The following is a 66,790-nucleotide window of genomic DNA, read 5'->3' as shown; positions in this document are numbered from 1 at the left end:
GCGCCTTTTTTGAACACCTGTTTCTAAATGAAGGAGTTGCCAGATCGAAACAAAATTTTACATGTATTCGTAACAGAGATGAAAGTTTCCAAAACACTTAACTTTTTTCTGTTCATACCGCGCTTTTTGTGCTAGGCTAAGAAGTTTCCAAACTGTCCTCGTAACTATTCTCTTTCATTGATAGGTTAAGAAGTTTCCTAACCGCCCTCGTATGCCAAACAAAATTAAGGACATCAAATTTTTGGCGTCACTACAATATTTTGTTCAGTGTGACAAGAAGACATTCTTTACTTCTTGTTGAATTTTATTTGGGTATAATGGCATTAAATTTACTATCCTGGGCACAATATTTTGCATTTTGTCTTTCAGACAAGTCACTACCCTTTCAAATAAAAGAAAATACTTTTCGCATGCATTAGCTAACACTGACATCTATTTGCTAAGTCAAGAAATATCATTGAACAAATATTCAATAATAATAATTTGTGCAAAGTTTATGTTTATTAATTTTCTTGATTTGTCTAATAAAAAAATATGAAAAAAAAATTTTTTTTCATAAAACATGTTCATTATCAATAATGCATATTCCCATTGTCACAATTTCCCATTTGTCGTCGAGTGGTCGCGATTTCAATAAACCTTCCGTCACTCTGCACACGAAAACGATTTAGTTTCTTTTGAATAAACTTACAAGGGTAAACTATCTACACTCAAAGAAAATATATTGTCCTCTTAAACGAAATTGCCTTGGGTATAGAGGACTTTGCTTTAAGAGAAAATACTACCAAATTTTATTGTAACTTGGATCCACAGACAATTTACACCTTCACTTAAGGATTTTGGTATTGATTCCGAGCCACACAGCTTACTTAAAATAAAGTTATTTTTTGGAAAAAAACCACAGTTGCCACCCGAGTCAAAAATAACCTACCACAATTTGGAGAAAATGTTACCAAAAAAATCTTATTTTTGCAAAATTCTATTTCTATAGAAAATTTTTTCAAAATTGTATTTCTATAGAAAATTTTTTCAAAATTGTATTTCTATAGAAAATTTTGTCAAAATTGTAATTCTATAGAAAAATTCGTCAAAATTTTATTTCTATAGAAAGTTTTGTCAAAAATTTTATTTCTACAGAAAATTTTGTCAAAATTTTATTTTTCTAGAATATTTTGTCAAAAGTTTATTTTTATAGAACATTTTGTCAAAATGTTTTTTTCTATAGAAAATTTTATTTCTATAGAAAATTTTGTCAAAATTTAATTTTTATAGAAAAATTTGACAAAGCTTTATTTCTATATTTATCTACTTTGTCCAAATTTTATTTCTATAGAAAATTTTGTCAAACTTTTTTTTGTATAGAAAACTTTTGTCAAAATTTTCTTTCTTTAGAAAATTTTGTAAAAAATTTAGTTCTCTAGAAAAAAATTTCAATATTTTACTTCTATTGAAATTTTTTTAAAATTGTACTTCTATAGAAAATTTTTATTTCAATAGAAAATTTTGTCAAACTTTTATTTTTATAGAATATTTTGTAGGAATTCTATTCCAAAAAAAATTTTGTCTTAATTTTATTTCTATAAAAAAATTTGTCATAATTTTATTTCTATAGAAAATTTTGTCAAAACTTTATTTCTATATTTAGCTATTTTCTCAAAATAGAAAATCTATAGAAAATTTTGTCATACAATTTTGTCAAAATTGTATTTCTATAGAAAATTTTGTCAACATTTTATTTCTATAGAAAATTTTGTCAAAATTTTATTTCTATAGAAAATTTTGTCAAAATTTTATTTCTATAGAAAATTTTGTCAACATTTTATTTCTATAGAAAATTTTGTCAAAATTTTATTTCTATAGAAAATTTTGTCAAAATTTTATTTATATAGAAAATTTTGTCAAAATTTTATTTCTATAGAAAATTTTGTCAAAATATTATTTCTATAGAAAATTTTGTCAAAATTTTATTTCTATAAACAATTTTGTCAAAATTTTATTTTTATAGAACATTTTGTCAAAATTTTATTTTATAGAAAATTTTGTCAAAATTTTCTTTCTTTAGAAAATTTTGTCAAAATTTTCTTTCTTTAGAAAATTTTGTAAACTTTTATTTCTCTAGAAAAAAATTTCAATATTTTACTTCTATTGAAATTTTTTTAAAATTGTACTTCTATAGAAAATTTTTATTTCAATAGAAAATTTTGTCAAACTTTTATTTTTATAGAATATTTTGTCAAAATTCTATTTCTAAAAAAATTTTTTCTTAATTTTATTTCTAAAACAATTTTTTCTTAATTTTATTTCTATAAAAAATTTTGTCATAATTTTATTTCTATAGAAAATTTTGTCAAAATTTTATTTCTATAGAAAATTTTGTCAAAATTTTATTTCTATAGAACATTTTGTCAACATTTTTTTTCTATATTTGTCAGAATATTATTTCTATAGAAAATTTTGCCAAAATTTTATTTCTATAGAAAATTTTGTCAAAATTTTATTTTTATAGAACATTTTGTCAAAATTTTAATTTATAGAAAATTTTGTCAAAATTTTCTTTCTTTAGAAAATTTTGTAAAAATTTTATTTCTCTAGAAAAAATTTTCAATATTTTACTTCTATTGAAATTTTTTTAAAATTGTACTTCTATAGAAAATTTTTATTTCAATAGAAAATTTTGTCAAACTTTTATTTTTATAGAATATTTTGTAGGAATTCTATTCCAAAAAAAATTTTGTCTTAATTTTATTTCTATAAAAAAATTTGTCATAATTTTATTTCTATAGAAAATTTTGTCAAAATTTTATTTCTATAGAAAATGTTGTCAAAATTTTATTTCTATAGAACATTTTGTCAAAAAAAAATTTTTTTTCTATATTTGTCAGAATATTATTTCTATAGAAAATTTTGCCAAAATTTTATTTCTATAGAAAATTTTGTCAAAATTTTATTTTTATAGAATATTTTGTCAAAATTTTATTTTATAGAAAATTTTGTCAAAATTTTCTTTCTTTAGAAAATTTTGTAAACATTTTATTTCTCTAGAAAAAATTTTCAATATTTTACTTCTATTGAATTTTTTTTTGAAATTGTACTTCTATAGAAAATTTTTATTTCAATAGAAAATTTTGTCAAACTTTTATTTTTATAGAATATTTTGTAGGAATTCTATTCCAAAAAAAATTTTGTCTTAATTTTATTTCTATAAAAAATTTTGTCATAATTTTATTTCTATAGAAAATTTTGTCAAAATTTGATTTCTATAGAACATTTTGTCAAATTTTTTTTTTATATTTGTCACAATATTATTTCTATAGAAAATTTTGTCAAAATTTTTTATCTATAGAAAATTTTGCGAAAATTTTTTATCTATAGAAAATTTTGTCAAACTTTTTTTCTATAGAAAAATTTTGTCAAAATTTTCTTTGTTTAGAAAATTTTGTAAAAATTTTATTTCTCTAGAAATTTTTGTGAAAATTTTTTATCTATAGAAAATTTTGTCAACATTTATTTCTATAGAAAAAATTTTCAATATTTCACTTCTATTGAAATTTTTTTAAAATTGTACTTCTATAGAAAATTTTGTCAAAACTTTATTTCTATATTTAGCTATTTTGTCAAAATTTTATTTCAATAGATAATTTTGTCAAGTTTTTATTTCTAAAAAAAATTTTGTCAAAATTTTATTCCTATAGAAAATTTTGTGAAAATTTTTTAGCTATAGAAAATTTTGTCAAAATTTTATTTCTATAGAAAATTTTGTCAAAACTTTATTTCTATATTTATCTACTTTGTCAAAATTTTATTTCTATAGAAAATTTTGACGAACTTTTATTTCTATAGAAAAATTTTGTCAAATTTTTTTTTTCTATAGAAAATTTTGTCAAAATTTTATTTCTATAGAAATTTTTGTGAAAATTTTTTACTATAGAAAATTTTTTTATCTATAGAAAATTTTGACCAAATTTTATTTCTATAGAAAATTTTGTCAAAACTGTATTTCTATATTTATCTACTTTGTCAAAATTTTATTTCTATAGAAAATTTTGACAAACTTTTATTTCTATAGAAAAATTTTGTCAAAATTTTATTTTTTTTAGAAAATTTTGTCAAAATGTTATTTCTATAGTAAGTTTTGTGAACATTTTTTATCTATAGAAAATTTTGTGAAAATTTGTTATATACAGAAAATTTTGTGCAAATATTTTTATCTATAGAAAATTTTGTCAAAATTTTATTTGTATAGAAAATTTTGTCAAAACTTTATTTCTATATTTATCTACTTTGTCAAAATTTTATACCTATAGAAAATTTTGTCAAAATTCTATTTCTATAGAAAATTTTGACCAACTTTTTATATTCTATTATAGAAAAATTTTGTCAAAATTTTATTTCTTTAGAAAATTTTGTTTCTATAGAAATTTTTGTGAAAATTTTTTATCTATAGAAAATTTTGTAAAAATTTTTTATCTATAGAAAATTTTGTACAAATTTTTTATCTATAGAAAATTTTTTATATATAGAAAATTTTGTGAAAAATTTTTATCTATTGAAAATTTTGTCAAAATTTTTTTATCTACAGAAAACTTTTATTTCTATAGAAAAAATTTTCAACATTTTACTTCTATTGATTTTTATACCCACCACCATAGAATGGTGACGGGGGTATAATAAGTTTGTCATTCCGTGTGTAACGCATTGAAATTCCGATTTCCGACTATATAAAGTATATATATTCTTGATCAGGGAGAAATTCTAAGACGATATAACGATGTCTGTCTGTCTGTCTGTCTGTTGTAATCACGCTACAGTCTTCAATAATGAAACAATCGTGCTGAAATTTTGCACAAACTCGTCTTTTGTCTACAGGCAGGTCACGTTCGAAGATGGGCTATATCGGTCCAGGTTTTGATATAGTCCCCATGTAAACCGACCTCCCGATTTGGGGTCTTGGGCTTATAGAAATCGTAGTTTTTATCCAATTTGCCTGAAATTTGAAATCTAGAGGTACTTTATGGCCATAAATAGGTGTGCCAAAAATGGTGAGTATCGGTCCATGTTTTGGTATAGCTCCCATATAGACCGATCTCCCGATTTTACTTCTTGGGCTTATAGAAACCGCAGTTTTTATTCAATTTACCTGAAATTGGAAATCTAGAGGTATTGTAGGACCACAAATACGTGTGCCAAAAATTGTGAGTATCGGTCCATGTTATGGTATGGTCCCCATATAAAATGACCTCCCGATTTGGGGTCTTGGGCTTATAGAAACCGTAGTTTTTATCCAATTTGTCTGAAACTGGAAATCTAGAGGTATTTTCGGGTCATAAAGAGGTGTGCCGAAAACGGTGAGTATCGGTCCATATTTTAGTATAGCCCCCATAAGAACGATCTCCCGATTTAACTCCTTGGGTTTCTAGAAACCGTAGCTTTTATCCTATTTGCCTGAAATTGGAAATCTGGAGGTATTTTATGACCATAAAGAGGTGTTCCAAAAATGGTGAGTATCGGTTCATGTTTTGGTATAGCCCCCATATGGACTGATCTCCCGATTTTACTTCTTGGGCTTATAGAAACCGCAGTTTTTATTCAATTTACCTGAAATTGGAAATCTAGAGGTATTGTAGGACCACAAATACGTGTGCCAAAAATTGTGAGTATCGGTCCATGTTATGGTATGGTCCCCATATAAAATGACCTCCTGATTTAACTACTTGGGTGTTTAGAAACCGTAGTTTTTGTCCAATTTGTCTGAAATTGGAAATCTAGAGGTATTTGCGGGTCATAAAGAGGTGTGCCGAAAACGGTGAGTATCGGTCCATATTTTAGTATAGCCCCCATAAGAACGATCTCCCGATTTAACTCCTTGGGTTTCTAGAAACCGTAGCTTTTATCTGATTTGCCTGAAATTGTAAATATTCTGGTATTTTAGGCTCACAAAAGCGTGTATCGGATTAAGTTTTTATCGGTCCATTTGGTAATGCCTCCATAAAGACCGACTTCACTTCTTGAGGGTGTAGAAGGCGCACTGATCATGAAAATTGCTTGAAACTCAATGTTAAATTTCCAGATTTTACTTCCACAGATTTAAGATTTCAAATCAAGACGTTATTTTATAATTTTCTTGCACACTCACAAGAGATGTTAATGATTCCTCTAAAATGGTTCTTATAAAACCAGAATCTGGTATAGTATTCATAGGTGAAATCTTTAAATTTATCTTCGGGAAGTGTCCTCAAGTCCTCAAGCCCTCCTGAAATTTCAATGGAATCCCTAATATTTGTTTCATGGTGGTGGGTATTTAAGATTCGGCCCGGCCGAACTTAGTGCTGTATATACTTGTTTTTAATTGTACTTCTATATAAAATTTTTTCAAATCTTTATTTCTATATTTATCTATTTTGTCAAAATTGTATTCCTATAGAAAATTTTGTCAAGTTTTTATTTTTAAAGAAAATAAAGAAATGTAAAAATTTTATTTCTATAGAAAAGTTTTTCAAACTAGAAAAAATCGAAAATTGATGTACCCTATTTTCACCCCATGGGCTTTCTCTATGTTCTCTGAAAATAGCAAATAAATTGGTTCAGCCGTTGTTTTATTAAAATCGCTTTTATAATTAAAAATTATAATAAATGTAAATTGGGTCTAACTTATGAGTAAGAATTACAAATAGTTAATAATTAGATGGTCTAGGAATTTTTGCCCTTTCAAGAATATTTGTATATAGTTGTTGATAGATATTCAAATGTATTACAAGTTGAATGTTAAGTTGTTGTGGTTAGGGTGGGTATAAAAATACTTCGGGTAAAAATTTGTTATTAGCTAAATTCATGCGTTCCTCATTGTTTTCCTCTTCACAAATTCCAACTCAGGTTCAACATTAAAATGTAATGAAAGATGATTTTCACACTCTAAATCTTCATATTTGAATTTTGTTGAAACTTTATATCTCTTAAGTAGTCTTGCGACGGTGGCTCTAATATTCATGCTCGCAAATTGCATACCTGAAATAGAATTGAGGAAAAAACATATACAAATTATTAGTATTAATCTCGGATGAAATTAATTTCTACAAAAGGCTTCGAAGGTCAAATCTTGAGGCGTCGATGGGGCTATAAGCCATTAAAGACCGATATTATCTATTTTTTTTTTCATTGTTAATGGTTATTAGGCATATACTAACTTCACCAATAGCTGATGGCCTTAGCAGCAAATGCTACTATTCTTTCTTTTCTTTTTTTATCATATGTTACATTTACTGTATGATTTAAAAAAAAACAATAAATAAATAAAATACTAACTTCACCCACGGTGATCGTACGTAGTAAATGTGTATAAATTCTGAAAATTTGATCATTTGCTTGCGTTTTTACATTTTCAATCAATAGAAGATAATTTCTAGTATGAATTGAAATCACAGTTGCCACTCGTGCAAAAACAAACTACCAAAATTTTATCTATGAAATCTAAAACAATCGTATTTTAAAATGTATGATCTAATTTTTGTGGTTAGTATGAAAAAAATATATTTTCTTCGATGGATTTTTTTTTTTGTTTAAGCTCTTTAGTTTAATATTTGCAACATTATCCAGATTGATCCTATAAGCGACAATTTTGTAGAAGTGTAAATATCCCTTCAAGTGTAAGCATGTCGAATTTTAAATGTTTTAACAATTTTAGATTTCACCAGTAAGGGAATGTTAATACTTCAACAAAAAGGTAGAACTTACAATGGACGTTGATAGTATGACCGAAATTAAAAAAAAAAAAATAAAGCTATTGAATTTATAGAATTTTTTGTCAAAATTTTATTTCCACAAAAAAAAATTTGTCTAAATTCTATTTCCATAGAAAATTTTGTCAAATTTTTTTTCTATAGACAATTCTGACAAAATTTTATTTCTGCAGAAATTTTTGTCAAAATAACTTCCCTACAGAAAATTTTGTCAAAAATTTATTTCTATAGACAATTTTGTCAAAATTAATTTTTTTTTTGAAAATTTTGTCAAAATTTTATTTGTTTAGAAAATTTGGTTAACATTTTATTTCTATAGAACATTTTGTCAAAATGTTATTTCTATAGAAAAATTTGTCAATATTTTATTTCTATGGAAAATTTTGTCAAAATGTTTTCTTTAGAAAAATTTGTCAATATTTTATTTCTATGGAAAATTTTTTAAAAATTTTATTTCTATAGAAAAGTTTGTCAAAATTACTTCCCTACAGAAAATTTTGTAAAAAAAAAACATTTATTTCTATGGACCATTTTTCAAAATTATATTTCTATAGAAAATGTTGTGAGAATTACTTACAGAAAATTTTGTCAAAAATTTATTTCTATAGACAATTTTGTCAACTTAATATATATATTTTTTTGTTTTTGAAAATATTGCCAAAATTTTATTTTTTCCTTTTTTTTCCTATGGAATATTTTGTCTAAGTTTTATTTCTATAGAAAATTTTGTCAAAATTTTATTTCTATAGAAATATTTTTTCAAAATTTTTTTTTTTTTTTATAGAAAATTTGACAAAACTGGATTTCTTTGGAAAATATTGTCAAAATGTTATTTCTTTAGAAAAATTTGTCAACATTTTATTTCTAAGAAATCTATTGTATTTCTTAGAAAATTTTGTCAAAACTTTATTTCTATAGACAATTTTGTCGAAATTATATATTTAATGAATATTTTGTCAAAATTTTATTTGTATAGAAAATTTGGTAAAAATTTTATTTTTATAGAAACTTTTTTCAAAAGTTTATTTCTATAGAAAATTTTGTCAAAATTTTATGTTTATAGAACATTTTGTCAAAATTTTATTTTTATAGAAAAGTTTGTCAAAATTTTATGTTTATAGAAAATTTTGTCAAAATTTTATTTTTATTGAAAATTTTGTCAAAATTTTATTTTTATAGAAAATTCAAAATTTGTCAACATTTTATTTCCAAGAAATCTATTGTATTTCTTAGAAAATTTTGTCAAAACTTTATTTCTATAGACAATTTTGTCGAAATTATATATTTTTTGAATATTTTGTCAAAACTTTATTTGTATAGAAAATTTGGTTAAAATTTAATTTTTATAGAAACTTTTTTTCAAAATTTTATTTCTATAGAAAATTTTGTCAAAATTTTATTTCTATAGAAAATTTTTATCAAAATTTTATTTCTGTAGAAAATTTTGTCAAAATTTTATTTTTATAGAAAATTTTGTCAAAATTTTATTTCAATAGAAAATTTTGTCAAAATTTTATTTTTATAGAAAATTTTGTCAAAATTTTATGTTTATACAAAAATTTGTCAAAATTTTACTTTTACAGAAAATTTTGTCAAAATTTTATTTTTATAGAAAATTCATGTCATTTCTGCAAGAAATTTTGTCAAAATTTATTTCTAAAGAAGATACAAAATCCCAGAATATGGTTACTGGCACTAACCAAAATATTGGAAATTAATATTAAAACAAATCAATAATCGATTGTTTCTATGACCTCAAGCTGAAGAAAATTTATAATCAGAATAAAATTCTATTTCTATAGAAAATTTTGTCAAACCTTCATTTTTATAGAAAATTTGGTCAAAATTACATTTACATAGAAAATTTTTTCAAGTTTCTGTTTCTTTAGAAAATGTTGTCAAAATTTTGTTTCTATAGAAAATTTTGTCTGTATTTTATTTCTGTAGAAACTTTCGTCAACATTTTACTTCTATTAAAGATTTTGTTAAAATTCTATTTTTATCGAAAATTTGGTCAAAATTATATTTTTTTGAAAATGTTTTCAAAATTTTATTTGTATAGAAAATTTTGTCAAAATTATATTTCTGTTGTTTTTTATTGCAGCTTAAAACCATACATTGACTAAACTACAAGTGTAGCTTAACCAACAGAGGAAAATAATGTTTGTCAAATTTATTTGGGCAAAGCCCTATAGACTGCAAGATGGTTGGATGGACGCACGTTTCGGAATTACCACATTCCTCATCAGCATCCTCTACTTGCAGCGAAACTATCAACCAATTATCAGAATAAATTCAGGCAGTTCATTAAACCCAACAATAAACCACACTTAAACCCTCCGAAAAAAGGTTTCACATTGAAAAAAAAAAACAACAACAACAATGCTTAAAGAACAAACCCAACAATAACAAAACAGAAAGAATGAAAAAAGAAGAGGAAGCACACTCAAAATAAACCTAGCCAACTGAATTCAAATCGATGATTTGACAGTGGCATAGGGAAAGAGATATATTTGTTTTGAATTTATTTCGGCATAAGTCGGCTACCATGTAAAACCTTTTTTCGGAAGGTTCAAGTGTGGTTTACTTTTGGGTTTAGTGAACTGCCTGAATTTATTCTGATAATTGGTTGATAGTTTTGCTCCAAGTAGAGGATGCTGATGAGGAATGTGGTACTTCCGTAACGTGCGTCCATCCAACCATCTTGCAGTCTTTTCATCTGTTGGTTAAGCTACACTTGTAGTTTAGTCAATGCATGGTTTTAAGCTGAAATCAAAAAAACAACAACAATGATTAAAGGAAAAAACCAACAATAACAAAACAGAAAAAATGAAAGTTATATTTCTATAGAACATTTTGTCGAAATTTTATTTCTATAGAAAATTTTGTCAAAAATTTTTTTCTATAGAACATTTTGTCGAAATTTATTTCTATAGAAGATTTTGTCAAAATGTCATTTCTATAGAAAATTCTGTCAAAATTTTATTTCTATAGAAAATTTTATTTTTATAGAAGATTTTGACAAAATTTTATTACAAAATTTTATAAAAATATTATTTCTATAGACAATTTTGTCAAAATTTTATTTTTATAGACAATTTTAACCAAAATTTTATTACTATAGACATTTCTGTCAAAATTATATTTCTATCGAAAATTTTGTCAAAATTTTATTTCTATAAAAACATTTTGCCAATATTTTATTTTTGTAGAAAATATTGTCAAAAAATTATTTCAATAGAAAATTTTGTCAATGTTCTATTTCTATAGACAATTTTGTAAAAATTCTATTTCTATAGGCAGTTTTGTAAAAAATCTATTTTGTAGAAAATTTTATCAACATTTTATTTATATAGAAAATCCTCTCAAAATTTTATTTCTATAGAAAATTTTGTAAAAAAAATTTTTTTCCATATAAAATTTTGTCAAAATTTTGTTTTTCATACAAAATTTTGTCAACATTTTACTTTTATAAAAATATTATTTCTGTAGACAATTTTGTCAAAATTTTATTTTTATAGACAATTTTAACCAAAATTTTATTACCAACAGATTGGCTGATAAGTCCCCGGTCTGACACATAGATGGCGTCGCTAGTATTAAATGCATATTATTTTTATATAGTACCAACCTTCAAATGATTCGTGTCAAAATTTGATGCCTGCAAGTCAATTAGTTTGTGAGATAGAGCGTCTTTTGTTATTGTGAAAAAAATGGAAATTTCGTGTTTTGATAAAATGCTGTTTTCTGAAGGGAAAAAATACGGTGGAAGCAAAAACTTGGCTTGATAATGAGTGTCCGGACTCTGCCCCAGGGAAATCAACAATAATTGATTGGTATGCAAAATTCAAGCGTGGTGAAATGAGCACGGAGGACGGTGAACGCAGTGGACGCCCGAAAGTGGTGGTTACCGACGAAAACATCAAAAAAATCCACAAAATGATTTTGAATGACCGTAAAATGAAGTTGATCGAGATAGCAGAGGCCTTAAAGATATCAAAGGAACGTGTTGGTCATATCATTCATCAATATTTGGATATGCGGAAGATCTGTGCAAAATGGGTGCCGCGCGAGCTCACATGTGACCAAAAACAATAACGTGTTGATGATTCTGAGCGGTGTTTGCAGCTGTTAACTCGTAATACACCCGAGTTTTTCCGTCGATATGTGACAATGGATGAAACATGGCTCCATCACTAGACTCCTGAGTCCAATCGACAGTCGGTTGAGTGGACAGCGACCGGTGAACCGTCTCCGAAGCGTGGAAAGACTCAAAAGTCTGCTGGCAAAGTAATGGCCTCTGTTTTTTGGGATGCGCATGGAATAATTTTTATCGATTATCTTTAGAAGGGAAAAACCATCAACAGTGACTATTATATGGCGTTATTGGAGCGTTTGAAGGTCGAAATCGCGGCAAAACGGCCCCATATGAAGAAGAAAAAAGTGTTGTTCCACCAAGACAACGCACCGTGCCACAAGTCATTGAGAACGATGGCAAAAATTCATGAATTGGGCTTCGAATTGCTTCCCCACCCACCGTATTCTCCAGATCTGGCCCCCAGCGACTTTTTCTTGTTCTCAGACCTCAAAAGGGTGGTTAGGTAGGTTAGGTGGCAGCCCTATGTATCAGGCTCACTAAGACTATTCAGTCCATTGTGATACCACATTGGTGAACTTCTCTCTTATCACTGAGTGCTGACCGATTCCATGTTAAGCTCAATGACAAGGGACCTCCTTTTTATAGCCGAGTCCGAACGTCGTTCCACATTGCAGTGAAACTACTTAGAGAAGCTTTGAAACCCTCAGAAATGTCACCAGCATTACTGAGGTGGGATAATCCACCACTGAAAAACTTTTTGGTGTTCGGTCGAAGCAGGAATCGAACGCATGACCTAGTCTATGCAAGGGGGACATGCTAACCATTGCAAACGGATGCTGGCTGGGAAAAAATTTGGCTGCAATGAAGAGGTGGTCGCTGAAACTGAGGCCTATTTTGAGGCAAAACCGAAGGAGTACTACCAAAATGGTATCAGCAAATTGGAAGATCGTTATAATCCTTGTATCGCTCTTGAGGGGAACTATGTTGAATAATAAAAACGAATTTTGACAAAAAAAAATTGTTTTTCTTTGTTAGACCGGGGACTTATCAGCCAACCTCTTATAGACAATTCTGTCAAAATTATATTTCTATCGAAAATTTTGTCAACATTTTATTTCTATAAAAAAATTTTGTCAACATTTTATTTTTGTAGAAAACATTGTCAACAAATTATTTCAACAGACAATTTTGTCTAAGGTCTATTTCTAAAGACAAATTTGTAAAAATTCTATTTCTATAGGCAGTTTTGTCCAAATTCTATTTCTGTAGAAAATTTTATCAAAAATTTATTTATAAGGAACTCCTCTCAAAATTTTATTTCTATAGAAAATTTTGTCAACATTTTACTTTTATAGCAAATTTTGTCAAAAATTTTATTTCTATAGACAATTTACTCAAAATTTTATTTTTCTACAAAATTTTGTCAAAATTTTATTCTACACCCAAAAAAAAAATATTTTTAATCTTTATTCACGAAATTAATTGAACCAATTAAATTTTGTGATTGATTTTTGTTAAAATTTCTGTATATAGAAAATTTTGTCAAAATTTTATTTCTATAGAAAAATTTGTCAACATTTTACTTTTATAGAAAATTTTGTCAAAATTTTATTTCTATAGAAAATTTTGTCAATATTGTATTTCCATAGAAAATTTTGTCAAAATTGTATTTCCATAGAAAATTTTGTCGCAATATTATTTCTATAGGCAATTTTGTCAAAATTTTATGCCGATAGAACTTTTTATCAAAATTCTATTTCTAGTAAATTTTGTCAACCTTTTTCTACAGAAAATTTTATTTCTATAGAGAATTCTGTCAGAATTATTTTTCTGTAGAAAGTTTTGTCAAAATTTTATTTCTGTAGAAAATTTTATAAAAATTTTATTTATATTGAATTTTTTGATTGATTTTTGTTTCAACTGTTTCAAGATTTTCTCAAAATTTTATTTCTATAGAAAATGTTGTCAAAAATTTATTTCTATTGAAAAGTTTGTTAAAATTTAATTTCTACAGAAAGTTTTGTCAAAATTTTATTTCTATTGAAAATTTTGTGAAAATTGTTACAGTATAGAAAGTTTTATTTCTAAAGAAAATTTTGTTAAAATTTTGTTGCTATTAAAAATTTGTGAAAGTTAGAGAGGAATATTTTGGAAAATCTACCAAAACATCGAGAATTTTACGAATCAACCAAATATTTTTGTTAGAGTTCTACCAACTGTGGCAATCGTGCTCCTGACTCGATCTAGCCCTTGGTATTCGCCCATCCGTCCATCTATTAGTTGTTCGCTTGATTCCGGTCGCATTTATTAAACAAGTAAGGAAAGTCTAAAGTCGGGCGGGGCCGACTATATTATACCCTGCACCACTTTGTAGATCTAAATTTTCGATACCATATCACATCCGTCAAATGTGTTGGGGGCTATATATAAAGGTTTATCCCAAATACATACATTTAAATATCACTCGATCTGGAAGAATTTGATAGACTTCTACAAAATCTATAGACTCAAAATTTAAGTCGGCTAATGCACTAGGGTGGAACACAATGCTAGTAAAAAAATATGGGAAACGTTTAAATCTGAAGCAATTTTAAGGAAACTTCGAAGAAGTTTATTTATGATTTATCGCTCGATATATATGTATTAGAAGTTTAGGAAAATTACAGTCATTTTTACAACTTTTCGACTAAGCAGTGGCGATTTTACAAGGAAAATGTTGGTATTTTAACCATTTTTGTCGAAATCAGAAAAACATATATATATGGGAGCTATATCTAAATCTGAACCGATTTCAACCAAATTTGGCACGCATAGCTACAATGCTAATTCTACTCCCTGTGCAAAATTTCAACTAAATCGGAGTTAAAAATTGGCCTCTGTGGTCATATGAGTGTAAATCGGGCGAAAGCTTTATATGGGAGATATATCCAAATCTGAACCGATTTCAAGCAAATTTGGCACGCATAGTTACAACTCTAATTCTACTCCCTATGCAAAATTTCAACTAAATCGGAGCAAAAAATTGGCCTCTGTGGGCAAATGAGTGTAAATCGGGCGAAAGCTATATATGGGAGCTATATCTAAATCTGAACCGATTTTGCTGATATTTTGCAAGTTTTTCGAGACTCATCAAATATTCGGATGTACGGAATTTGAGGAAGATGGGTTGATATACACGCCAATTATGACCAGATCGGTGAAAAATATATATGGCAGCTATATCTAAATCTGAACCGATGTTTTCCAAAATCAATAGGGATCGTCTTTGAGCCGAAACAGGACCCTATACCAAATTTTAGGACAATCGGACTAAAACTGCGAGCTGTACTTTGCACACAAAAATACATCAACAGACAGACAGACAGACAGACAGACGGACATCGCTAAATCGACTCAGAATTTAATTCTAAGCCGATCAGTATACTAAAAGGTTGGTCTATGATTACTCCTTCTTGGCGTTACATACAAATGCACAAACTTATTATACCCTGTACCACAGTAGTGGTGAAGGGTATAAAAATATGGGAAACATTTAAATCTGAAGCAATTTTAAGGGAAACTTCAAAAAATTTTATTTATGATTTATCGCTCGATATATATGTATTAGAAGTTTAGGAAAATTAGAGTCATTTTTACAACTTTTCTACTAAGCAGTGGCAATTTAACAGGGAAAATGTTGGTATTTTGACCATTTTTGTCGAAATCAGAAAAACATATATATGGGAGCTATATCTAAATCTGAACCGATTTCAACCAAATTTGGCACGCATAGTAACAATGCTAATTCTACTCCCTGTGCAAAATTTCAACTAAATCGGAGTTAAAAATTGGCCTCTGTGGTCATATGAGTGGGAATCGGGCGAAAGCTATATATGGGAGATATATAGCTAAATCTGAACCGATTTCAACAAAATTTGGCACGCATAGCTACAATGCTAATTCTACTCCCTGTGCAAAATTTCAACTAAATCGGAGCACAAAATTGGCCTCTGTGGTCATATGAGTGGAAATCGGGCGAAAGCTATATATGGGAGATATATAGCTAAATCTGAACCGATTTCAACCAAATTTGGCACGCATAGTTACAATGCTAATTCTACTCCCTGTGCAAAATTTCAACCAAATTGGGGTAAAACTCTGGCTTCTGGGACCGTATTAGTCCATATCGGGCGAAAGATATATATGGGAGCTATATCTAAATCTGAACCGATTTCAATAAAATTTGGCACGCTTAGCAACAATGCTAATTCTACTCACTGTGCAAAATTTCAACTAAATCGGAGTTAAAAATCGGCCTTTGTGGTCATATGAGTCTAAATCGGGCGAAAGCTATATATGGGAGCTATATCTAAATCTGAACCGATTTCAACCAAATTTGGCACGCATAGCAAAATTTCAACCAAATTGGGGTAAAGCTCTGGATTCTGGGACCGTATTAGTCCATTTCGTGCGAAAGATATATATGGGAGCTATATCTAAATCTGAACCGATTTCAATAAAATTTGGCACACTTAACTATAGTACTAATTGTTCTTCTTGTGCAAAATTTTAAGCAAATTAGGGTAAAACTCTTGCTTCTGGGGCCAGATAAGTCCATATCGGGCGAAATATATATATGGGAGCTATATCTAAATCTGAACCGATTTCTTCCAAAATCAATAGGGATCTATTCTGAACCAAACACATACTTGTACCAAATTTGAAGTCGATTGGACTAAAACTGCAACCTAGAATTTGATTACAAAAATGTGTTCACGAACAGACGGACAGACGGACATGGCTATATCGACTCAGGAGCCCACCCTGAGCAGTTTTGCCAAAGACACCATGTGTCTATCTCGTCTCCTTCTGGGTGTTGCAAACATATGCACTAACTTATAATACCCTGTTCCACAGTGTGGAGCAGGGTATAACAATTTTAATGAAATTGGTACGCGGTGTTTTTTGGTATAAGGACGAATGCTATTGAATCGGATCAAATCTCGATATAGCTCCCACATATATGTATCGTCATAAGCGTAGGAAGGTCTCTGGGGAGGGGGCTTAGACCCCCCCAGAAAAATTTTAGCCCCCCCCCCAGAATTTGAAACTCTATTTATGATTTTCCATTTTTCAATAAATGTCAATAGATTTTTTTAATTTTTATAAAAATTAAACGTGTATAGAATCGCACAAAGTTCCGCTAAAGACTTTCATGAACAATCGAATTACTTGGGTTGTGGTAGCAGTTGCCGATGGCAATGTTTGAAGTCAGATATTTATGAAATAAAGCTGTGGTTGAACTTATGATTGATTTAGTTTAGTCAATTTAATTAAAACAAGTATATACAGCACTAAGTTCGGCCGAGCCGAATCTTAAATACCCACCACCATGAACCAAATATTAGGGTTTCCTTTGAAATTTCAGGAGGGATTGAGGACTTGAGGACACTTCCCGAAGATAAATTTAAAGATTTCACCTATGAGGACTATATCAGATTCTGGATTTATAAGAACCATTTTTGTTTGAGTTTTAGAGGAATCATTAACATCTCTTGTAAGTGTGCAAGAAAATTATAAAATAACGTCTTAAATCTGTAGATTTTCACCCGAGAAATATCTGAAATCTGAAAATTTTACATTGAGTTTCAAGCAATTTTCATGATCAGTGTGCCTTCTATACCCTCAAGAAATGAAGTCGGTCTATATGGAGGCATTACCAAAAGGACCGATAAAAACTTAATCCGATACACGTTTTTGGGAGCCTAAAATAATATTTACAATTTCAGGCAAATCGCATAAAAACTACGGATTCTAGAAACCCAAGAAGTAAAATCGGGATATCGGTCTATATGGGGGCTATACCAAAACATGGACCGATACCCACCATTTGTGGCACACCTCCTTATGGTCCTAAAATACCACTAGATTTTCAATTTCAGACAAATTGGATAAAAACTACGGTTTCTATAAGCCCAAGACCCCAAATCGGGAGGTCCTTTTATATGGGGACCATACCAAAACATATGGACCGATACTCACAATTTGTGGCATACGTATTTGTGGTCCTACAATACTTCTAGATTTCCAATTTCAGGTAAATTGAATAAAAACTGCGGTTTCTATAAGCCCAAGAAGTAAAATCGGGAGATCGGTCTATATGGGGGCTATACCAAAACATGGACCGATACTCACCATTTTTGGCACACGTATTTGTGGTCTTACAATACCTCTAGATTTCCAATTTCAGGTAAATTGAATAAAAACTGCGGTTTCTATAAGCCCAAGAAGTAAAATCGGGAGATCGGTCTATATGGGGGCTATACCAAAACATGGACCGATACTCACCATTTTTGGCACACCCCTTTATGGTCATAAAATACCTCTACATTTCTAATTTCAGGCAAATTGGATAAAAACTACGATTTCTATAAGCCCAAGACCCCAAATCGGGAGGTCGGTTTATATGGGGGCTATATCAAAACCTGGACCGATATAGCCCATCTTCGAACTTGACCTGCCTGCAGACAAAAGACGAGTTTGTGCAAAATTTCAGCGCGATTGCTTCATTATTGAAGACTGTAGCGTGATTACAACAGACAGACAGACAGACGGACAGACGGACAGACGGACATCGTTATATCGTCTTAGAATTTCTCCCTGATCAAGAATATATATACTTTATATAGTCGGAAATCGATATTTCGATGCGTTACAAACGGAATGACAAACTTATTATACCCCTGTCACCATTCTATGGTGGTGGGTATAAAAATAGTAATTGATATTAAAACTATTCTTTCATAAATTAATATCTTAATAATGCTGTGAAAAAGCGTCTCAAAAAAAGTAGTGAAAATGTTCTTTTTGGGTCTAGAAGTGGTGCAAAATTGGCGGAAAAGCAATGAATGTAATATGAGCTTGTCATAGGACAAATGTCCACCGTTTCATCAGCCGTTGCAATGCATTTGCATCACTTCTTAAGGTGAGATCCGAATTCAGTGTTTTGAATGCTAGGGGGGCTATAGCCCCCCCCCCCCCCTAGGAAAATTGTCTAGCTACGCTAATGTGTATCGTCCAATTTTTACAAATTGGCACAAAGTAGTTTAATTTACCATCCCTTAGGTGTGGAACATTTTAAGATTTAGATATAGCTCCTATATATATGTTGCCCGATTTTCCAAAATTTGGTCATAATACTCTTATTATTATATTTTATTTATTTATTTATTTATAGTTTATACTAAATTTATAGTAAATATAATATTAGTATAGAGATATAAAAAGCATTGGCTACTGAGGCCATCAGCTAATTATTATTATATTATTGACCTATGTTACTCAAAGTTTAGATCTTTTATGTATTAGACGATGTTATTTAGACTTACATATGGCTCTTACAGATATATGTACTACTCGATTTTCACAATTTTGATCATAAAAAAAAACAAAAAAATTTCAAATTTAGTTAGCTCTTGCATAAGTATATTTCCCGATTTTCACATATTTGGGTAGATTAGCCATACTAACTGAGCGATTTCTTCTTTTTTAATAATGGCCTCAATGTTATTGGCAAACAAACTCTGTAGGTGCAAAATCAAGTATAGCTCCTAAAATCAGGTATTTCTGTTCAGCTTTAAATAAAGTCCCATTAAAGAGGAACCCTTTAATATTCTTAAATATGGAAATGCGGTTTATCTGCAAAACCTATACCCTAACTGATGCCTCGCCCATAAACCCTCAAGTTTACTAATTTAGCCGGGATGGTTTAGGGTATGATATAGTCGGGCCCGTCCGATTTTCTACTTTACACTCAGAATAGGAATAGTATCACCCCCACCCCCCCCACCAAACTTTTTTCACATCTCCAATTCTTACCTATACAGTAACGTATCCCTTTTGTGAATGGTATGTATGCGTAAGGTGGTTTTGATTTAATATTTTCTGCAAGAAAATTATCTGGATTGAATTTATCGGCGTGTGGACCCCATACCGATTTGTTTCGATGCAAATGAAAAATATCGATGAGTATTCTTTGGCCTTCTTTTATGACAACACCATTGCTTAATGTCAAATCACCGCCAACAACTTGACGCCCAACTTGTGGTAGCGATGGAAAAACTCTCATTGTCTCCTTCACAACCCTATCCAGATAGACCAATTGCGTTATCTGATTATAATCAATGTCAAATTCTCCATCATCATCGTCGGGGAATGCTGCACATACTTCTTTGTAGGCCTTTTCTTGGACATCCGGATGCATGGCCAATAAAAACATCGTAATGCAAATTGTCAAAGCGGTGGTTTCGAAACCCTAAATAAAATCGAACATACATTTTCATATTTTCCAAGTAATGGAGACTAGGCAAAAACTACTTACAGCGACTATTATGTGGAATAGAGATTGTGACGCAAATTCCTTTGGAAATTCATTTTGTTTTATGGCCTTGTATATGTAATCGATGCTAGATTCCGTAGTATTTTCATAACTGGGGTCATATCCATGATATGAAGCAAAATTTTCTATACACTAAAAATAAAAAGAGGGCATAATTTTCGTACTTTAATAATTTTATTACTTTAATACACTGAAACAAATATTGGGTGTTTGAGGCCATATATTAACGTCACGTACCAAATTTCAACTGAACCAGATAAATGTTGGTCTTCCAAGAGGCTCCGGAGGTCAAATCTGGGGATCGGTTTATATGGGGGCTATATATAATTATGAACCGATATGGACCAATTTTTGCATGGTAGTTAGAGACTATATACTAACACCATGTACCAAATTTCAGCCGCATCGGATGAAATTTGCTTCTCTAAAAGGCACCGGAGGTCAAATCTGGAGATCGGTTTATATGGGAGCTATATATTATTATGGACTGATAGGAACCAAAACCTGCATGGTTGTTGGATACCCTATAGTAACATCACGTACCAAATTTCAACCGAATGGGAAGAATTTTGCTCTTCCGAGATGCTCCGGAGGTCAAATCTTGGGATCGGTTTATATGGGGCCTATATATAATTATGGACCGATATCGACAAATTTTTGCACGGGTGTTTGAGGCCATATATTAACATCGCGTACCAAATTTCAAATGAACCACATAAATTTTGGTCTTCCAAGAGGCTCCGGAGGTCAAATCTGGGGATCGGTTTATATGGGGGCTATATATAATTATGCACCGATATGGACCAATTTTCGCATGGTTGTTAGAGACCATATACTAACACCATGTACCAAATTTCAGCCGGATCGGATGAAATTTGCTTCTCTTAGAGGCTCCGCAAGCCAAATCGGGGAATCGGTTTATATGGGGGCTATATATAATTATGGACCGATGTTTACCAATTTTTGTATGGTCGTTAGAGACTATATACTAACACCACGTACTAAGTTTCAACCGGATCGGATGAATTTTTCTCCTCCAAAAGCTCCGGAGGTCAAATCTGGGGATCGGTTTATGCGGGTGCTATATATAATTGGCCCAAGTAGTTGTTATTGAATTAGGTCGGATTGTATTGCAAATGGGCCATATCAGCTAACTTTTACGTATAGCCCCCATATAAACCGATCCCCAGATTTGGCTTGCTAAGCCTCTAAGAGAAGCTAATTTCATCCGATCCGGCTGAAATTTGGTACGTGCTGTTAGTATAGGGTCTCTAACAACCATGCCAGAATTGGTCCATATCGGTCCATAATTATATATAGCCCTTATATAAACCGAACCCCAGATTTGACCTCCGGAGCATCTTGGAGGAGCAAAATTCATCCAATCCGGCTGAAATTTGGTACATGGTGTTGGTATATAGCCTCTAACAATCATGCAAAAATTGGTCCACATCGGTCCATAATTATATATAGCCCCCATATAAACCGATCCCCAGATTTGGCTTGCGGAGCCTCAAAGAGAAGCAAATTTCATCCGATCCGGCTGAAATTTGGTACATGATGTTGGTATATGGTCTCTAACAATCATGCAAAAATTGGTCCACATCGGTCCATAATTATATATAGACCCCATATAAACCGATCCCCAGATTTGGCCTGCGAAGTCTCCAAGAGAATCAAATTTCATCCAATCCGGTTGTAAAGGGTGATTTGTTAAGAGCTTGATAACTTTTTTTTTAAAAAAAACGCATAAAATTTGCAAAATCTCATCGGTTCTTTATTTGAAACGTTAGATTGGTCCATGACATTTACTTTTTGAAGATAATTTCATTTAAATGTTGACCGCGGCTGCGTCTTAGGTGGTCCATTCGGAAAGTCCAATTTTGGGCAACTTTTTCGAGCATTTCGGCCGGAATAGCCCGAATTTCTTCGGAAATGTTGTCTTCCAAAGCTGGAATAGTTGCTGGCTTATTTCTGTAGACTTTAGACTTGACGTAGCCCCACAAAAAATAGTCTAAAGGCGTCAAATCGCATGATCTTGGTGGCCAACTTACCGGTCCATTTCTTGAGATGAATTGTTCTCCGAAGTTTTCCCTCAAAATGGCCATAGAATCGCGAGCTGTGTGGCATGTAGCGCCATCTTGTTGAAACCACATGTCAACCAAGTTCAGTTCTTCCATTTTTGGCAACAAAAAGTTTGTTAGCATCGAACGATAGCGATCGCCATTCACCGTAACGTTGCGTCCAACAGCATCTTTGAAAAAATACGGTCCAATGATTCCACCAGCGTACAAACCACACCAAACAGTGCATTTTTCGGGATGCATGGGCAGTTCTTGAACGGCTTCTGGTTGCTCTTCACTCCAAATGCGGCAATTTTGCTTATTTACGTAGCCATTCAACCAGAAATGAGCCTCATCGCTGAACAAAATTTGTCGATAAAAAAGCGGATTTTCTGCCAACTTTTCTAGGGCCCATTCACTGAAAATTCGACGTTGTGGCAGATCGTTCGGCTTCAGTTCTTGCACGAGCTGTATTTTATACGGTTTTACACCAAGATCTTTGCGTAAAATCTTCCATGTGGTCGAATAACACAAACCCAATTGCTGCGAACGGCGACGAATCGACATTTCACGGTCTTCAGCAACACTCTCAGAAACAGACGCAATATTCTCTTCTGTACGCACTGTACGCATTCGTGTGGTTGGTTTAATGTCCAATAAAGTAAACTGAGTGCGAAACTTGGTCACAATCGCATTAATTGTTTGCTCACTTGGTCGATTATGTAGACCATAAATCGGACGTAAAGCGCGAAACACATTTCGAACCGAACACTGATTTTGGTAATAAAATTCAATGATTTGCAAGCGTTGCTCGTTAGTAAGTCTATTCATGATGAAATGTCAAAGCATACTGAGCATCTTTCTCTTTGACACCATGTCTGAAATCCCACGTGATCTGTCAAATACTAATGCATGAAAATCCTAACCTCAAAAGAATCACCCTTTAATTTGGAACATGGCGTTAGTATATGATCTTTAACAACCGTGAATTGGTCCATATCGGTCCATAATTATACATAGCCCCCATATAAAACGTTCTCCAGATTTGACCTCCGGAGCCTCCGATCCGGTTCAAATTAGGAACGTGGTGTTAGTATATGGTCGCTAACAACCATACCAAAATTGGTCCAATCACACAAAAATTGGTCCATATCGGTTCATAATCATGGTTGTCACTACAGCCAAAAATAATCTACCAAAATTTTATTTCTATAGAAAATTTTGTCAAAATTTTATTTCTAGAGAAAATTTTGTAAAAATTTTATTCGGTTCATAATAAAATTTTCATCATTGTCAAAATTTTATTTCTATAGAAAATTTTGTCAAAATTTTATTTCTATAGAAAATGTTGTTCAAATTTTATTCGGTTCATAATCATGGTTGCCACTCGAGCCAAAAATAATCTACCAAGATTTTATTTCTATAGAAAATTTTGTTAAAATTTTATTTCTGTAGAAATTTTTGTGAAAATTTTATTTCTATAGAAAATTTTGTTAAAATTTTATTTCTGTAGAAAATTTTGTCAAAATTTTTATTTTTATAGAAAATTTTGTGAAAATTTTATTTCTATAGAAAATTTTGTTAAAATTTTATTTCTGTAGAAAACTTTGTCAAAATTTTATGTCTATTTTGTCAAACTGAATCATATACGTATTGGATCGATCTTTTTTGATTTAATATATACCACGTATGAACTTACATACAATTTAGAAGATGGTGTTAGGAGGTTTTAAGATACCTTGCCATCGGCAAGCGTTACCGCAACTTAAGTAATTCGATTGTGGAAGGCAGTGTTTAGAAGAAGTTTCTACGCAATCCATGATGGAGGGTACATAAGCTTCGGCCTGGCCGAACTTTCGGCCGTATATACTTGTTTTATTCTTCTTTTTATATTTACAGCATTTTTTGTTTTTATCGAGCAATTATCGACTTTTGTACTCACCTCGCCTATAATAGCTGTTATATTTTGTATTATTTGCCGGCCCTCCTTGTAGATTGTTCTATCTGCTATAAAACGTGCAAGTGGATTCGCGTAGATAAAATTGGATGCCATATCACCCAAGTATAGCATACTTCTGAAATTTTAAAATACGAAATTTGAAGTAGTCAAAGTCTTCGAAGCACGGATAAAAACGTTTGGCTGATAAGTCCCTGGTCTGACACATAGATGACATCGCTAATATTAAATGCATATTATTTTTATATAGTACCAACTTTCAAATGATTCGTGTCAAAATTTGATGTCTGTAAGTCAATTAGTTTGTGAGATAGAGCGTCTTTTGTGAAGCAACTTTTGTTATTGTGAAAAAAATGGAAAAAAGAAATTTCGTGTTTTGATAAAATACTGTTTTCTGAAGGGAAAAAATACGGTGGAAGCAAAAACTTGGCTTGATAATGAGTTTCCGGACTCTGCCCCAGGGAAATCAACAATAATTGATTGGTATGCAAAATTTAAGAGTGGTGAAATGAGCACAGAGGACGGTGAACGCAGTGGACGCCCGAAAGAGGTGGTTACCGACGAAAACATCAAAAAATCCACAAAATGATTTTGAATGACTGTAAAATGAAGTTGATCGAGATAGCAGAGGCCTTAAAGATATCAAAGGAACGTGTTGGTCATATCATTCATCAATATTTGGATATGCGGAAGTTCTGTGCAAAATGGGTGCCGCGCGAACTCACATTTGACCGAAAACAACAACGTGTTGATAATTCTGAGCGGTGTTTGCAACTGTTAACTCGTAATACACCTGAGTTTTTCCGTCGATATGTGACAATGGGTGAAACATGACTCAATCACTACACTCCTGAGTCCAATGATAGTCGGCTGAGTGGACAGCGACCGGTGAAACGTCTCCGAAACGTGGAAAGACTCAAAAGTCCGCTGGCAAAGTAATGGCCTCTGTTTTTTGGGATGCGTATGGAATAATTTTTATCGATTATCTTGAGAAGGGAAAAACCATCAACAGTGACTATTACATGGCGTTATGGGAGCGTTTGAAGGTCGAAATCGCGGCAAAACGGCCCCATATGAAGAAGAAAAAAGTGTTGTTCCACCAAGACAACGCACCGTGCCACAAGCCATTGAGAACGATGGCAAAAATTCATAAATAGGGCTTCGAATTGCTTCCCCACCCACCGTATTCTCCAGATCTGGCCCCCATCGACTTTTTCTTCTTCTCAGACCTCAAAAGGATGCTCGCATGGAAAAAATTTGGCTGCAATGACGAGGTGATCGCCGAAACTGAGGCCTATTTTGAGGCAAAAACCGAAGGAGTACTACCAAAATGGTATCAACAAATTGGAAGGTCGTTATAATCGTTGTATCGCTCTTGAAGGGAACTATGTTGAATAATAAAAACGAATTTTGACAAAAAAAATGTATTTTTCTTTGTTAGACCGGGGACTTATCAGGCAACTTGCTATTATACCCTCCACCATAGGATGGAGCAGAGAATGAAGCCGACCCATTTTGGTCGGCGGCGGCTGACACTAAATTGTTTCCTCCGGAGGCGGCGGCTTGATGGCTAAGCCGATAAAAAATTGTCTTTTCGGCGGAGCAAAATTATCTATTATAATATCAATTTTAAGTTTTCCGAATTATAATGAGATTAGTTGTACAACCAATCTTAAAATCAAATTTACATTTCATTCAAATTTTTTGAGCAAAATTTTTGTAAAACTATTATAGCAACTTGATACTAATTGATTAAAGGTGGAAAGTTCAAAATTTTGGCAAAAGCTATAACAAATATTATTAAATTTTTTTGATATAAATCAATATTTTAGATTAATTGGCGGCTAAATTTGAGTCGAGATGAGTCGACGTATTTGGCGGTGGTGTCGACTGCTAAAAACGGGTCGGCGACGGCTAAAATCGGCGGCGCTATTCGGCGGCTTCATTCTCTGGAATGAAAGTATATTAACTTTGTCATTCCGTTTGTAACACATCGAAATATTGCTCTAAGACCCCTTAAATTATATATATTCTGGCTCGTGGTGAAATTCTGAGTCGATCTGAGTATGTCCGTCCGTCTGTTGAAATCACGCTAACTTCCGACCCAAACAAGCTATCGACTTGAAACTTGGTACAAGTAGTTGTTATTGGTGTAGGTCGGATGGTATTGCAAATGGACCATATCGGTCCACTTTTACGTATAGCCCCCATATAAACGGAACCCCAAATTTGGCTAGCGGAGCCTCTAAGAGAAGCAAATTTCATCCGATCCGGCTGAAATTTAGTACATGGGGTCAGCATATAATCTCTAACAACCATGCCAAAATTGGTCCACATCGATCCATAATTATATATAGCCCCCATATAAACCCATCACCAGATTTGACCTCCGGAGCCTCTTGGAAGACCAAAATTCATCTGATTCAGTTTAAATTTGGTACACGGTGTCAGCATATGATCTTTAACAACCATGCGCAAATTGGTCCACATCGGTCCATAATAATATATAGCCCCCATATAAACCGATCCCCCGATTTGGCTTGCGGAGCCTCTAAGAGAAGCAAATTTCATCCGTTACGTCTGAAATTTGGTACATGGGGTCAGCATATGATCTCTAACAACCATGCCAAAATTGGTCCACATCGGACCATAATTATATATAGCCCCCATATAAACCGTATCCCCTTGGAAGAGCAATATTTATCCGATTCGGTTGAAATTTGGTATGTGATGTTAGTATATGGTATCCAACAACCATGCAGGAATTGGTTCATATCAGTCCATATTTATATAGAGCCCCCATATAAACCGTTCCCCAGATTTGGCTTGCGGAGCCTCTAAGAGAAGCAAATTTCATCCGATCCGACTTAAATTTAGTACATGGTGTTAGTATATGGTTTCTAATGACCATGCTAAAAGTGGTCCACATCGCTCCATAATTATATATAGCCCCCATATAAACCAATCAATTCGACCTCCGGAGCCTCTTGGCAGACCAAAATTCATCTGATTCAGTTGAAATTTGGTACGTGGTGTTAGTATATGGCCTCAAACACCCATGCAAAAATTGTTCGAAATCGGTTCATAATTATATATAGCCCCCATATAAACCGATTCCCAGATTTGACCTCCGGAGCCCCTTGGAAGAGCAAAAATTATCCGATTCGTTTGAAATTTGGTGTGTGATGTTAGTATATGGTATCCAACAACCATGCATGAATTGGTTCATATCAGTCCACATTTATATACAGCCCCCATATAACCCGATCCCCAGATTTGACCTTCGGTGCCTTTTGGAGAAGCAAAATTCATCCGATCTGCTTGAAATTTGGTACGTGGTGGTAGTATATGATATTTAATAACCATGCCAAAAGTGATCAATATCAGTCCATAATCATATATAGCCCCCATATAAACCGATCCCGAGATTTGGGTTTGGAGCCTCTTGGAGGAGCAAATTTCATCCGAGTCAGTTGAAGTTTGGTACATTGTGTTAGTATATGGCCGTTAACAACCATATCGGTCACACAAAAATTGGTCCATATCAAGTTCATAATTGTATATAGCCCCCATATAAGCGACCCCCATTTTTCATTTCTGGGTCACTACGTACCGTGCAAAAGTCCATATCGATTCTTAATTATTTGTAGACTTACCTATACATACCTTTTTTGTCTAGTATATACAACGTATGGACTAACTCACAATTTAGAAAACGATGTTAAGAAGTTTTACGATACCACAACCCAAATAATTCGATTGTGGATGACAGTCTTTTGTAGAATTTTCAACGCAATCCATGGTGGAGGGTACATAAGATTCGACCTGGCCGAACTTACGGCTGTATATACTTGTTTTTTTTTTTCTTATATATTCCGGTGTAAAAAGTATGTGATTCGGACAATACACATATTTCTTGTTTCTAAATTAGCATCATATAGTTGGGGCACATATGTTACGTTTGGGACGTAAATTTTTATACCCTACACCATAGGATGGGGAGTATATTAACTTTGTTTGTAACTCATCGAAATATTCGTCTATGTGTATATATTCTGGTAAAATATATATATTCTTGGTCGTGGTGAAGTTCTTAGTCGATCTAGCTACGTAGGTCTGTCGGTCTGTGGAAATCAGGCTAATTTCCGAAAGTAACAAGCTATCGACTTGAAACTTGACACAAGTGGTTGTTATTTAAATATGTAGGTAGATTGGTATTGCAAATGGGCCATATCGCACTGAAAAAAAGCATGCCCGGTTCCAAAGATTTTGTCTTTACTTTAAAAAATTTGGTATTGATTCCGAGCCAAAGAAGCGGAGAATACAAGTAAGGATACTTTTAAGACACAATTCTCTTTTAAATTTCGGTTTTGTGTACTTGCTTCTGGGAAGTAAATTTTAATTTTTCGCTTTTTCAGATTTTTTTCCTTCATATGCTATCAAAGTCCTTCAAAAACGAGTTAACGACAATTTTATTTTCCAAATTAAGAATCGACTTCCAGTAGAAATTATGCTATGTTTCAAGTAAAAAACCTCTTTAAAATAAAGTGTTGAAAAACATGTCCTATATTTGAACGATTTTTTGCTTCGTAGTCAAGATGCAAAAAGACAACAAATTTAAAGACAATTTCACTAAATTTAAAGAATTTTTCTGAATTATTAAGGTCAAGTTGACCTAGGCCAAACATTTTTTCTTTCATGTTATGATACCCATTTTTAGGTGAAATCGCTTAATTATAAGGATAATATGACTTCATTGAAAAGTTTATCGACTTTTGGACAAGGAAAAAAACTTAATATTAGAGAAATGCGTCTTCTATGCTAAGCAAAATTTGCATTCGTAGTTTAAAGACATGAAATCTTTGACCTTGTTGATGCGAGAAAACGCTGTGTTGTATCACTGACGTATGCAACACAACGTGGACTAATCAGTCCTTGCATGACCGTCACCGTCCTTGTTTGTGGACGGCGTTAGATTCATTTTCGTTGACATTGTATTTTTTTTTATATATAGTTTTTTTCTTGCTAAGCGCCATGTTGTGATTTAAAGTGTACAAGAAAGGAGACAATTAGTAGTGCTAAATAAAAGAAATAATCAAATTTTATATGAACTTTTTGTACTTATATTTTGTAAAAATAAAATCATTGGTTTTGAAGTGAACTATCGTGCCTTTGTATTTACCAGTGAGCTATTTGTGACATTATTTCTTTGGAGGAAAAATATTGCTTAGCTATCCCTTTGGGAAAAGTGTTTAACCAAAGAAAAAATATATTTGTATTGCCCCAGGGGCTAGTGAATCCAACTGACGTGTTTTTGCATTCCAATAAGATCAGTGCATGGAAATACATTTACCTTCCCCATTGGGAAAGAACAATTAAATTTCATCCAAAGACGGGACGTCTTGATCATCAAAGGAAAACGTAAAGACAAACAAGCGAGGGTGTCCGAATCTGAGGATTTAGGTGACTACCCTCTGGAAAGTTGGATAGTGACTCCAACATATGGTCCTTCAGAAGCCGTCAATTTAAACAAAATTTGGTTATCAACATCAGCAGAACCAGTGGTAAATTCAACAACAAGAAAACATTTGGACAAAAGGTATGTACACAATATTACATTCAAAATATTATATTGTGGTGGACATACATGCTGGCTCGGCTGCGTAAATCTTCCTCAAAAATTGTGGACAATTTTGAAAGTTATTTGTTACATAACTCGTCCAAAAATTTTCAAGGCCAAGCCTTCATCAAAGTCATACCGCTACCTTTGCATTCTTCTTGTCTGCTTTGCGTTCCCTTTCTCTGTTGTTGGTGTTGTATTGAACCGGCAAATTGCTTGTTTACATTTTTGCATTTTCCCTTGATGCATTGAAATTTGGCAACAACCCCCATCTCTTCACTTGTTACCCATGCTTACATCGATCATTAGAAATTTTGTTGTCTCAATTTGATGTGGAGTTTAAAAACATTGCTCTGCTTGTGCGCTGTTCTTTCTCATTGTATGCAGTTGCAGAGCTTTTTTGTCTACCTCACCCCTCGTTGATTTCGCACATCGCTTGTGCGCTACACACTTGGATTCGTATATTTGGATACGATTATTTATGTTTGATTTTTGGAGAAAATAGCAAATACATAAATCATAACAAAGGGCATATACAATATTTGAAAACAATACATTGTCGTATATACTTGCACAGTGGCGCAAAGTTTAAAAGATAATGGTTTATATAAAATGATGAAATTTAAGAAATAATCTTCCTCTTGGTAAATCTGGCTCACAAATAATTACCTTTAACATTCGAAGGAATCCTTGCTTGTGTCTATGGATTTTTGTGACTCCGAATATTGGCTCTAAGAGGCAGTTACTTAATATTAGTATCCTGGAAAATCATACACTGTGACAGTCTTACTGGAAAAGACTTTGGTTTGAAAACTTGGACAAATGACAGTACATGATTGATACAGTGGGCCAGAAGAGAATAAAATTTTATTTGGAAAATTTTGAATTTAAAATTGTACATCTTGAACTGATCGCATATAAAATTGATTGCACTACATGTATCTACACTGAGAAAAATTTTTGAGAAATAATTTGTTGCAGAATTACTTCATTTTTTCACTTATATATTGAACAATACTGTCTCGTGATTGTTATAATTCAACCAATCAAAAATTATTGACTCACAAAAATTAATTGGAAAACATTGTGAGTCAGAACTCATCCGTTGGGATATTTGAATTTTTGAAGAAATTTTTTTAATTTTGGCTTCCTCTAAAGAATTTTTTCATTCGAACAAAACTTTGGATTTTGAATTTTCTCGTAGGAGAAATTAAAATACTTGAAACTAACATTGGAATTTAATGAGCATATAAAATTTTGTAAAATATTTAAATTGCAAAGCGGAAATATTGGTGACTTTTTCATTGATGATAAATCTTGCTCATAAGATGAAAGTTTCTGAATACTTTTCCTTGGCGTTAATAAAAATAATTGATTAAGTTTGGAGATCAATTGTATTGTTGATTGGAACAATTTATATTGGAAAAATTTTCATTTGGGAAAATTTTGAAATTTATTTGGCTCTTACTACATAATTGCCTCATTTGGTTTTGTTTCTTGGGACAAATTGGAATTTTCTGGAAATTTTGGAAAAAAAAATATATATAAATAAATTTGGAGAATTTTGGAATTCGATATACCGAATTGGTTTAATCGGCCATACACTGTTTTGCTTCTTGAGCAAACATAAATAACTTTCTCATTTCATTGTTTCACTGCCTCTTAAACAAAAAATTTATAATTGTGAATCAAATTGTTTTCTCTTGTAAAATGTCGACCTTTGAAGACCTTGTAACTCAGTGTGAGGAGATTGTGTCATTCGAAGAAAATCTTTCTGGAACTGACTCCTCAAGGTATAATTTATCTGCAATTGAAGCAGATGAAGAGGAAGTTCGTCTGTTGTGGGCAGCATGGAAACAGGCACACAAAAATTGCGTTTCAGACACTGAGTGTTATAAAAAGAATAGAGAAGCGATAAAAACGAAAAGGAAATTAGCTCATGAAAGCTATATAAAATGTGTTAGTACTTTGGGAGAATGGAAGGAAAAAATTAAAGCTAATCCGATTTCTGCTAAGTCTTCGTCTTCCTCAATAGCTGTCCCTCCGTGCGATACTGAAATTTTTCACGGGGACTACGTATCATGGCCTAGTTTTCGTGATTTGTTCACGGCCATATACATTAATAATAAAAAACTTAGCGCCGTAGAAAAACTATACCATCTTTTCCAAAAGACAAGTGGAGAAGCAAGGGAAATTAATCGTCATATCCCGCTAACAGCTGAGGGCTTTTCAATTGCGTGGGATAATCTAAAGAATCAATATGAAAATAAAAGGATTCTAATTAACTCTCAATTGAGAAATCTTTTTAATTTGACTCCCTGTGGGCAAGAATCTGCAAGTGGTCTTAAGAGACTTCAACGTGATGTCACAAATTGTATTTCGGTTTTGGAATTATATAAAATTGATGTGAAATCTTGGGATCCAATATTTGTTTATCAATGTTCCACTAAAATGCCTAAACTAACGCTTTCTCTGTGGGAACAATCTTTAGTAAATAAAACAGAAATGCCTCGATGGGAGGATTTGAATAAATTTCTGACTGAAAGGTTTCAAGCGTTGGAGAGCGTTTCGGATATAACTGGCTCTATTGGTTCACAACTTTCTCAGAATTCTCGTCCGAAATTCAACCAATATGATAACTCGAAAAAATTTAAAGTCCATCATACAAAAGTGAATGAGAGTAAATGCAGTTTGTGTAAAGGAACTCATTCATTAAAATCTTGCCCAAAGTTTCTCAATATGGAATTTCGAAATAGATTAAATGTTGTCCGAAAAGAAAATAGATGCATTAATTGTTTGGCTCAGGGTCATAGAGCAGTAGACTGTAGGTCGTCTGCTTGTTCAAAGTGTAATTTGAAACACCATAGTTTAATGCATAAAAATAAATCGCCTCAAAACAATGTTTCGAATACGAAGGAAAACAGAAATCTTCCTCAATCTTCAACAACAAATAACGGCGTACAAGACGACGAACCCTCGACTTCCTCAAGTGCTCGTGCTTTTCATACTTCTGTCTCAAATAGAACAATGCTAGCCACTGCTTTGATAAATATTTTGAAAAATGGTGTTGCGTATAAAGCTAGGGCTTTAATTGATCCCTGTTCGGACGATACATTTATTTCCTCACGTCTTCAAAAGACTTTGAAACTACCTACAAAGTCTGTCTCTGCTGATATTTCTGGCTTAGGTGGAGAATTTTTAACCAAATGTTCCAAAATTGCTTTCTTGAAAATTGGATCAAGGAAAAATGAATCTTTCTCATTGGAATTAGAAGCGTTAGTTGTGCCTGATATAACAGGCAATATTCCCACACATTCTATTGAGAATAGTTGTATAGAGAAAATCCCAAAGATGGATTTGGCAGATCCTACATTTTATGAAAGTGGCCCCGTAGATATCTTACTCGGAGGAAATATTTATCCAATTATCTTGCTCAATGGAGTACAAAAAGGCATTCTTGGTTCTCTGATAGCCCAAGAAACAGTTTTTGGCTGGATATTGACCGGCCCAACTGAGAATTCAACACGAAGAAGAATGATTCGTGTTTCTCACTGTACTAGAGTATCATTACAAGATCAACTTGCCAAATTTTGGACAATAGAGGAAGTTCCCAAAAAATGTAAACTTTCATTTGAGGATAAAAAATGTGAAGAAATTTTTCGATCGACTACTGTTAGAGGTCCTGATGGGAGATATACTGTAAACCTGCCCTTTCGGTCGGATTTACCATTTACACTTGCTTCTGACTCAAGTCGATATATTGCGTTGTCCCAATTTTTAAGAAATGAGGCTTCTTTGATTCGTAGGCCTGAGCATAAATCGGAATATGACAAAGCCATTTTAGAATATTTGTCTCTAGGACATATGGAAAAAGTGGATCGGCCATTATCGAGCAATGGAACTTATTTTTATTTGCCTCATCACGGGATATTCAAACCTGATAGAACTACAACAAAGTTGAGAATTGTTTTTAATGCCTCATGTGCGTCATCTAATGGCAAAAGTTTAAACGACATGTTATATGTTGGCCCTACACTGCAAAAAGATATTGTCTCACTAGTTTTGAATTGGCGTCTATACCGATTTGTTTTTAATGCTGACATTAGCAAAATGTATAGACAAATTTGGGTCAATTCAAATCATGCCTCATATCAGCGTATTTTATTTAGATCTTCCCCAAACGAGGAAATTACCGATTACCAATTGAAAACGGTAACCTTTGGCATAAATTGCGCTCCTTATTTGGCTATTAGGACGCTTTTGAAATTGGCGGAAGATGAGGAGAATAATTTTCCACTTGGCTCAAAAATACTGCGTGAGAATATGTACGTTGATGACGCGTTGGTTGGTGTTCATACCGTTGATGAAGGTCTGAAAGCGAGAAATGAATTAATTGGAATTTTGAATTCAGCCGGGTTTGAATTACGTAAATGGACATCCAACTCTAAAAATATATTAGATGGAATTCCTCGTGAGCATCTATTGAGAGAGGACTTTTTAGAGTTTGATGATAAGAGTTCTGCGAAAACACTTGGTATTAGGTGGAACGCTTCCTCAGATTGTTTCTATTTTGTGATGGATAAAATAGAAGAAAGAAATTCTTACACAAAAAGACAAGTTTTGTCGATTATTGCCAAAATTTTTGACCCTTTGGGATGGCTGTCTCCAATTGTTGTAAGGGCAAAAATTTTAATGCAAAAACTTTGGCTCGATGATATAGGCTGGGACGATCCCTTAAAGCCACTTACTCTTATTAGTTGGAAAAATTTTGTCTCTGATTCAAAAGGAATTGATGATATTTGTATACCCCGTTGGGTAAAATATTCTCCTGAGTGCAGTGTACAAGTGCATGGATTTTGTGACTCGTCGGAGTTAGCATATGCTGCAACTTTATATTTGAGAATAGAAATTGGTAATCAAATTTACACAAACTTGCTGGTTTCCAAATCCAGGGTTGCTCCCCTAAAAAAGATGTCTTTGCCTCGACTAGAGCTATGTGGAGCTCTACTGTTGTCTGAATTGGTTGATTCTATTCTGCCTCAAATGAAAATTTCAAAAACTAATTTATTTGCATGGTCTGACTCAACAATTGTTCTGTGTTGGTTAAGAAAACTTCCTCATACATGGACAACGTTCGTAGCAAACAGGGTTGCTATTATTCAAGAAAAAGTTGGTAATAACTGGCGACATGTGCCAACGGCTGTTAATCCGTCGGATCTAGCAACCCGGGGGCGAACTCCTTTAGAATTAAAGGATTGTAGTTTATGGTGGCATGGACCAATTTGGCTCAAAGAGAAAGAAAGTGAATGGCCTTTAAATATTTCGATCCCAGACACAACAGTTGAATCTAAACCTGTAAGAGCTCATGTTGCTAGATCGACTATAGAAGAAGATATATTGGAAAGATTTTCTTGCCTCTCGAGGGCTATCCATGTAATATCATATATGTTTCGCTTCTTTCGACGTATACACATTTCTCATAAAACAAAATACAAGTTTGAAAGCGTTCGACTCTCTGCAAAGGAACTTAGATTCACTCGTCTTCGTTTGATGTCATTGTCGCAGAGAATTTATTTCTCTTCAGAATACGATTGTCTCATGAGGAAACAAAATTTGCCATCAGGTAGTTCTCTTCTTTCTCTGACTCCTTTTCTGGATAAGGACCAGCTCATTCGAGCAAATGGACGCTTGGGTTCCACAACCGCCTTATCTTACCACGAGAGGCATCCCGTCATATTGGCTTATCAAAGCTACTTCGCAAAGCTTTATGTTGCATTGGTACATAAGCTAACGAACCATGGTGGTGTTCAATTGACACTTGCTACTACGAGGCTTGAATGTTGGATTATAAGGGGCAGGACTCTCGTGAAAGCACAGTATCGACGCTGCAAAGAATGTATTATTGCTCAACAGAAACGGCAAAGTCAAATTATGGCAGCACTTCCTCAAGAAAGAACAACATTTAATCGACCTTTCTCTACTTCTGGGGTAGATTTTGCTGGCCCGTTTGAAATTAAAACTTTCAATGGACGCGGTTGTCGTATTTCAAAGGGGTATATTTGTTTATTTGTTTGCTTCGTGACTAAGGCTATACACTTGGAGCCAGTCAGCGATCTTTCCACTTCAGCTTTCTTGGCGGCTTTGGCTCGTTTTGTGTCTCGAAGAGGTTGTCCTCGTCATATTTACTCGGATAACGGGAAAAACTTTGTTGGAGCGGATAGAGAACTCCGAAGAAACTTTGCTCGGACTGTCTCTGAATTGAAGGATGAAGCTGTCACCCGATATGGTCATCAACAGCTCCAATGGCATTTTATTCCTGCCTCATCGCCACACATGGGTGGGCTTTGGGAGGCGGGAGTAAAAAGTTGCAAAAATCATTTAAAAAAGATGTCTGGGCAAATTCGACATACTTTTGAAGAATTTGCTACAATTTTGGCCACCATAGAATCTTGCCTCAATTCCAGGCCATTAACTCCGATATCAGACAATATTGATGACTTCGGTGCCCTTTCTCCCGGTCACTTCCTCATAGGGGGATCTCTTCTTTCTCCAGCAGAGCCAGAGGAATCCGCAAATAACACGTCGTTGCTAAATCGTTGGCGACGTTTGAAGTTGATTCAGCAGGAATTCTGCCGAAGGTGGAAGGCCGAATATTTGAAGGAGCTTCATAAGCGCACGAAATGGAAGAATTCTCAAGAAGATCTAAAAATTAATGATCTAGTTGTACTTCGTCATGAAGCTCTCGCTCCCAATGATTGGCGTTTGGGGCGGGTTATAAAACTTCATCATGGTCCGTGTTCGTGTTGTGGATTTACGAACACAGACTGGAATTATTTCTCGACCTATTCATAAGCTTGTGTTACTTCCTCGCTCTCAATAAGATCTCAGTTCCAGCCCAGTTTATGTTGTCTCACTTACTCTTGCTCAGTATCCAAATTTTCCTCTTCCTCACTATTGGATTTTTATTTATTACAGAAATGAGTTTCAAGGACGAGTTCAAATGCCCATTCTGCGATACCAGGCATTCGCTGCGTCATTGTCGCATCTTTCTCCAGCTGCCAACTCCAGTGAAGGAGGACTACATAAGAGAAAGGAATTTTTGCTTCAATTGTATGGGGATGTCTCATGTAGCAATTCACTGCCCAAGGACCAAGGGATGTCACATTTGCCATCTCCCTCATCATACGTTGTTACACCCTATGAATTCACGTCGAAATGTTTGGTTACCAATGTCTGCTCTCGTTATGGTTAAAATCCCTGGGAAGCTCGAAACTCCTGTACAAGCCAAGGCACTTCTCATTCCATCTATGAATAAAAGCGAGATTTATCTTGGCTGGCCTCTTCCACGACGTGGGCCAGAATTTGGACGTACTATACCTGTGGTTCTGAGTTCAATCCATAACAATGTCAGAACACTAACCACCACCTTGCTCAACTCACAGCCGATGGCGCTTACCAAGCCAGATAAACCTCTCAATCTACAATACTTGAGAGATGTTTACCCAGATAAAGCATTAGCTGACCCAGGCCTTCACTTACCGAGAGGAGTAAGTATTATATTGGGACGAGACGTCGCCGAAAGGATTTACCTGGGACTGCCTAAACTGGAGCGTGATTTGCCGTATGCCCAGAACACCATCTTTGGATGGACATTCTTCGGGGAAGTGGCAAGAGACTTTAATTTTTGCGGATAATGTGCCTCTGAGACAACAACTGAATTATTTTTGTTTTTTTTTTTTTACCCCCAGGGGTGTATATTAACAGGCTGGTTCCTGAATTTATATATGATAGATAATAAGCCACCATGAATTCATTTATTTTTATTTTGTTTTAACAACTTTTTTTGTTTTGAATTAATTGCGTGGTAGTCGCAAGGGGGGCGGGATGTTGATGCGAGAAAACGCTGTGTTGTATCACTGACGTATGCAACACAACGTGGACTAATCAGTCCTTGCATGACCGTCACCGTCCTTGTTTGTGGACGGCGTTAGATTCATTTTGGTTGACATTGTCTTTTTTATATATAGTGTTTTTTTTCTTGCTAAGCGCCATATTGTGATTTAAAGTGTACAAGAAAGGAGACAATTAGTAGTGCTAAATAAAAGAAATAATCAAATTTTATATGAACTTTTTGTACTTATATTTTGTAAAAATAAAATCATTGGTTTTGAAGTGAACTATCGTGCCTTTGTATTTACCAGTGAGCTATTTGTGACATTATTTCTTTGGAGGAAAAATATTGCTTAGCTATCCCTTTGGGAAAAGTGTTTAACCAAAGAAAAAATATATTTGTATTGCCCCAGGGGCTAGTGAATCCAACTGACGTGTTTTTGCATTCCAATAAGATCAGTGCATGGAAATACATTTACCTTCCCCATTGGGAAAGAACAATTAAATTTCATCCAAAGACGGGACGTCTTGATCATCAAAGGAAAACGTAAAGACAAACAAGCGAGGGTGTCCGAATCTGAGGATTTAGGTGACTACCCTCTGGAAAGTTGGATAGTGACTCCAACAAATGGTAAAATAATATAATAAATAACAAATAAAATATATAAAATATTTGTTATTTTAAATTAGTGAGAAAAATTTTCGTTTTTTTTTTAAATAAATCTATCAATGTTCGTGATAGTGTGTAAAGAAAGAAAACACCAGCAGAATAACAACCCTTTCATTTGTCTTCATTTTGGAATCTTCAATTATCAGGTAATATTCAGTGACGCTAACCTTTTGCAACAAAAATGTTTTATGATTTTTTATATTTGTAGGTATTGAAATTGTAAAAGGAGGACAAAATCGTTTGGCAGCAACTTATTAAAAGTGAAAAGTACAAGAAGAAGAAAAAGTGCATTTTACAGTTGATAATATCACACGGAAATTGGAAATAGTGGAATAATAAACTAATATTTCAAAGAGATTCGATTCTGTTGATTCTTAATAAATATATTCAATATATTAATAAAACATTTCTTTTATTGAAGATAAAATTGCTTATAGAAATAAATAAAATTGTATTTAAAAACGAAGGTAAGCAGTTCTAATTATGAAGTAAAAGTTTTACCACAAATGTGTAAGATTTGTCGAAATGAATGAAAAAATTTCAACAAAATCATTCCATATATGAATTCAAATTAGTTAAATTTTTTCATTCTGTAGTATAGTGGTATATAAATATAGGAAAATGTTAACTAATATATGGAATGCATTATTCCTAATTTCTACGAAAATCACATCGTTCAAACAAATAAAAATGTCTTTGGCGCTATACGAAGTTCAACTTTCTTCACAATGAGTTCATTTTAACTTAAAGAAGGGGTCACTTTTTTCTGGGTGTATAAAAAGTTACAGAGATTTTAAAAAGTCAATAGGTCACAAAAATATGGACAGACTAAAAATATCATGTAACGAAAGTGATTGTTAGAATTTTAAAACAGTAGGCTGTCAAATTGTTCTAGCAAAAATACATGCACTTTGCATAACGCAGAAAATGCCGTAGTGCAAACAACGAGTATGTATACAAAGGTACTGTTAGAAATTTACAGATAAACAGGTTTTGTGTTCAAAATGCCTTATAAATTAATTTCGTAGATGTGAATAACGATGTGCATGTGGTTTCGATCGGACATCATGACAACACAGCAAAAATTATTTGGTGGTGTGTAGGGTGACCTATTGACTTTTTAAAATCTCTGTAACTTTTTTGTTTATGAATATAGGTAAATACTTCAATAGCAAAAGTTTCATATTTTGTTAAGATCTTTATAATGGTTATCAGAAATGGGCACCATAGGGGTATACGAAGCGAAATAAAACAAGTAAGGAAGGTCTAAAGTCGGGCGGGGCCGACTATATTATACCCTGGCACCACTTTGTAGATCTAAATTTTCGATACCATATCACATCCGCCAAATGTGTTGGATGCTATATATAAAGGTTTGTCCCAAATACATACATTTAAATATCACTCGATTTGGATAGAATTTGATAGACTTTTACAAAATCTATAGACTCAAAATTTAAGTTGGCTAATGCACTAGGGCGGAACACAATTTTATAACCACAACCTGTTTTATAACCGCAGGGTATAAATATGGGAAACATTTAAATTTGAAGCAATTTTAAGGAAACTTCGCAAAAGTTTATTTATGATTTATCGCTCGATATATATGTATTAGAAGTTTAGGAAAATTAGAGTAATTTTTACAACTTTTCGACTAAGCAGTGGCCATTTTACAAGGAAAATGTTGGTATTTTGACCATTTTTGTCGAAATCAGAAAAACATATATGTGGGAGCTATATCTAAATCTGAACCGATTTCAATCAAATTTGGCACAAATGACTATATTACCAATTGTACTCCTAGTGAAAAATTTCAACCAAATTGGGCCAAAACTGTGGCTTCTGGGGCCATATAAGCCCGTATCGGGCGAAAAATATATATGGGAGCTATATCTAAATCTGAACCGATTTCAATCAAATTTAGCACACATGACTATATTACCAATTGTACTCCTAGTGCAAAATTTCAACCAAATTGGTCCAAAACTCTGGCTTCTGGGGCCATTTAAGTCCGTATCGGGCGAAAAATATATATGGGAGCTATATCTAAATCTGAACCGATTTCAATCAAATTTAGCACACATGACTATATTACCAATTGTACTCCTAGTGCAAAATTTCAACCAAATTGGGCCAAAACTCTGGCCTCTGGGGCCATATAAGTCCGTATCGGGCGAAAAATATATATGGGAGCATATCTAAATCTAAACCGATTTCAATCAAATTTGGCACACATGACTATATTACCAATTGTACTCCTAGTGCAAAATTTCAACCAAATTGGGCCAAAACTCTGGCTTCTGAGGCCATATAAGTCCGTATCGGGCGAAAAATATATATTGAAGCTATATCTAAATCTAAACCGATTTCAATCAAATTTGGCACACATGACTATACTACCAATTGTACTCCTTGTGCAAAATTTCAAGCTAATCGGGATAAAACTCTAGCTTCTGGGCCCATATAAGTCCATATCGGGAGAAAAATGTATATGGGAGCTATATCTAAATCTGAATCGATTTCAACCAAATTTGGCACGCATAGCTACAATGCTAAATCTACTCCCTGTGCAAAATTTCCACTAAATTGGGCCAAAACTCTGGCTTTTAGGACCATATTAGTCCATATCGGGAGAAAGATATATATGGGAGCTATATCTAAATCTGAACCGATTTCAATCAAATTTTGCACACTAGTGCAAAATTTCAACCAAATTCGGCCAAAAATCTGGCTTCTGGGGCCATATAATTCCATATCAGGCGAAAGATATATATGGGAGCTATATCTAAATCTGAATCGATTTCAACCAAATTTGGCACGCATAGCTACAATGCTAAATCTACTCCCTGAGCAAAATTTCAACCAAATTGGGGTAAAACTCTGGCTTCTGGGACCATATTAGTCCATATCGGGCGAAAGATATATATGGGAGCTATATCTAAATCTGAACCGATTTCTTCCAAAATCAATAGAGTTCTATTCCGACCCAAATTAGGAACATGTGTCAAATTTTAAGGCGATTGGACTTAAATTGCGACCTAGACTTTGATCACAAAAATGTGTTCACAGACAGACGGACGGACGGACAGACGGACATGGTTATATCGAGTCAGGGACCCACCCTGAGCATTATTGCCAAAGACACCATGTGTCTATCTCGTCTCCTTCTGAGTGTTACAAACATATGCACTAACTTATAATTCCCTGTTCCACGGTGTGGCGCAGGGTATAAAAATTAAAAACCAAATCTGACGTCGGAGTCAAAAATGATCAATGCACGAAATATAGCCCCTGATCAATCACGAACAACGATTTGCGTTTCTTTTCGATCGGACTTCAAATGACGACACTGCACACTAAATTGTATTTCGGGGGGTCGTAGGGTGCACGGAAAAAAAAGTTTTGGTGTTCTTAAATTGTCTTCGAATATGCTACAAAACTGGGGGGGTGACCGCATCAACTTTTTTTCGTGATCCTATCTAATAGATATGCATTAAAAATTTTAATACAGAAATACACTCAAGCAAATTATCAAAGACAATTTTACATCTTAAATGAAACTTCTTCATTATTTCAAAGAAAATTTTTGGTACTTTTTATGAAGAAATTTTAACGCAGAATGTTTCGTAAAATATTCATAAAATCCTAAAAAACTTCTTCACAAAAGCCCTACAATTTGAAGAAAGTTTCGTTAAAAGTACGAACTTTTTGCGAAGAAAAGTTAATGTAGAATATTTCGTAGACGTTTCGTTTATTCGTGAAATGTTCTTCGTAAAATTTCGTTGTTTTAATGAAAGTTCTTCGTATAATTAACCAAGAGAATTCTTTCGGTCTATAACACTCCTTTCTGAACATCTGAAACTTTTGTCATCTTCTACGAATTCCGCTTTTTAATAACTTCCATCCAGCGTTGTCAAAATTGTTTCAACAAAAATTTTCCAGAAAATAGCTAAAAAAAACTAAAACAGGTATATACGGTCAGGCCGAATTTTAGAAAGTTCTACTAAAGACTGTCACCCATCGTAGAATTACTTGGGCCGTGGTTACAATTATCGATGACAAGGTATATTAAACCTCCTTAACATTCCCTTCTAAATTTTATGTTAATCCATAGGGAGTCTATGATAAATAAAGGCAGAATAAACGCCTATGTATGCATCTTTAGTTATTGATCGTTGTATATGGACGATAATTATGAATGGCTATGGCTATTAGAGAGAGAGAGAGAGAGAGAGAGAATTTCACCCTGATCGGATGAAATTTAGTCTTCCAAGAGGCTTCGGTTGTCAAGTTTGGTGTTCGGTTTTTATGGAGTCTATATATAATTATGGACCGATTTGGACATCTGTTTGCATGGTTACACTAATAGAAAAAATTGCGTTCCAAAATCGTGAACGGACGGTGACAAAATGAAACGAAAATGATCACAAAGAATTAATATGGAATATTCGTAATTTCGTCCATGGGCGTTCAATATTTCATGAATGGCATTCGTTTTTCTTTGGTCATGAATATTCTTAAAATAATCGTTAGACGTTGCTTAACCACAGTTGCCACAGTTTTTAGAATTCTACCAAAAATGGTAAATTTTTTACTGTTTGGTAGATTGGTAGAATTCTAGATGTTTTGGTAGATGTTGTAAATTAATTCTCTACAACTAAGACGTATCTCAATTTTTTGAGAAATAATATTTTGATAACAAATTTCCTACAGAAATAAAATTTTTATAAAATTTGCTATAGAAATGAAATTTTTATAAAATTTTCTAAAGAAATGAAATTTTGACAACATTTTCTACAGAAATAAAATTTTGATAATATTTTCAATGGAAATAAAATTTTGACAAAATTTTTTATAGAAATAAAATTTAGACAAAATTTTATATAGAAATAAAATTTCGACAAAAATTTCTACAGAAATAAAATTTTTACAAAATTTTCTATAGAAATAAAATTTTTATAAATTTTTCTAAAGAAATACAATTGTAACAAAATTTACTATAGAAATGCAATTTTGTCTAACTTTTCTATAGAAATAAAATTTGAACAAAAAGTTCTATAGAAATAAACTTTTGACAAAATTTTCTATAGAAGTGAAATTTTGACAAAATTTTTTACAGAAATGAAATTTTGAAAAAAAATTCTACAGAAGTGAAATTTTGATAAAATTTTCTACAGAAATAAAATGTTGACAAAATTTTAGAAATTTATTTATTTAGAAAGAAAATTTTAACAAAATTTTCTATAGAAATACAATTTTTACTAAATTTTCTAGAGAAATATAATTTTGACAATATTTTCTATGGAAATAAAATTTTGACAAAATTTTTTTAGAAAAAAAAAATTAATAAAATTTTCTATAGAAATAAAATTTTTATAAAATTTTCTATAGAAATACAATTTTGACAATATTTTCTATAGAAATAAAATGTTGACAAAATTTTCTTTAGAACTAAAATTTTAACAAAACTTTCTATAAGAATACAATTTTGACAAAAATTTCTTTTGACTAAATTTTTTGACAATATTTTATTTCTATAGAAAATATTGTCAAAATGTTAACAAAATTGTCTATAGATATACAATTTTGACTAAATTTTCTATATAATTTTGACAAAATTTTCTACAGAAGTGAAATTTTGACAAAATTTTCTACAGAAATAAAATGATGACAAAATTTTCTATAGAAATAAAATTTTCTAAACAAATAAAATTTTGACAAACTTTTCTATAGAAATACAATTTTTATAAAATTTTGACAATATTTTCTTTAGAAATAAAATTTTAACAAAATGTTCTATAGAAATACAATTTTGACTAAATTTTCTATAGAAATAAAATTTTAACAAAATTTTCTATAAAAATAAAATTTTGACTAAATTTTCTACAGAAGTGAAATTGTGACAAAATTTTCTACAGAAATAAGATTTTAACAAAATTTTCTACAGAAATAAAATGTTGACAAAATTTTCTTTAGAAATAAAATTTGGACAAACTTTTCTATAGAAATACAATTTTTATAAAATTTTGACAATATTTTCTATAGAAATAAAATTTTGACAAAATTTTCTTTAGAAATAAAATTTTAACAAAATTTTCTGTAGAAATACAATTTTGACTAAATTTTCTATAGAAATAAAATTTTTACAAAATTTTCTATAGAAATAAAATTTTGACAAAATTTTGTATAGAAATAAAATTTTGACAAAATTTTCTATAGAAATAAAATTTTGACAAAATTTTCCATAGAAATCAAATTTCTATAAAAATAAAATTTTGACATAATTTTCTAAAGAAATAAAATTTTGACAAAATTTTCTTTAGAACTAAAATTTTAACAAAATTTTCTATAGAAATACATTTTTGACTACATTTTCTTTAGAAATACAACACTGACAAATATTTCTATAGAAATAAAATGTTGACAAACTTTTCTTTATAAATAAAATTTTTATAAAATTTTCTAAAGAAATAACATGGTGACAACATTTTCTACAGAATGAAATTTTGACAAAATTTTCTACAGAAATAAAATGATGACCAAATTTTCTTTAGAAATAAAATATTCACAAAATTTTCTATAGAAATACAATTTTGACTAAATTTTCTAGAGAAATATAATTTTGACAATATTTTCTTTGGAATTAAAATGTTGACCAAATTTTTTTTAGAAAAAAAAAAATTTTAATTAAATTTTCTATAGGATCACAATTTCTATAAAATTTTGACAAAATTTTCTATAGAAAAACATTTTTTACAAAATTTTGACAAAATTTTCTATAGAAATACAATCTTGATAATCTTTTCTGTAGAAATAAAATTTTGAAAAAAATTTCTTTAGAAGTAAAATTTTAACAAAATTTTCTATAGGAATACAATTTTGACTAAATATTCTATAGAAATAAAATTTTGTCAAAATTTTATTTCTATAGAAAATATTGTCAACATTTTAACAAATTTTTCTATAGATATTCAATTTTGACAAAAATATCTATAGAAATAAAATTTTGACAAAATTTTCTATAGAAATAAAATTTTCTAAACAAATAAAATTTTGACAAACTTTTCTATAGAAATACAATTTTTATAAAATTTTGACAATATTTTCTTTAGAAATAAAATTTTAACAAAATGTTCTATAGAAATACAAATTTGACTAAATTTTCTACAGAAGTGAAATTGTGACAAAATTTTCTACAGAAATAAGATTTTAACAAAATTTTCTACAGAAATAAAATGTTGACAAAATTTTCTTTAGAAATAAAATTTGGACAAACTTTTCTATAGAAATACAATTTTTATAAAATTTTGACAATATTTTCTATAGAAATAAAATTTTGACAAAATTTTCTTTAGAAATAAAATTTTAACAAAATTTTCTGTAGAAATACAATTTTGACTAAATTTTCTATAGAAATAAAATTTTGACAAAATTTTCTATAGAAATAAAATTTTGACAAAATTTTGCATAGAAATAAAATTTTGACAAAATTTTCTATAGAAATAAAATTTTGACAAAATTTTCTATAGAAATCAAATTTCTATAAAAATAAAATTTTGACATAATTTTCTAAAGAAATAAAATTTTGACAAAATTTTCTTTAGAACTAAAATTTTAACAAAATTTTCTATAGAAATACATTTTTGACTACATTTTCTATAGAAATACAACACTGACAAATATTTCTATAGAAAAAAAAGGTTGACAAACTTTTCTTTATAAATAAAATTTTTATAAAATTTTCTAAAGAAATAACATGGTGACAACATTTTCTACAGAATGAAATTTTGACAAAATTCTCTACAGAAATTAAATGATGACCAAATTTTCTGTAGAAATAAAATATTAACAAAATTTTCTATAGAAATACAATTTTGACTAAATTTTCTAGAGAAATATAATTTTGACAATATTTTCTTTGGAATTAAAATGTTGACCAAATTTTTTTTAGAAAAAAAAAAATTTTAATTAAATTTTCTATAGGAACACAATTTCTATAAAATTTTGACAAAATTTTCTATAGAAAAACAATTTTTACAAAATTTTCTATAGAAATACAATCTTGATAATCTTTTCTATAGAAATAAAATTTTGAAAAAAATTTCTTTAGAAGTAAAATTTTAACAAAATTTTCTATAGGAATACAATTTTGACTAAATATTCTATAGAAATAAAATTTTGTCAAAATTTATTTCTATAGAAAATATTGTCAACATTTTAACAAATTTTTCTATAGATATTCAATTTTGACAAAAATATCTATAGAAATAAAATTTTGACAAAATTTTCTTTAGAAATAAAATTTTAACAAAATTTGCTATAAAAATAAAATTTTGACTAACTTTTCTATCGAAGTGAAATTTTTACAACATTTTCTACAAAAGTGAAATTTTGACAAAATTTTCTACAGAAATGAAATGTTGACAAAATTTTCTTTAAAAATAAAATTTTGACAAAATTTTCTTTAGAAATAAAACTTTGACGAAATTTTCTTTAGAAATAAAATTGTAACAAAATTTTCTATAGAAATAAGATTTTCTAGAGAAATAAAATTTTGACAAACTTCTATAGAAATTCAATTTTTATAAAATTTTGACAATATTTTCTATAGAAATAAAATTTTGACAATATTTTCTATAGAAATAAAATTTTGACAAAATTTTCTTTAGAAATAAAATTTTAACAAAATTGACTATAGAAATAAAATTTTAACAAAATTTTCTATAGAAATAAAATTTTGACAAAGGGGGCTATAGTTAACAGTGATCCGATATGGCCTGTTGGAAATACCATTGGAACAGGATTATCACTTATCTGGTTTTTCAAGTATGTTGCTACACTCAAAAAAAATTTAATTGAATCCAAAGATTTTGACCTCCCCTTAAGGATTTTGGTATCGATTCCGAGTCAAAGATGCGGCTTCTTTAAAATAAAGACATTTTTTACGGAACTCCCTGGCTTTAAATCTAGGATCAAATAAATTAAAATTGGAGACAGATCTCATGCATCTTGTTATACCCACCACCATAGGATGGGGGGTATATTAACTTTGTCATTCCGTTTGTAACACATCGAAATATTGCTCTAAGACCCCATAAAGTATATATATTCTGGGTCGCGGTGAAATTCTGAGTCGATCTGAGCATGTCCGTCCGTCCGTCCGTCCGTCCGTCTGTTGAAATCACGCTAACTTCCGAACGAAACAAGCTATCGACTTGAAACTTGGCACAAGTAATTGTTATTGATGTAGGTCGGATGGTATTGCAAATGGGCCATATCGGTCCACTTTTACGTATAGCCCCCATATAAACGGACCCCAAAATTTGGCTTGCGAGGCCTCTAAAAGAAGCAAATTTCATCCGATGCGGCTGAAATTTGGTACATGGTGTCAGTATATGGTCTCTAACAACCATGCAAAAATTGGTTCATATCGGTCCATAATTATATATAGCCCCCATATAAACCGATCCCCCGATTTGGCTTGCGAGGCCTCTAAGAGAAGCAAATTTCATCCGATCCGGCTGAAATTTGGTACATGGTGTTAGTATATGGTCTCTAACAACCATGCAAAAATTGGTCGACATCGGTCCATAATTATATATAGCCCCCATATAAACCGATCCCCCGATTTGGCTTGCGAGGCCGCTAAGAGAAGCAAATTTCATCCGATCCGGCTGAAATTTTGTACGTGATGTTAGTATATGGTCTATAACAACCATGCAAAAATTGGTCCACATCGGTTCATAATTATATATAGCCCCCATATAAACCGATTACCAGATTTGATCTCCGGAACCTCTTGGAAGACCAAAATTCATCTGATTCAGTTGAAATTTGGTATGTGGTGTTAATATATGGCTTCAAACTCCTATGCAAAAATTGGTCGATATCGGTCCATAAATATATATAGGCCCCATATAAACCGATCCCCAGATTTGACCTCCAGAGCCCCTTGGAAGAGCAAAATTCTTGCCATTCGGTTGAAATTTGGTACGTGATGTTAGTATATGGTATCCAACAACCATGCAGGAATTGGTTCCTATCAGTCCATAATTATATATAGCTCCCATATAAACCGATCCCCAGATTTGACCTCCGGTGCCTTTTGGAAAAGCAAAATTCATCCGATCTGCTTTAAATTTGGTGCGTGGTGGTAGTATATGATATTTAACAACCATGCCAAAAGTGGTCCATATCAGTCAATAATCGTACATAGCCCCATATAAACCGATCCCGAGATTTGGTTTTGGAACCTCTTGGAGGAGCAAATTTCATCCGAGTGAGTTGAAATTTGGTACATTGTACTAGTATATGGTCGTTAACAACCATGCCTAACGAGGTCCATATCGGTCTATAGTTATATATGGCCCTCAGATAAATCGATCCCCAATCACACAAAAATTGGTCCATATCAAGTTCATAATTGTATATAGCCCCCATATAAGCGACCCCCATATTTCAATTCTGGCTCTCTACGTACAAAAAGTTCATATCGATTCGTAATTATTTGTAGACTTAACTATACATAACTTTTTTGTCTAATATATACCATGTATGGACTAAATCACAGTCTTTCGTAGAAGTTTCTACGCAATCCATGGTGGTGGGTACATAAGATTCGGCCTGGCCGAACTTGCGGCCGAATGTACTTGTTTTTATTTTCTTTTTGCGATATATTAATAAAGGTATTTATGTATAAACACATTCCAATTTCAAAATCCAAATTATGCCAGGTACTTCAAAGTAAAAACAGTTTTCTTAATCCTAAAAAAACTTTAAACCAAAGATGCAAATCCTTAAAAGAAGTCTTAGCCTAAAGCTAAGAAGCGTTTTTATTTTAAATTTAAAAAATTAAAATATGTCAGTTGAGTTAAAGACGATTTTTATACCCACCACCATAGAATGGTGACGGGGGTATAATAAGTTTGTCATTCCGTTTGTAACACATCGAAATATCGATTTCCGACTATATAAAGTATATATATTCTTGATCAGGGAGAAATTCTAAGACGATATAACGATGTCCGTCTGTCCGTCTGTCTGTCTGTCTGTATGTTGTAATCACGCTACAGTCTTCAATAATGAAGCAATCGTGGTGAAATTTTGCACAAAGTCGTCTTTTGTCTGCAGGCAGGTCAAGTTCGAAGATGGGCTATATCGGTCCAGGTTTTGATATAGTCCCCATATAAACCGACCTGCTGATTTGGGGTCTTGGGCTTATAGAAATCGTAGTTTTTATCCAATTTGCCTGAAATTTGAAATCTAGAGGTATTTTATGACCATAAAGAGGTGTGCCAAAAATAGTGAGTATCGGTCCATGTTTTGGTATAGCCCCCATATAGACCGATCTCCCGATTTTATTTCTTGGGCTTATAGAAACCGCAGTTTTTATTCAATTTACCTGAAATTGGAAATCTAGAGGTACTGTAGGACCACAAATACGTGTGCCAAAAATTGTGAGTATCTGTCCATGTTTCCGTATGGTCCCCATATAAAACGACCTCCCGATTTGGGGGTTGGGCTTATAGAAACCGTAGTTTTTATCCAATTTGTCTGCAATTGGAAATCTAGAGGTATTTTAGGACCATAAAGAGGTGTGCCGAAAATGGTGAGTATCGGTCCATATTTTGGTATAGCCCCCATATAGACAGATTTCCCGATTTTACTTCTTGGGCTTCTAGAATCCGAAGTCTTTATCTTATTTGCCTGAAATTGGAAATCTAGAGGTGTTGTAGGACCACAATTATGTGTGCCAAAAATTGTGAGTATCGGTTCATATTTTGGTATAGCCCCCATATAGACCGATCTCCCGATTTTACTCTTGGGCTTATAGAAACCGCAGTTTTTATTCAATTTACCTGAAATTGGAAATCTAGAGGTATTGTAGGACCACAAATACGTGCGCCAAAAATTGTGAGTATCGGTCCATGTTTTGGTATGGTCCCCATATAAAACCACCTCCCGATTTGGGGTCTTAGGTTTATAGAAACCGTAGTTTTTATCCAATTTGTCTGAAATTGGAAATCTAGAGGTATTTTAGGACCATAAAGAGGTGTGCCGAAAATGGTGAGTATCGGTCCATATTTTCGTATAGCCTCCATATAGACCGATTTCCCGATTTTACTTCTTGGGCTTCTAGAATCCGAAGTTTTTATCCTATTTGCCTGAAATTGGAAATCTAGAGGTATTTTCGGGTCATAAAGAGGTATGCCGAAAACGGTGAGTATCGGTCCATATTTTAGTATAGGCCCCATAAGAACGATCTCCCGATTTAACTCCTTGGGTTTCTAGAAACCGCTGTTTTTATCTGATTTGCCTTAAATCGTAAATATTCTGGTATTTTAGGCTCACAAAAACGTGTATCGGATTAAGTTTTTATCACTTCTTGAGGGTGTAGAAAGCGCACTTTTCATGAAAATTGCTTGAAACTCAATGTAAAATTTCCAGATTTTACTTCTACAGATTTAAGATTTCAAATCAAAACGTTATTTTATAATTTTCTTGCACACTTACAAGAGATGTTAATGATTCCTCTAAAACTCAAACAAAAATGGTTCTTATAAATCCAGAATCTGATATAGTCTTTAAATTTATCTTCGGTGTCCTCAAGCCCTCCTGAAATTTCAAAGGAACCCCTAATATTTGGTTCATGGTGGTGGGTATTTAAGATTCGGCCCGGCCGAACTTACTGCTGTATATACTTGTTTTAAATTAAAAATGTTTTTCTTTATTTTAAGGAAAATTTGCCTTACTACAAAGATATACATTTTCAGCAGAGAGACGCAAAATTTCAAGATATGTGTCCTAAATTTAATGAAAAAAATGTTTGAAGCAAAGATTATAAACTTTCTTTTAATTAAAATGTCATTGTTTTAAAGAGTGTTGTCCTTAGCATTGCGTAAATTTTGAGTCCTAAAATTTAAGTGGCATAATCTTCCATATTAGGTTAATATTTTTTTCAGTGTAGTTTTATTGCATTTCCCTTTAATTTTACAGTCACTTTTATATTTGTATATATTTAAGAGTTTGTGTCTTAGAGTTTATGATTATTCTTGCCTTCTTATATGCTAATATGGAGTCTCTTATTTGGATTGTTAATATAAGACGAGGTAACATGTCGCGATACGTAATGCTAAATAGTCTAACATAGCTTGATTTATGAACATAGGTTAGGTTAGGTGGCAGCCCGATGTATCAGGCTCACTTAGACTATTCAGTCCATTGTGATACCGCATTGGTGAACTTCTCCCTTATCACTGAGTGCTGCCCGATTCCATGTTAAGCTCAATGACAAGGGACCTCCTTTTTATAGCCGAGTCCGAACGGCGTTCCACATTGCAGTGAAACCACTTAGAGAAATTTTGAAAAGCCTCAGAAATGTCACGAGCATTACTGAGGTGGGATAATCCACCGCTGAAAAATTTTTTGGTGTTCGGTCGAAGCAGGAATCGAACCCACGACCATGTGTATGCAAGGCGGGCATGCTAACCATTGCACCACGGTGGCTCCCATTTGTGAACATAGAATGTAAGATATTAAATTAAATAAAGTATCGAGTGTTGTTCGAACATTCAAGAAAATAACTTCGTGGCTACATATTCATGGCCCATTGGCAGTACCATCCGACCTACATCAATAAGAACGACTTGTGCCATGTTTCAAGTCGATAGCTGGTTTCGTTCGAAAGTTAGCGTGATTTTCACATTTCCTGTATCACAGTAGTGGTCTAGGGTTTAATAACCTATTGCACATATTGGTGCAGAGTATAAGAGGTTTATATTGCATGAGCTAACCGATGGACAAGTTTTTCTGTGTATGTTACAAATCTCTGGTTTCTAATAATAACACAAATTAAACTTTAAATTTGAATTTTAATCTATGATCTTTGGCTTTCAATTATGGTTGTTAGCTCTCAATTATATTTGTTTTTGCTTCCAATTAGTTAATAATTATTTTAAATTGCAACGACCATTAATTTAATTAAATAGTTCTATGTACTAATGTGGTCATTTATACGCTTTCAAATCTTTGCTATCATAAAACCGACAACAACACAAACACAAACATTAGTAAAAGCAGTCCACTATTAAATGTTACACTCAACTATGGGCGGAAATTGAAAAATTGCGACAAAAATTATTTACAAACAATCCAGTATCTTCGAATATGGTATAGCGATATGTCTTATCAAAATCAAATGTTACCAACAACAAGTAAGAGTCGAGTTAAGTTCGGCCCGGCCAAAGTTTAAATACTCACCACCATGGAAATCCAGAGAAATTCTATTAACATATTAAATTTAAGAAAAACAAGTAAGTAAAGTAGAAAGTCGGGCGGGGCCGACTATATCATACCCTAAACCACCATTACAGAATTAGTAATTATAAGCATTTGTGGGGTAACATATAGGTCTGGGAGATAAACCGCAGTTGCATATTTAAGAAAATTAAGGGGTACATGTCTATGGGTGTTTTGTGTCAATCTGACTATTGCTCATAGTCAATGTTGGCACGGAAAATGTTCGGTTTACCCTACAAGGACAAAAAAAAGTTACCTACTTTCCCATACATTCCCAAACAATTTTCCCTACTATATTTTTCGTTAAATTTAAAAAAATTTAACAAAAAATGGTTCTAAGTACTTTATTATCTTAAAACATGAATATGCAACGTATATAACTTAGAATATAAATTTGTATTACCACCACGGTTGCCACAGTTAGTAGAATTCTACCCAAATTAGTAATCTTTTTTGTTAAATCTCTATAAAAATAAAATTTTGGAAAAAGTTTCTATAAACAAATTTTTGTGAGAAATTTTTCTATAGAAATAAAATTTTCACAATAAATTCTATAGAAATAAAATTTTGAGAAAAAATTCCACAGAAATAAAATTTTGAAAAAAATGTTTATAGAAATAATATTTTGAAAAAAATTTCTATAGAAATACAATTTTGACAAAATTTTCTATAGAAATAAAATGTTGACAAAATTTTCTACAGGAATAAAGTTTACCACACATTGTTAAAGATCAAGCCTTGCCGGCTTCTAATTTCCTCCTCTAGAGCCACCAATATGTAAAAATTATTACAAATTGTGTTGAGTGAAAATGTCCTACATTGTGGCCCTACGTCCCTATAAGACGCTCAATATTAGAAAAACCCTACATATAGGGAATATCCCCTACTTCTAGCAACACTGGCTGTGTTGATATTGCACCTACGGAGTTAGTATGTCACTAATATTGTGCCCACTATTATTAAAAAAGAGAAAATCGTTAAATTAGTGTGGGTAATAAATACAAATTTGTAAAAATCGAGCAATATTCTTATGTAAGAGCTACAAGTACGTATAAGTACGGTCGGCTAGTACATCAAAATTTGAAATTTGAGTAACATTGGTTAATAAATAAGAGTACTATGGCCAAGTTTGGGAAAATCGAGCGATGCATATATATGGAAGCTATATCTAAATCTGAACCAATTTGCATAATATTTTGCGGGTTTGATTAATACCACAAAAGGTTACCTTGTGCAAGATTTGAGTAAGATCAGTTAAGAAATGAGGCCTGTATGGTCAAACATAAGGTTATTAGGGGCGAAATTTTCAAAATCAGGTGATACATATATGGGAGCTATATCTAAATTTGAACCGATTTCAATGAAATTTTGCACATATAGTTAGTACTATAGAGGACTGGATCTAGCCAACTTTTAGTAAGATCTTTTAATAAATAAGGGTTCTATGGCCAAATTTGGGAAAATCGGGCTGTACATATATATGGGAGCTATATCTAAATCTGAACCGATTTCCATGATTTTTTGCACATATAGTTAGTGCTATAGAAGACTACATTTAGCCAAATTTGAGTAAGATCGGTTGATAAAAAAAGTTTTGTGGCCAAATTTGGGAAAATCGGGCGGTACATATATATGGGAGCTATAGCTAAATCTGAAACGATTTCGATGATTTTTTGCACATATAGTTAGTGCTATAGAGGATTATATTTAGCCAACTTTGAGTAAGTTCGGTTGATAAATAAAGGATTTGTGGCCAAATTTGGGAAAATCGGGCGATACATATATATGAGAGCTATATCTAAATCTGAACCGATTTGGATGAAATTTTGCAGACTTGAAGGGTGACGGAAAAGATTACCTTTAGTCAAATTTGGTGACGATCCGTTTGAAGCTATATCTAAATTTGATCCGATTTCCAAATTCAATAGCGTTCGTCCTTGTGCCCAAAAAACTCCCTGTACCAAATTTCATCAAAATCGGTTAATAATTGCGACCGGAATCCTGTTAACAACAAATACATGGACAGACGGACGGACGGACACCAAGCGCTAGATCGACTCAGGAGGTGATTCTGAGTCGATCGGTATATATTTTATGGGGTCTAAAATCAATATTTCTGGTAGGCACATTTTTTGGCCGATCAAACTTATTATACCCTGACCACTATGTGGTTTAGGGTACAAAAATCCGAAACTCCCAAACAATATTCTCTTTAAGCCGTACTTACATTGTGTTTAAATTTTCCAAGTAGTTTTAGAGATATCGTCATTTGGATCATACTCCAATAATCCCATCGCTTTTACTAAACCAGGAAAATCGGAACAATAAACAAATTCATCGTCTTCGGAAAAGAATGCAAGTAAGTTTTTTTTCATAGAGGAACAATAAAATTTATAGGCGTTATGAGTTTGCTACCGCAGCCATAAAAATAAAATAATCTGTTTTTATACCCTCCACCATAGGATGGGGGGTATATTAACTTAGTCATTCCGTTTGTAACACATCGAAATATTGCTCTAAGATCCCATAAAGTATATATACTCTGGGTCGTGGTGAAATTCTGAGTCGATCTGAGCATGTCCGCCCGTCCCTACGTCCGTCCGTCCGTCTGTTGAAATCACGCTAACTTCCGAACGAAACAAGCTATCGACTTGAAACTTTGCACAAGTAGTTGTTATTGATGTAGGTCGGATGGTATTGCAAATGGGCCATATCGGTCCACTTTTACGTATAGCCCCCATATAAACGGACCCCCAAATTTGGCTTGCCGATCCTCTAAGAGAAGCAAATTTCATCCGATCCGGCTGAAATTTTGTACATGGTGTTAGTATATGGCCTCTAACAACCATGCAAAAATTGGTCTACATCAGTCCATAATCATATATAGCCCCCATATAAACCGATCCCCAGATTCGGCTTGCAGAGCCACTAAGACAAGCAAATTTCATCCGATTCGGCTGAAATTTGGTACATGATATTATTATATAGTCTTTAATGACCATGCAAAAATTAGTCCACATCGGTAAATAATTATATATAGCCCCCATATAAACCGATCACCAGATTTGAACTCTGGAGCCTCTTGGAAGACCAAAATTCATCTGATTCAGTTGAAATTTGGTACGTGATGTTAATATATGGCCTCAAACACCCATGCAAAAATTGGTCGAAATCGGTCCATAATTATATACAGGCCCCATATAAACCGATCCTCATATCTGACCCCCGGAACCCTTGGAAGAGCAACATTCATCCGATTCGGTTGAAATTTGGTACGTGATGTTAGTATATGGTATCCAACAACCATGCCAAAGTGGTCCATATCAGTCCATAATCATATATAGCCCCCATATAAACCGATCCCGAGATTTAGTTTTGGAGCCACTTGGAGGAGCAAATTTCATCCGAGTCAGTTAAAATTTGGTACATTGTGCTAGTATATGGCCCTTAACAACCATGCCGAACTAGGTCAATATCGGTCTATAGTTATATATAGCCCTCAGATAAATCGATCCCCAATCACACAAAAATTGGTCCATATCAAGTTCATAATTGTATATAGCCCACATATAAGCGACCCCCATATTTCAATTCTGGCTCTCTACGTACCGTGGACTAACAATTTAGAAAACGATTTTAAGAAGTTTTAAGATACCACAACCCAATTAATTCGATTGTGGATGACAGTCTTTCGTATAAGTTTCTACGCAATCCATAGTGGAGGGTACATAAGATTCGGCCTGGTCGAACTTACGGCCGTATATACTTGTTTTTTTTTGTTGTTTTTTTGATCAGGGAGAAATTCTAAGACGATATATGCATTTCCGTCTGTCTGTCTGTCTGTTGTAATCACGCTACTGCCTTCAATCGTCCTGAAATTTGGCACAGATTCGTTTGTTGTTTGCTGGCAGGTTAAGTTTGAAGATGGCCTATATTGGTCCAAGTTTTCATATAGTTCCCCTATAAACCGACCTCTCGATTTGTGGTCTTGGGCGTATAAAATCCGTAGTTTTTATTCGATTTATCTGAAATTTGAAATCTAGAAGTATTTTACGACCACAAATAGATGTGCAGAAAATGGAGCCTATCGGTAAAGGTTTTGATATTGTCCCCATATAAACCGACCTCCCGATTTCGGGTCTAGGGCTTATAGAAACCGTAGTTTTTATCCAATTTGTCTGAAATTGGAAATATAGAGGTATTTTAGGACCACAAATAGGTGTGCCGAAAATGGTGTGTACCGGTCCATGTTTTGGTATAGCCCCCATATAGACAGATCTCCCGATTTTACTTCGTGGGCTTCTAGAAACCGTTGTTTTTATCCGATTTGTCTAAAATTGGAAATTTGGAGGTATCTTGGAACCACAAATAGGTGAGTCGTAAAATGGGCTGTACAGTTCCATGTTTTGATATGGCCCCCATATAGAACGATCTCCCGATTTTTACTTCTTCTTCTTCTAGAATTTGTATTTACTATACGATTTGTCTAAAATTTTAAATCTAGAGGTATTCTAGGATCACAAAAAGGTGTGTCGAAAATTTGGTGTATCGGTTCATGTTTTGGTATAGCCCCCAAATAGACCGATCTCCGTATTTTACTTCTTGGGCGTCAAGAAACTATATTTTCTATCCGATTTTGTTGACTTTGAAAATCTAGAGGAATTTTAAGATCAGGAAAAGATGTGTCGCAAATGGGGTGTATCGTTCCATGTTTTGGTGTAGCCCCCATATAAACTGATCTCCCGATTCTACTTCTTGGACTGCTAGAAAGTGTATTTACTATCCAATTTGCCTGAAATTGAAAATCTAGAGGTATTTTCGAACGACAAAATGGTATGTCGAAAATGTTGGACCAATGTTTTGGTATAGCCCCCATATAGACCTACCTCCCGAATTTATTTCTAGGACTTCTAAAATCCGGCTGACCACAAAAAGGTCAGCTGAATATGATGTGTGTCGACCCATGTTTTGGTATAGCCGCCACATAGACCGATCTTCCGATTTAACTCCCGTAGTTTTAATCCGATTTGCTCGAAAATGTAAATATACTGGTATTTTAGGCTCTAAAAAAATCTGTATCGCATTTATTTTTACCGGCCCATTTGTTAAGACATCGAAGTAGAAAGATTTTACTTCTTGAGGGACGATACACCCAAAGAAAAAATATTGTGCTCCGAAATTCCCCTTTCGTATAAAGTATTTTCGTTTAGAGCAAATTTATCCGAATTTTTGATAAGCGATTGAACGATTTTCTCTAAAATGTGTGTCAAAAGAAATCTTAGCTTGTCTATAATTTCGTTCCGCAGAAAAGAAAACACTTCTTTCATTATATAGCAGGCGCACTGATCATGGAAATTGCTTGAAACTGAAAGCCAAATTTCCAGATTTTACTCCTCGTAATCATTTAAATAACGGCGGAAAAAATCTACAGATTTAAGGTTTCAAATCAAGGCGTTATTTCATCATTTACACGATATGTTTATGATTTCTCTAAACCGCAAACAAACTTGATTCTTATACATCCAGAATCTGATCTAGTCTTCATAGGTAGAATCTTTGAATTTATCTTCGGGAAGCGTACTGATTGAACTGAATATTTGTCATGAAACCCCCTGAAATTCTGTTTGATAGATTGGTAGAATTCTTGATGTTTTGGTAGATTTTGCAAAATATTTCACAAATTTCCTCTTGAAATAAAGTTTTAAAAAAATTTTCTATAGAAATAAAATTTTGACAACATTTTCAGCAGAAATAAAATTTGTAAAAAATTTTCTGTAGAAATAAAATTTTTACAAAATTTTCTATAGAAATAAAAATTTGCCAAAATTTTCTAAAGAAATTAAATTTTTTTTAGTTGATAGTTTTTTGGTAAAATTTTCTTAAAATGTTGGTAGATTATTATTGGCTAGAGTGGCAACCGTGGTTCTCAGACCATAGTCATTGGTTTACGTGGATAAACCAGCAACGATTGACGCTTTAGAAAACAATATTCATGGGCATGCCGACGGACGGACACCAAGCGCCTTTGTTGCGTTTTTAATATTTCCATGGATCTAAAATCACTTTTTTTTGCAGATCAGTGTATCAGTATATCCTGACCACTATGTGCTTTAGGGTACAAAAATTTCGATTTCCCGAGATAGGAAAATGTCCGAGAAAAAAAAATATCCAATAAAAACACAATTCCCCATGTTCTAATATGCGGTATCGCAAATTGCAAAAAAAAAAATTTTCTTCCAACGAAAAAATCGATTCCAAACTGAAACGGTCATTAAAGAGAACTATATTGCCAACTTTTAAACTTATAGGGTTTGGGTAAAAGAAAAATTAAAAATTTGCCATATCGAATATCAGAACCTGGGGGTATATTTATTTTAAATTTTTGTATATTTTTTTATTTGATGTGTTCAAAAGTAGATCATCTTCTTAACACAATGTAAAAATCTATTTTATATTTTTTTAGAGTGTTTTCTCCTTTCTACGGTCAATGGTGGTCGCTGGAGTAATGTTAAGATAATATAATTTGCACATTCCAAATCGGACATTTTGGCTGTAGAAGAAAACTTGTAGCGTTTTATGCATTTGGCTATAGTGGTTTTAATATTCATTTCCGCGTAGCGATAACCTGAAAATAAACAAAAAATATATATATATATTAAAATATATTTGGCAAAATAGGGTAATACATATATATAAGAGCTATATCCAAATCTGAACCGATTTCGAAATTTTGCAGACTTGAAGGGTGATGAAATCTATTACTTTGAGCCTGTCCAAAGTTAAGTTCCCTATCCAAAAGTTAATAAACTTTTCACTTCAAGTCGTGTTTTCTTAAATGATTCGACTTAAAATTGTGGTATTCTAACATGAAAGAAAATGTTGTTTGACTCTGGTCAACTTGGCTTTAATAATTTATAAAAATTCTTCAAAATTAATTAAATCGTCTTTGTGTTTGTTGACGTTTTATATCTTGACTACAAAGAAAACAAGTATATACGGCCGTATGTTCAGCCAGGCGGAATCTTATGTACACCCCACCATGGATTGCATAGAAACTTGTACTAAAGACTTTCAACCACAATTGAATTACTTGGGTTGCTCTAACACATGTCGATGGCAAGGTATCTTAAAACTTCTTAACACCGTCTTCTCAATTGTAAGTTAGTCCATACGGGGTATATATTAAAAAACAACAAAAACAAGTAAGGAAAGTCTAAAGTCGGGCGGGGCCGAATATATTATACCCTGCACCACTTTGTAGATCTAGATTTTCGATACCATATCACATCCGTTAAATGTGTTGGGGGCTATATATAAAGGTTTGTCCCAAATACATACATTTAAATATCACTCGATCTGGACAGAATTTGATAGACTTCTACAAAATCTATAGACTCAAAATTTAAGTTGGCTAATGCACTAGGGTGGAACACAATGTTAGTAAAAAATATGGGAAACGTTTAAATCTGAAGCAATTTTAAGGAAACTTCGAAAAAGTTTATTTATGATTTATCGCTCGATATATATATATATATATATATATATATATATATATATATATATATATATATATATATATATATATATATATATATCTAATTATACAATTATTCTTCGAGCTTTATGGACAGATATAGATTAAGGAACATGGTTAATAGACCATTATTAACCATATTAACCATGTTCCTTAATCTATATCTGTCCATAAAGCTCGAAGAATAATTGTATAATTAGATATAATGCATTTGGACGTCAATTGCCTGTTTCGGTATCAGGCTAACATGTTATATATATATATATATATATATATATATATATATATATATATATATATATATATATATATATATATATATATATATATATATATATATATATATATATATATATATATATATATATATATATATATATATATATATATATATATATATATATATATATATATATCAGGGATCCGGAGCGGAGCGGAGCAAGCCCTTTTTTTGCCGGAGCGGGAGCGGCATTTCTAAAAGCCGGAGCGGAGTGGGAGCGGAGCGGTTTCCAAATGAAAAACCGCTCCGCTCCGAATAAAATATTACTTGAATGAAATGTGTAACTTTGAAATTACACTGTGTAGGTAATTTAAAATTTAGCTAGTACTTAGCGTAGTGTGAGTAAACGTTTAAAATGTACGATATGTATTTTTGTACGTACGTACATTGGGGAAAACACAACATGTTTTTTAGTAATTGTTTTCAAAAACGGCAAATGTCAAAATATATATCTAGTATGTGTTGTAAAAGTAACAACAGTACTTTCGATCAATTTCATCCCGTATTACTACAAAGATGTTTGTAATGAACGTCAAATAAATGCAATTAAACGATCTTATTTATATTTAATTTTTTAGTTTTCTACACTGAAAAAAATATTGTCGTGAAGTCAAAGATTCCATGTCCTTAGAATAACAATGCAAATTTTGCTTAACATTGAAGACGCACTTCTCTAAAATAAAGTTTTTTATACCCATCACCATAGAATGGTGACGGGGGTCCAATAAGTTTGTCATTCCGTTTGTAACACATCGAAATATCGATTTCCGACTATATAAAGTATATATATTCTTGATCAGGGAGAAATTCTAAGACGATATAACGATGTCCGTCTGTCTGTCTGTCTGTCTGTTGTAATCACGCTACAGTCTTCAATAATGAAGCAATCGTGCTGAAATTTTGCACAACCTCGTCTTTTGTCTGCAGGCGGGTCAAGTTCGAAGATGGGTTATATCGGTCCAGGTTTTGATATAGTCCCCATATAAACCGACCTCCCGATTTGGGGTCTTGGGCTTATATAAATCGTATTTTTTATCCAATTTGCCTGAAATTTGAAATCTGGAGGTATTTTATGACCGTAAAGAGGTGTGCCAAAAATGGTGAGTATCGGTCCATGTTTTGGTATAGCCCCCATATAGACCGATCTCCCGATTTTACTTCTTGGGCTTATAGAAACCGCAGTTTTTATTCAATTTACCTGAAATTGGAAATCTAGAGGTATTGTAGGACCACAAATACGTGTGCCAAAAATTGTAAGTATCGGTCCATATTTTGGTATAGCCCCCATATAGACCGATCTCCCGATTTTACTTCTTGGGCTTATAGAAACCGCAGTTTTTATTCAATTTACCTGAAATTGGAAATCTAGAGGTATTGTAGGACCACAAATACGTGTGCCAAAAATTTGAGTATCGGTCCATGTTTTGGTATGGTCCCCATATAAAACGACCTCCCGATTTGGGGTCTTGGGCTTATAGAAAGCGTATTTTTTATCCAATTTGTCTGAAATTGGAAATCTAGGGGTATTTTCGGACCATAAAGAGGTGTGCTGAAAATGGTGAGTATCGGTCCATATTTTGGTATAGCCCCCATATAGACCGATTTCCCGATTTTACTTCTTGGGCTTCTAGAATCCGAAGTTTTTATCCTATTTGTCTGAAATTGGAAATCTAGAGGTATTTTCGGGTCATAAAGAGGTGTGCCGAAAACGGTGAGTAGCGGTCCATGTTTTAGTATATCCCCCATAAGAACGATCTCCCGATTTAACTCCTTGGGTTTCTAGAAACCGTAATTTTTATCTGATTTGCCTGAAATTGTAAATATTCTGGTATTTTAGGCTCGGTAATTTGGTAATGCCTCCATATAGACCGACTTCACTTGAATTGCTTGAAACTCAATGTAAAATTTCCAGATTTTACTTCTACATATTTAAGATTTCAAATCAAGACGCTATTTTATAATTTTCTTGCACACTTACAAGAGATGTTAATGATTCCTCTAAAACTCAAACAAAAATGGTTCTTATAAATCCAGAATCTGATATAGTCCTCATAGGTGAAATCTTTAAATTTATCTTCGGGAAGTGTCCTCAAGTCCTCACGCCCTCCTAAAATTTCAAAGGAAACCCTAATATTTGGTTCATGGTGATGGGTATTTAAGGTTCGGCCCGGCCGAACTTAGTGCTGTATATACTTGTTTTCTTGTCCAAAAGGCAATAAACTTTTGAATGAAGTTGTAATGTCCTTATAATTAAGTGATTTTACTTAAAAATGTGTATCATAACATGAAAGATAAAATTTTTGAGGTAAGGTCAACGTGACTTTAATAATTAAGAAAAATTCTTTAAAATTAATAAAATTGTCTTTAAATTTGTTTCCTTTTTGCATCTTGCCTACAAAGCAAAAAATCGTTAAAAAATAAGACATGTTTTTCAACACTTTATTTTAAAGACGCTTTTTACTTGAAACATAGCATAATTTCTACTGGAAGTCGAGTCTTAATATGAAAAAAAAAAATAACTCGTTAACTCGTTTTTAAAGGATTTTGATAACAACTGGCGAAAAAAATCTAAAAAAATTAAAAATTAACATATGCTTCCTAGAATGCTTCCTTTAATGAAGTCAAAATGGATTTAATATTTCTGAAAAAATCTTCAAAATTAATAAAATATTTCAACACATTGTTTTAAAGTCATTATACCCTAAACCACATAGTGGTTAGGGTATAACAAGTTTGATCTGCCAAAAAATGTGCCTACAAGAAATATTGAATTTAGACCCCATAAAATATATACCGATCGAGTCAGAATCACCTCCTGAGTCGATCTAGCGCTTGGCGTCCGTCCGTCTGTCCATGTATTTGTTGTTCACAGGATTTCGGTCGCAATTATTAACCGATTTTGATGAAATTTGGTACAGGGAGTTTTTTTGGGCACAAGGAGGAATGTTATTAAATTTGGAAGAAATCGGATCAAATTTAGATATAGCTCCCATATATATGTATTGCCCGATTTCGACAAATGGGGTCACGTTGCACTTTTTTTACTAACCGATCGTCGTCAAATTTAGCACAAACTAATCTTCTGTATCACCCTTTAAGTCTGAAAATTTCATCGAAATCGGTTCAGATTTAGATATAGGTCCCATATATATGTATCGCCCGATTTTGTCAAATTAGGTCATAAAACCCTTATTTATCAACCGATCTTACTCAAAGTTGGCGAAATGTAATCTGCTATAGCACTAACTATATGTGCAAAAAATCATCGAAATCGGTTCAGATTTAGCTATAGCTCCCATATATGTACCGCCCGATTTTTTTAAATAAAATAAAACTCAATTGAACAAATAATACAATGTTTGTACTATAATTTTCTCGAAGAGGAGCGGAGCGATTTTTTTTTTCTCGGAGCGGAGCGGTTTTTTTTCTCCGGAGCGGGAGCGGAGCGAAAAAAATGGACCGCTCCAGATCCCTGATATATATATATATATATATATATATATATATATATATATATATATATATATATATATATATATATATATATATATATATATATATATATATATATATATATATATATATATATATATATATATATATATATATATATATATATATATATATATATATATATATATATATATATATATATATATATATATATATATATATATATATATATATATATATATATATATATATATATATATATATATATATATATATATATATATATATATATATATATATATATATATATATATATATCAGGAATTAGGAAAATTAGAGTCATTTTTACAACTTTTCGACTAAGCAGTCGCGCGATTTGACAAGGAAAATCTTGGTATTTTGACAATTTCTGTCGAAATCAGAAAAACATATATATGGGAGCTATATCTAAATCTGAACCGATTTCAACCAAATTTGGCACGCATAGCAACAATGCTAATTCTACTCCCTGTGGGGCTGTATTAGTCCATATCGGGCGAAAGATATATATGGGAGCTATATCTAAATCTGAATCGATTTCAACCTAACTTGGCACGCATAGCTACAATGCCAAATCTACTCCCTGTGCAAAATTTCAATCAAATTGGGCCAAAACTCTAGCTTTTAGGACCATATTAGTCCATATTGGGCGAAAGATATATATGGGAGCTATATCTAAATCTGAACCGATTTCAATCAAATTTTGCGCACTTGACTAAACTACTAATTGTACTCCTAGTGCAAAATTTCAACCAAGTTCGGCCAAAAATCTGGCTTCTGGGGCCATATAAGTCCATATCGGGCGAAAGATATATATGGGAGCTATATCTAAATCTGAACCGATTTCTTCCAAAATCAATAGGGTTCTATTCTGACCCAAATAAGGAACATGTGCCAAATTTTAAGACGATTGGACTTAAATTGCGACCTAGACCTTGATAACAAAAATGTGTTCACAGACAGACGGTCGGACGGACGGACGGACGGACAAACTGACATGGTTATATGGACTCAGGGACCCACCCTGAGCATTATTGCCAAAGACACCATGTGTCTATCTCGTCTCCTTCTGGGTGTTACAAACATATGCACTAACTTATAATACCCTGTTCCACAATGTAGCGCAGGGTATAAAAATTTTGACAAAATTTTTTATAGAAATAAAATTTTGAAAAAATTTTCTATAGAAATAAAATTTTGGCAAAATTTTCTATAGAAATAAAATTTTAACAAAATTTTCTATAGCAATAAAACTTGACAAAATTTTCTGTAGAAATAAAATTTTGACAAAATTTTCTATGGCTGTAAAATGTTGACACAATTTTCTATAGAAATAAAATTTTGACAAAATTTTCGATAGAAATAAAATGTTGACAAAATTTTGTATAGTAATAAAATTTTGACAAAATATTGTATAGTAATAAAATGTTGACTAAATTTTCTATAGAAATAAAATTTTGGTAGATTATTTTGAGGGATCGGCTATATATAACTATAGACCGATATGGACCAATTTTGGCATGGTTGCTAGCGGCCATATACTAACGCAATGTACCAAATTTCACCACGAAAATTTTGACAAAATTTTCTATAGAAATAAAATTTTGACAAAATTTTCTATAGAAATAAAATTTTGACAAAATTTTCTATAGTAATAAAATTTTGACAAAATTTTCTATAGCAATAAAATTTTGTCAAAATTTTCTATAGAAATAAAATTTTGACTAAATTTTCTATAGCAAACATTTTTGACAAAATTTTTTATAGAAATAAAAATTTGACAAAATTTTCTATAGGTTAAAAATCTCGATAGAATTTTGTATAGAAATAAAATTTTGACAAAATTTTCTATAGAAACAAAATTTCGACAAAATTTTCTATAGAAATAAAATTTTGACAAAATTTTCTATAGAAATAAAATTTTGACAAAATTTTCTATAGAAATAAAATTTTGACAAAATTTTCTATAGAAATAAAATTTTGACAAAATTTTCTATAGAAATAAAATTTTGACAAAATTTTCTATAGAAATAAAATTTTAACAAAACTGTATATAGGAATAAAATTTTTACAAAATCGTATATAGAAATAAAATTTTGACAAAATTTTCTATAGTAATAAAATTTTGACAAAATTGTCTATAGAAATAAAATGTTGACAAAATTTTCTATAGAAATAAAATCTTGACAAAATTTTCTAAACTAATAAAATTTTGACAAAATTTTGTACAGCAATAAAATGTTGACAAAATTTTTTGTAGAAATAAAATTGTGACAAAATTTTCTATAGAAATAAAATCTTGACAAAATTTTCTATAGCAATAAAATGTTGACAAAATTGTATATAGGAATAAAAATTTAACAAAATTGTATATAGGAATAACATTTTTACAAAATTGTATATAGAAATAAAATTTTGACAAAATTTTCTATAGAAATAAAATCGTGACAAAATTTTCTATAGCAATAAAATTTTGACAAAATTTCCTATAGAAATAAAATTTTGACAAAATATTCTATAGAAATTAAATCTTGACAAAATTTACTATAATCATACAATTTTGAAAAAATTTTCTATAGCAATAAAATGTTGAAAAAATGTTTTATAAAAATAAATTTTTGACAAAATTTTCTGTAGAAATAAAATCTTGACAAAAATTTTTGTTGTTGTTTTTTTGATTTCAGCTTAAAACCATGCATTGACTAAACTACAAGTGAAGCTTAACCAACAGAGGAAAACAGAATGTCAAATTTATTTGGGCAAAGCCCTATAAACTG

The 66,790-nt window shown here is 32.1% G+C and overlaps 3 protein-coding genes across 3 annotated transcripts in view; 1 reads left to right on the top strand and 2 right to left on the bottom strand.

The window, feature by feature from the left end:
• Positions 1-6,576: 6,576 nt before the first annotated feature.
• Positions 6,577-24,343, bottom strand: LOC142228755 (putative cytochrome P450 313a4). Its single transcript, XM_075299265.1, has 4 exons — positions 24,215-24,343; positions 20,192-20,341; positions 19,690-20,125; positions 6,577-7,002 (listed from the first exon to the last, which is right to left on the bottom strand). Exons 1-4 carry the CDS (start codon positions 24,341-24,343, stop codon positions 6,827-6,829), a joined length of 891 nt encoding a protein of 296 aa, XP_075155380.1. The 3' UTR covers positions 6,577-6,826.
• Positions 24,344-31,559: 7,216 nt separating this feature from the next.
• Positions 31,560-37,657, top strand: LOC142231192 (uncharacterized). The gene is made up of 4 exons (XM_075301810.1): positions 31,560-36,616; positions 36,825-37,071; positions 37,115-37,516; positions 37,598-37,657. The coding sequence occupies exons 1-4, from the start codon at positions 31,560-31,562 to the stop codon at positions 37,655-37,657; spliced, it is 5,766 nt and encodes a 1,921-aa protein (XP_075157925.1).
• Positions 37,658-59,041: 21,384 nt separating this feature from the next.
• Positions 59,042-66,790, bottom strand: part of LOC142230323 (putative cytochrome P450 313a4) — a 41,393-nt gene continuing 33,644 nt past the window's right edge. Inside the window, exon 8 of the mRNA XM_075300963.1 lies at positions 59,042-59,332. Coding sequence (XP_075157078.1) covers positions 59,157-59,332 — 176 coding nt within the window. The 3' untranslated portion in view covers positions 59,042-59,156. The remainder of the gene's footprint in view (positions 59,333-66,790) is intronic.

This window comes from Haematobia irritans, chromosome 3, assembly GCF_050003625.1.
Source record: "Haematobia irritans isolate KBUSLIRL chromosome 3, ASM5000362v1, whole genome shotgun sequence".
Classification (NCBI taxonomy): Eukaryota; Metazoa; Arthropoda; class Insecta; order Diptera; family Muscidae; genus Haematobia; species Haematobia irritans.
This window is presented reverse-complemented; position numbering and strand designations above follow the sequence as displayed.

Coding starts and splice junctions, on each gene's coding strand:
- LOC142228755 (XM_075299265.1), bottom strand. CDS start 24,343: ATGCTATACTTGGGTGATATGGCATCCAATTTTATCTACGCGAATCCA. Junction 20,342..24,214: donor TAACAGCTATTATAGGCGAG/GTGAGTACAAAA, acceptor TTTTATTTTTAG/TGTATAGAAAATTTTGCTTC. Junction 20,126..20,191: donor TATTCCACATAATAGTCGCT/GTAAGTAGTTTT, acceptor GATTTTATTTAG/GGTTTCGAAACCACCGCTTT.
- LOC142231192 (XM_075301810.1), top strand. CDS start 31,560: ATGTCGACCTTTGAAGACCTTGTAACTCAGTGTGAGGAGATTGTGTCA. Junction 37,072..37,114: donor AATTCACGTCGAAATGTTTG/GTTACCAATGTC, acceptor ATCCCTGGGAAG/CTCGAAACTCCTGTACAAGC. Junction 37,517..37,597: donor GGACATTCTTCGGGGAAGTG/GCAAGAGACTTT, acceptor TTTTACCCCCAG/GGGTGTATATTAACAGGCTG.